This window comes from Abramis brama, assembly GCF_963993115.1.
Source record: "Abramis brama genome assembly, chromosome: 12".
Lineage (NCBI taxonomy): Eukaryota > Metazoa > Chordata > Actinopteri > Cypriniformes > Leuciscidae > Abramis > Abramis brama.
In genome coordinates this window covers 31034885-31106973 of record NC_139974.1, presented here as the reverse complement: position 1 = coordinate 31106973, position 72089 = coordinate 31034885, and the positions used below count along the sequence as shown (strand labels likewise).

Below are 72089 nucleotides of genomic sequence, written 5' to 3'. Positions count from 1 at the left end.
TGATGTATTCACTCATCCATAAACATTATTAGATCGGTCGGCTTGACGTTGATGACAAGATCCATAATTCTTAGCAAATATTGCGTCATCAATCTACGCCTTTGTTATGGTTAGCGACCCCTAGTGGCGAAAAATTCCATACTGTCCGTTTAACTATTCATTTCATGTGCAATGTCTTGGTCAGTCTATTTTGCATCCGTATTGAAAAAAAAAAAATATATATATATATATATATATATATATCATTATATTAGTCACTTTAATAACATTAATGATAATGTAGAAGAATACCCAGCATTATATGAATACAAATTTCTGATTTGGTGTTCATGAAGGATCCTTCCTTACTGATGGGACTGTGAGGAAACACTGTTTTGTATTATTCAGTTATCAGATCATCACTTGTTTAGGTCATTACACAAACCTACTTTTCCAGGGAATTTAAATAGCCCTGGTAAACAACACTAAAACCCATCCAATGTCTGCAGAAACACCCAGTGTGCTCCCCTGTTATTCTTCGCACTAGTGAAATTATTCCAAATGTTTGTGCAAAATGGTCTTTAGTTGCTAGGAGACATGTTTACCTAATTGCATTAATTACATAGCAACGCACAATCTTTCCGCAGTTCTGCTTTGATTTGACTGATGGCACATATGAAAATATAAGCACTGAATAGAGATATCAAACATATCATTTGTATGGCAATTAGGGTTGGCTTCCATTTATGAGCAAATTTCAAATGGATGGGAAACTTACCAGCAGACTAAGTACTGCATGTATTTATATACTCTTTATCCATCTATGACCTTTCAGACAACTTAAAAACTCACCAGGGCCTAAGTACTGTCTATAATACAATTAGTATTATTAATACTACAAATAAGGATTAAATAGTGATATAATCTTTGGCTTCGATCAGGGGGCAGTTAAGGCCACACAACAGAACTGGAAATGTAATTTCTCCATCACACTTTGAGTTGTTGACAGTAACCATGAAGGTGTTAAGGGCATGAAATATAGTCTGTCTGGCAATGATTGCATTGCCTTTTCATTTTATATAGCCTAACATATAAGGATTGGAAGTGGATCTGCATCTGACACGACTTTTGATTGTAGTCACTGAGGTTGGACAGAGCTGGCATACTTTTTATTTTTGCGTCATTATGTCTTTACACAAAATTTGGAGAGCCCGGCTGTATAAAGACGTCTTGAGCAATAAACAAAGTGGGACTACCACACACAAACACGCTCGGGTACATAGGCACAGTGCAATACAAGTATGTATACTTTACTTTGCCAGAACGTTTTACCAATTTATTTTGGAAAGAGAGCATATGCATTTCTTTTCAGCAAAACAATGGAAAACACAATCAACAATAATCAGCTGACTGGATTAGATAAACAGAATTTAGCAATACATACACACAATGTTCCATGCTATGAATCCTCACAAAAAAGCAACAAGCTCTGACCAAGTCTAGCAATTATCAAACAACCAACCATCTCCATCTTTATCCTGGCATCAGGACTGAGCATGCTCAGAAACCACTGGCATATTCAATGGCTTTGAACTTCAAGCACACCATGAAGATCTAAAAGACAGATAATTATAACATGCTCTGGTTTAATGTCAGAGATTTATTTCTTTTCCACTAACTGTATCCGAAAAGACACGGGCATGCTTGTTTTGATTATGAGGTGTTATTTTAGTCAATTTGATTGGTTGCTCTGAGCAATACATTTAAAAATAATACATAAATAAAAATGGAAAAAGGCTGGTTTGACTTGTAAAGGACTACCGTAATTATTGTATTAAATAAATAAAACTAAACATGGATAAACGGTGACAGCTGATTTTTTTTGAAGACCTTCCCCTTATGAAAAAGAAAAAAACTTAGAGTACGGAAATAATAATATACTTCAGTGCAAACGGACTGTGCTGTTTTCAGACACTTAATTGCATGTTAATTAAATGAAAATATGAACAAGAACTGTGTTTTTTTTTAACCCAGTCAAATAGGCCTTAAGTACTTTTAAGTAATTAAGTAATCTTTACATGACAGTGGCAAGCATTTATGGTACGTTATAAACTAAAATATTACTGTAATTTCTATTGAAACTTGTAAGTCATGTTGTCGCTTCGCTACAACCACCCACGCAATGTTACAGAATACTGGACCCTCAAATTGAGTATTAAAAGATGAACTTACCGGCAGTCCAGCTGCTTTGCCTGGAGCAGGAGCAGCAATGCCTCAAGACCAGAATATGAAAACAAAGATGGTATGGTAAAGTTCTTTGGCGCAGGCCCCGTCCGTAGTTCACATTCGGAGGGTAGTGGACTATGCATATCCTGCCTGAAGATGAAGGCAGGGGCGTAGCCGACCCCCTGGGAGGTATGGGAAGGGACCATCCTGGTGGTGGTGGGGAGGATGGAGGTGAAAGCATCAGCATCTGCGAACTCAGACATGTGTAAGTACCGATCTTTTATACTACAAGTATTAGAACACGATTGGATAAATGAGAAGGTAATAGGTGACGTAACAACTGAGTCTTCCCGGCAGAACTTACGTTAAAGCTTTCATTTCTCAGGAGAGATCAGCGTGAGGATCAGAGAAGCCCCATAGATTGAGAGTAGGAGGGCATAAAAGACAGCTGATCTCTAAATGAAATGCATGTTTTAAACGTTAAAAGTTGTTTGTGGGTTCTACATCTGTACAAAGACAGGCATAGTTAGTAAATGGGTTCATAAGTGCTTCAATTAGCTTTAAATAGTTTAGAATCTATTTACAAATAACATTAATTCCTAATTCTTGTTATTGTTATTGGACTCCCGTCCTGTAATACTGTCACAGAGTGGTTGTTCTTGTGTTGCTGGGACATTGTTGCACTACTCTACCAAACAGTCCCACTACTCACAGCTTGGCATCAGTGCAGTTCCTCCAGTTCACAGCTGTACTGATCGGAGCAGAGCTGGCACAAACCTAGAACAATGGTTAAGGTCATTTTAAATGAATTTGCTTATAAAAAAATACAATGAGCATTATTTGAGTTAAAAAAAATTATTAGCTTAGGATACATACTTTTTCTAGATGACTAGTCAGTAACAGCATTTCTGTGGACAGTGGTTATTGTTCAGAAATATTTGTACGAATAAGTGCTAAATTGACTGCTGTATACTGTAATCCAGTATTCATTCATTTGCTGTATTAATTGTTTGTAATAGCGCTGTATTTTCTAGGGTGTCAAGCCAGGTCCTGTCAATATAATGGTTCTGTCTGCAAGACCCAAAGAGAGCAAGCTTGCTGAGGGGTTAAGGTACAACACAAAAATTCTTCAATGTAGAATTTTACGAATTTACACTTTACAAAAGACCTATCAGGCTTATTCCACTGTAATTTTCTATGTAAGGGATAAAGTACATCCGAATAGTTGTTATTACAGAATAAGCCTATAAGAATAATTGTTCAATAACAACTGGCTGGATGTATGTTATCGTGCTTTTCACTTGGCTACTTCTCACATAAGTAAATATTTGGACACAAATGACTGATTTTTGTTCAAATATTTAAAGGAGCCGTATGTAAGATTGTGGCCAAAACTGGTACTGCAATCACTTTCAAATTACTGTAGAGCAGTGTATCCCCTCCCCCTCCCCCTCCCCCCTGACTCGAGGTTGCCAGATAGGCTGCAGGATCCAGCACGAACATTTGTAGCTGCAGCTGTGGTAACTAGAGCAGAGCTGGCAACCCGGATGCCGAAACACTACTGACTTCGTGATTGGTAGATAGGTGGAGGGTCGCACTTCAGGCCAAAACACAACATGACAACATCAACATCAGTTGAGGGCTGCAACTTCACTTTTTAAATGACAATATCCTGGCCGGACTACTGTTGTCAGTGATATAAGTATTTGAAATGAACATGATTTCTTAATGTCTAGTGACATATCAGGGCAATTTTATGATTAAATGAAATACATTTCTTACATACAGCTCCTTTAATTAGAATAAGATTGGAACAGCACCCTTTCTTAGCAAGCTATGCGGGTCGATGGCTCAATCAGATCATCACTTTTAAAGTGACGACTGCAGACCCTTGTATGAGATGTGATGTTAAATGTCTCACGTCGAATGTTGGAAATCCCCTATCTGAGAGTGTTTCTTCGTCCACAGGAAAAGTGTGGAAACTCAGTATAGAGTTAAACTTTAAGGAGGCCTCACATAACGGGACACAACAATGTTCAGCCGAACTACTGTCTTCCCACCATTGGCATTTAAACTCTGGAAGCCATTACTACAATGCTTAACTATATAATAATACTTAAATTATAAATCGCTGTCAAATTAATCTTATGAAAGAGTTTTGCTGCTAGTACACTTTGCTACAGAACGCGCTATGCGGAAGTAAAGACGCTGGCTGAGATTCTACCGGAAATACGTCAGCAGCGTTTGTGCATAGAGCCTATTCTTATTCACAAGGCAGCGTTTACCATGGGCAATATACAACATGCAGGAAAATGTAACAAAAAAATCAAGTTAAATTACTTTATTTTCTTTTTACTCTGTCTCTGTAATGGTCTCAACATCAATAGCTCGAATTATGAAAATTTAAAAAAGAAAAAAGGATGCCTTTTTGTTTGAGTAGCTAACAACATGGCACTTCTAGAATAAATGCTCTTTGACATGAACATTTGAAAATGATCAATATGATTTACATTTTTTTAGTGCAAAATTATTTAATGTTCTCAAAGAGAAATCATCAATGAGATCATTGACACGTCAAGAAAATAAAATAAAAAAAAGGTCAGCCAACGTGTCCTCGCCAATCTCTTCTCATCTGCTTCCAGGAGAGCAGTGGACCAAGACACAGAAATCCTATCCATGACCTCTGTGGGTGGCCGCAGCGCTTGACAAGACGAGATACAGCCAGGTGATCCCATAGTGGTCACAAAGTGTGTACTGAACACACACAAACAGTTTTGTGACATCTGGAGTTCATTTACTCAGAATGACACATTCACACTAAAATATTATCCAACTAGTCTCACTGTAATATCTATTGTATTATTTACAAGATGTTCAAAGTAAAGCACACTTTAAAAGCATGGCTTAATTCAGTGTTATATTACATAAATGTACTTGGAACAGAGTATTGTAAAACCAAGCAGAAATGACTCAAACTTTAATTGGCCAACTTAGCTAAATAGTTACTTATTTTCTTTGTTAATTTTACTTAACTTAGTTGAGTAGATTTTACTTTATTCCATATATGAAATTTATGCAAAAGAAAAATAAAGTAAATTTTACTTATTGTTTTTCTTTTTTGTGTGTAGGCCAGATCTGATTCCATATAGCCCATTGTGGTTTTTGGCTTTTAATCTACAAAAATAAAAATAAATACTGTGAATATTTGAATCCATTCCCAACCCTTACAAAACACTCTAATGAGGTGTTAGGCTTTGTAAACAGGAGAGGTCATTGGGGGGAGCTTTAGATTCTGTCTGGGTCTTTTCATGAATATCAATATGGATAGCAAGGTTGGGTGAGTTGACCTCCATCTGTAACCAGAGACTCTTCTAACAGATCAGGTTGGAGGTGTTTTATCTTAACCGTTTGACCAGCTGAAAGTGTCTGGCATGTAAACATCACAGCTTTTCACTTCATGGTTAAACAAGTTCAATAACTCTTCAAAAAGGTCTTGTTTACACCTGGTATATAGATCTTTGGTCAGCCAAGACACATCATTGTTTACAACTGGTAGTAACAAGCATTTTAAATGCGTGTCCTGTTACCACTTTTGAACAGAATTTTAGAGTATGGTCTCTAATTTAGACTACATCACTCACTGTCTCACTCATTATATATTGCACTTTAAAGTAGAAAGAAACTTTAAAAAAACTAAAAAAAGTTTAAAGAAAGCACACATAGAAAAAAAAAACCAATGCATAATTAATGCCAATTTTACTTGAAGCAAGGTGTTCTAGCATAATTCTTGAATATTTTAATGGAGTATCTAACATTTTAATTTTTTTTAGTGGTCTGTTCATTTTAATTCTGGACCTTTGTCCATTTAGTGCATATTTACATAGAAAAACAATGTCTTCACTTTGTTTCAATTACATTCTTTTACATTCCAAGCAGTGCAGTGGAATGTAAAAAAACAACAACAAAAAAAAACACTGTATGTGTGGACAGGTTCTAAGTCAGACTTGTTTAAAGTGAAGTAATCCCACTGTAAGCAATCAACAAATCACAAGACTCACAGAAAAGCCCTCTTTTCTGTGTTTAATGCATTCACCTAAACACGGTCAGGAAGAAAATCTCTTGTGCCGTTCATGCTCCAATTACATAATGTGTTTCTGTTTACGCATTTATATTATGCAACGCGAGAAGGCCGTGGCAAAGATTTCACTCACTAGGTACAAAATGAACAATTTGATTAATCAGAAATTAGATCTTAATCATTCATCAAGGAATACATTTTGATTGGATAAACTTTTCTCCAATACTAATTTGCATAACATGCAAAGGAATGTTTCGGTTTAGTATTATTTAATATAACTAACTTTCTATTAAAATACATAAATAAATAACCCAATACTTTCTGATCTCTCCCCAGTCTCATTTATTTTAAAGCTGAATCTGCTTTGGTGGTTCGTAGCCTACAGTAGCCTATGATAGACTGACAGCTGTGTGTAAAAGGATATTGGACTTACAGTCGCCAAAACCCCAGGATGGATTAGCATGTACAGTACCAATGCAATGTGGTCATGTGCACTTTCAACCATCTCCAAATGTAGTTAGTGTGAGATCAGATCACAAATAATTTTGGACCCTGTAAACATCTTAATGTCAGGTGTAAATGGGGGGGGGGGGGGTGGGGGGACTGACCACCCGCCAAAATCCTGTCATTATGACTACAAGACTAAAATCACAACTGTCAAGCCACAAGATGTATTTACTTAAAGGAGGAAGATAGATGGATTGGTTCTCACACTTCTACAGAGCAAGTATGACAAAGTTATATGCACATTTTTATCAACCAAAGAAAAAGAAGAAAAAAACCTGCGAGAGAGAAAAGATCCACAGTCTCATTGTGCCATGATCCCATTCAGGCAGGTTTCAGAGTGTGATGCAATACAGATAACTAAAGAAAGGCATGGCTCCACACATGAGGTCACAGGGCGAGGAACAGTGGTATCATGTGGTTCCATACACACAGCGCTGACACATAATACTGAGGAACAAATAGTGCTGTTTTTTTAACTGCATTTCCTCTCTTTCTGGATCAAATGTCCCCACCAACAAAAACAGTCTCGTGTATTTGCCGTGATGAGTAGTCTCATCATTACCCAAGATACAGAGGATCAGTGGATTCGCAGCACTTAAAAGCGGGCCTATAGACTTCAGCAATGACTGTGGGGCAAGAGTGCAATCTTTCAAACAGATGTGCTACTTAATGCCCATGTTTTAGTTTCCCCCTCCACTCCCTCTTTTATGAATTTGCATAAAAATGAATGAATATTAACACATACCTCAATGTCTCAAATTACAGGATTATCATTTTAAGAGTTTCAGGATTTTTTATACTTTATCTGTGTTCATATTTGATATGAGAGCTGCAGTGGAGGTAAAACATTATGCATCGATATTCTCTTACAGGTTTGAAGTAAAATGGGTCAATAAATTAAATAATGTTTAAGTGAACTATATTCCATGAAAATGAACTGTTTACTAGCAAAACATTTTTCTATTAAAGGGTTAGTTCACCCAAAAATGAAAAAAATTGTCATCAATCACTCACCCTCATATCCTTCCAAACCAGTAAGACCGCCAAGTGAAATGACTTGCCTTTCTATCTAAAGGGACTTTCTATCTAGGCTGGCTTCAAAAATCAATCAGATGAAGGTGTCTCAGGAGACAGGAAGTAAAGATAGCATTGGATTCGGACATGCCTTTATGCCTTCCTACCTGGGAATGCATCCTCCAAAGGCAACATTTTTAAACTTTCGAACATAGCCATGGTCAAGATGATCTGCTGAAGTTTAAACTGAGCATCAGAATGGGGTAAAAGGTTACTTTGAGTGTGGGATGGTTGTTGGTGACAGACGGGCTGGTCTGAGTATTTCAGAAACCACTGATCTACTGGGATTTTCACGCACAACCACCTCTAGGGTTTACAGAGAATGGTCCGAAAAAGAGAAAATATCCAGTCAGCGGCAGCTCTGTGGGTGAAAATGCCTTGTTGATGCCAGAGGTCAGAGGAGAATGGCCAGACTGATTTGAGCTGATAGAAAGGCAACAGTAACTCAAATAACCACTCATTGCAATCGAGGCATGCAGAAGAGGATCTCTGAACACACAACATGTCGGACCTTGAAGCAGATGGGCTACAGCAGCAGAAGACACACCGGGTGCCACTCCTGTCAGCTAAGAACAGCAAACTGAGGCTACAATATACACAGGCTCACCAAAATTTGACAATAGAAGATTGGAAAATGTTGCCTGGTCTGATTTTGAATATTGAATATCCCTAATGTAATGAGTATATTCAGTATAAACTACTAATGTAGCCTATTTTTTTATGGAAATACTGAAGATATTCAGTCTTGCGCTTTATTTCACTGAATTCTATAGAATTAATATTCAGTACAGTTACAGTGAATATTCAAAATAAGGTGGATAAAGTGGCAAATTTGGATTAATACAGACATAGGCCAACTGCCTTCAGATTTCTAGAAACTATTTCAGATTTTTTTTCTTCAGATTTCTAGAAAATATTGCCTTAATTTTACATGATGTTTACATTATAATAAAACATGTTAATTTTATAACATAACGTGTGCATATTAATGCAGTCATTGTCACAAGAAGTTTTTAATAGATCTTTAAATAAATCTATTTGCCTTTTAATGGAATCTGTTTTTAAATTGATTACACCTATGAGTACACAAAACCAAGTAAACATCAAATGATATGAACATTAAAATTTAAAGTAAGGAAACTATAAAACAAGAGAGAATATTAAGAGAAATAGACAGAAAAGAGAATAAGAGAGCGAGAAGAAAGATGAAAAGAGTCCTGGAAGCTCTCAAGTCTGCAGATGTTGGCCTGGTCCAGCCCACCCACGTTGGCCCCAGTGATCTCTGATGGTGATGAATGATGATGTCACAAGAGCTCAGGCCAGAAGACAAGAGGAAAAAGCTTATCATCACTGATGCAACAAAGCGTAAAGTGAACACACACACACTCACACTGTATATGTGTGCACTTACACCAACACACATCCTACACCAACAGCCTACACTCACTCACCACCAACCAGTTAAGCTTTCTGCATGGGCAAAACTAGGAGATCCATGAATTTTAAATTAAGCGAGCATTACATTTTAAGATGAAGTTCTCCAATGAAAGTTATGAACAGAAACTGTTATCTGTAGCAGTATGTGCATGTATATGCAAATATAGCACAAAATCTTTTGTATTTCATTAACATTGACATGGCACAAGGTTAAATGAATGATATACAAAAGGTAAATAGGCTTCACATTTTATGCAAATATGCAAAATAAAAATACAAATATAATACAAATAAAATAAATATGTTACTAATATATAATGATTATAATAACGAAAATGCTTTAATTTGAGGGCTTCACTGCTTAAGCAGAATAAGGAAACATGTTGAAACTTACTTAATTGCATTCTTATAAAATAAAATAAAATCTTTTCCAGACTGTTTTTTCAGTATCAAATCTTTTTCAGTATTTTCATGGGTGGTCAAGTTTACCAGTTTATTTATCCATTTTCTCTCTCGCAACCAAAATGTTTGCTGTATGTTGCTGAATAAAAAACAACAACGTCTGGATATCCTGTTTTATCATTCTTTCCCAAATCTGTCATTTCCAAAATATAGCAATATTTGAATTTCACTCCCTGGTGGGACTTACCACTGGAATGATAACAGAATCAAAGCTATATGCAAACAAATATGGGACAAATCTAATAGGTTCATTTTCGTGTCAACTCAACCAGAGGTCCGCAGCTCACATTTTCAGTTGTCAAAAACAAAAGTGGGTCACTTTGTATGAAGAGGAATACCTAAAAAAAAAAAAATGTTAAAACTAGAAATGTATCTAATTTTTTTTTGTCTATCAGCTCAATTGCATAGAACATACCTTTCTGAGTGCCATATTTATTTCTAAAGTTGTCATGCCTGTAAAACTGTTCAAGATATCTTATTATCTTTCTAGATTATCATTCTTACTAAACTTTTCTTTTGGAATCTTCATTTTTAAGGCCCTATATAGTTAAGTCCCATAGATATTAGGACCCCCAATGTGACCATGTCCAAATTTTCAATGGTCAAGAACCAAATGGTAACATTTTAATAGCTGATAGTTATTGTGTTTAAAGAAGAAAGTTTGAAGAACAAATAACAATGAAAATGTATCTTGTTTTCCTCTATCAAAACAATTTAATACAACACACCTCACTGAGTGCCAAAAACATTTTTTTTTCCAAAGTTTACATGTCTTTAATTCAAGAAGTGTTAAAGATATTTTAATGTAATTTCAGATTCTTGTACTTGGAATCTTTTAAGGCCCTAAATGGTTCAACCTCATTGATTTAGGGATGTCAATGCGGTCACGTGTAGTTTCGATACTGCATATTTTTTATACTCTTGGTAGCTTCAGATGTTGTTAAAATTAACCCATCTTTCAAAGATCTCTAAAACTGATTCAAATATAGATTCTTATAAATACATTTTTGGTACTCAGAGAAATGTTGTATGCAATTGTTTTGATTGAGGGAAACGAGATACATTTCTAGTTGAAACATTTTTTATTCTTCAGACATTCCTCTTTAAATGCAATAAGTATCAGCGATGTGCAAATTGAACCACATTTGGTTTTCGATCACTGAAAATGGGTAAAATTCAACAATTTGAATATGGAGTTGCTTTGAGATCCCATATGTGACTGAACTATATAGGGCCTTGAAAATGAAGATTTCTAAAGAAAAGTTTATTAAGAATGAGAATCTAGAAAGATATTAAGATATCTTGAATACTTTTAGAGTTGCATGCAATCTTTGGAAAAACAATATTTATGGCACTCAGACAGGTTCAACATCATTTGCTGCCACATTTAGATCTCCATATCTCTGGGATTGAACCATATAGGGCCTTTAAAATGAATATACTAAAAGTAAAGTTTTTTAAGAACCAAAATCTAAAAGAATATTAAAATATATTTAATACTTCTTGAGTTACTGGCATGCAAACTTGAAGCAAACATCACAAGAAGTGCTTTTTGCCATTTTTGAACTGTCACTGTTGGCATATAATGCAACAAAGATTGCTAAAGTCAACAGATATTACTAAATATACCTATCAATCTGTGCAAAAATAAAATTATGATGCCGTCATCTTTCTAAAGTCATTTTTACATCCCTGTAAATTGGCTCCAAATCTCAGGTAAAACATTTTCATATTGACTCCCCTCTACAAAATAGTGGATTACACAGGAAATATACATCCATCAATATTTTGGCTTTCATCACTATTTATGTTTGTTTTTCTAAAGAAAAAATGTTAACAAAATCAAAAATTTGAGCCGGGGAAAGTTTCCGAAATTTGGTTGATTTGATGCGAATGACCCAATAGAAGAGTTGTCCTCACTGGAAGATTTTGCTTTGTTTACTTTTGCAGTGATTTTTTAAAATAATAATAATAATTAAAATAATCTGATCTATGATGGAGGGTTATTATGTCCAATAACTCCTGCAACCACAGCAGAGTCTGATATTCATATGTTAACAGTATGAGCGGCTTATAAATCCTGCTCTGGTGCCTTGCTTGGATTTTCCCAAATGTTCCAAAGACTGCGTTTTCACTGCCAGCTGAAAGAAATACACAGCACCACCTCAAAATAGTATCAAAGGAAAGCAATTTATTAATGTGTCATATCTTTTCCCTCAAAACTACTGCCAACTGCCATACAACACTGCATTCTGTGTATCCCTCAATATTACTGCCAGCTGCCATACCAAACTCCAAGTCATATTTCTCAAATGAAGTGACAGAACCAACACGTCCTTTAATGATGGAAAAATACACCATTGTGCCAGAAGACCCTAAATCTCGGCATCGAAGGGACTAATCATCAGCTCTGCATTAATAACAAGGATTAAGTGTGCTCAGTCTCTGCTGTCATGAAGCTGATTAATGCCTCAGCCCCCACATTCACGTACACGCTATGCAACACAGGTAACGACTATGGCGAAATCTGCTGTGCCTGTCTCCCGAGAGTATGATTTCATCAATAAGTCAAGCAATTTGTGTTACTATGATAATTCAGGTTGAATGTCTTATTTGTTATTTAGTTCCTCTACTCCTTCGATGGCAAAGACATCCCTTCCATCCCAAAAATACAGTTTTCATGAACAGCTCCCTACATAACATGATAGTCCAAGTAATTAATTTATTAAAAACGTGACAAGATTAAGGGGTTATAGCGATCACTAAAAGGGGAACCAAAAGAAAAACCATATGTATCCAAAAAGTGAGATAATACTCCTGTTATCTCACTTTCAGACACACTTTGGGAGGCAATACTTGAAACGGGCGGTGGAGGAGGTTTAGACGTTCCAAGCTTATACAATAATAATGCAAATGAACAAACAAGCCAAGATGATACGAGTATATTGCATACTCCCCCATCATGAGTGTATAGCCCTTGCTGCTGATTGGCTACAAGTGTGCTTTGGTGATTGGTCCGATCCACTTTTCAACAGTGTTTTTTTTTTTTCTTTAAAAAAACTGCATCTCTAAGACATAAGAAACCTTCATTGCCAGGTACAGAAATTATAAAGGATTTCTTTTAATGCATGTGTCAACACAGACAAAGGAGAAATATGGCTATGCCTACACCTGGAGCGTCTTGTCCTAGGAGACTATAACATCAAATAATAACAACACAAGTTGCTTTTTACTGTTTTATTATTTGATATGTTGCGGTTTTCATAATTAGCAGACTGAGCTCTTACCATTTGGCTGCTCAAACTTGCTTGTTGATGGTTGAAGTGTAGGTAAAATTGTGTTTCACAAGTCTTTAAGTCAAGCCCAAAACTGTGTGTAACAGATGTGTAAAGACTACCTGTGAAAAAACAACTTATGTAAAAGCAGAGATACCTTACAGCGAAAATGACACCAAGTTATCATTTCCAATACCACTTGATTAAGAGTAGCCCAAGTCTTGAATGTAAGTCTCAAAGATGCACTAGTCCTCAACACCTAAGATATATGCCAGTGAAAAACAAGAAAAAGTTGATTTGTGACTATACAAAACCTACACCTCAACATTGCCATAAATCAAGGTTGACACAACAGCCTCTTAAAAGTCTCAGTTAAACTCAGGTGCCTAAAAATGGCATAATTAAACCAAAGAAGGTATTTTCCATTTAACGGATAAATAAAATAATTTTAAGTCAAATTAGCCTACTTGCAACGGACATTCTGGTTTCGGCCTCATCACTGGCTGCAGACATGTCCTCATCTCGCACACATTCCTGTAAAGTAGTCTTGTTGACAAGTTTTGGTGAGTAAAGGCAAAACACATAAGATATAGCCTACAGCAGTACCTTCAATATTGCTTCTTTTGAAGCAGAAATAAACTGCAGAAACACTGCCATGCAAAATGCAAGTAATTGTTACTCTTAATATATTGGATTAAAGAGTACATGCATGTTCAAAAATGTAGTCAAGCAGTGTAATAGTTAGCCTACTAGGCTAATATCTTTGATACTCTGCCAAACTACAAAGTTGCCAAAAAAGATAATTAGTTCCATAACTAATTACATTTACTCCTACTTTACACCAATGTGGTGTAAACATCAAATGTAACATGAATCTCAATAAAAGAATCCAAACCCAGAACTTTGCCTCCACATGTCCACCACTGGCCTAAATGAAGAGAGTGAAAGAAGCCCTTTTGGCTACTTAATAAACAAATAAATGTTGAAATACTGGTTGAAATAATTTTACAATCTTACCTGTATCTTAAAGCTTCTGTTTAGAAAAGGTCCACTACAATGTGTAAAAACAATCGAACACTGCAAAATTGTATTATATGAACTTTGAAGTCCACTGAGGTAAATTTAACTATAATCGATTCGAGACACAAGATGGCGCCAGTTGCGCCGATTCTGTTACCCGGATGGAGCGGACTGATATAGCTACCGCATTGCTAAGAGCGACGGAAAATATTATGAAATATCCATAGACTGTAAAAAATAGGGAAATATCAGACCCCTGAATGGGGTGAATTGACCAATCAGAATCAAGTATTCCAGAGCTCAGTGTAATAAGGTTGATTAGTCCTGTCTGAAAATAGGCACAAGCGGGTTAGAGCAGGTTTTCAAAGAGCCATTTAATTTATCTAAACTAATTGTGATTAATCTGATTAATCAGTATGTCATGTAATTAATTTGATTCAAATGTTTAGGCCCTTATTGATATATAGGCCTATAAATGACTAAATAAATCAGGAAAAAATAAGATTTTTGGTTTGTTGTATTAAATGGCTTCTGTTTGAACCCCCCATAGATATTAAACACAACTATAAAGAATCAAAGATTAATTGTTTACTTAACATGTCACACGCTCAGACATTAGCGCTCAGCAGGTTTGTGCCTATCTCTTGCTGCACTCGGCTGAGACATGCCTGTGATAATATAAACAGATCAATGTCAATAACATCATGAAAAGGGCAGAAACACACAGTGGAATGTGGCATCGTTGCTTGCCAAAGTAAATAAAATCACTAAACTAAATCTTAGGTTCATGTTGCTCTTTCCTTAACAAGCTTACCTGCCTTGGCCATCTTAGCCATTCACTACATTCATTACAAACTGCATGCATATTTCTAAGACCATTCTAGTTTCCAGTTCATTGTTTACTCAGATTTCACATTTTGGTGCTTAACATTCCAACTGTCATTTTTACTTCATTCTGTTTCTGTTTCCTACGAAGCCCAAACTCAAATAACAGTAACAGTTTCATAATTGGATGTATTAACATATGAACCAGGGGCCCCAGAAACACTGAGGGTCTTTGTTTTACACAAGATGTGCTGTAGCTGGAGGATGAAACCATCTCAAGAGCATCTAGGTTGAATGAGAAACAGGTGTGACGGCAATTGGACACATTTTCTCTCATGTCTGGGAGTGGATGGGCTAAGCTGCATCAGCTGGATATAGGCTCTCAAATGTGAGTGACATTCGCTACTTTGACCTCTGTGTGAAAAGCTTTGCAGATAGTGGCATATCTACATCTCAAAAACCTTGCTTTGTGCTCTATAAGACGAAGCAAAATCATCAAAATCACCAACAGGTGCAAACCTGTCAGCCGGAGGTTATGCCGTGTAGCTTTGTGTGTTGTTATTTTAAATGAAGCAAATGTGTTTGTCTTATTCAGTCCATTTCTACAATAGATTTTCTCACATTCACACACAGTACAATCGAAACTTTATCGGACCTCTTGTCTGGATCTTACCGGGCTTGTTAAAGGAAGGATTAGTATAGGTAAACTTTCCTATCCCGGCATCCTGGTTATATCATGATTATCATGATTAATTGTGCATCATTACTGTGAGAATTGTTCCCACGTGCATAGATCCAGCCCCCATCTAACCCACACTTCCAGAGCTGAGAGGAATAGTCAAATATACCCTCATTGGCTATTTCACAGGTGTGTGCTCTGCTGGGTTAAATCATGAAAACATCGACCTTGCGAGTTTTGTAATCTCACTATTTTGAATTTAGCAAAAGTAAGTGGCAGATGATTGAACACCATGAATTACCATGAATCAAAAACTGCCATTCTTATTTTTTTTATGTAATACTGCAGTGTTTATTATAAATTATTTATATTTGTTATTTTAATTCATGTGCCCTTAGAATCTATAATCCAAATAACTTCACCTCCCTACTGCAGTGACATCTCTTCTCTTCTCTGAAGGGTCTGAAATCTTAAAAAATACTGCCTTCGGAGGATGCATAAGGTAGGAGGGCATCAAGGCACGTCCGAACATGCCTTTACTCTTTTACTATTTGCTGCTATTATGCTGTTATTGTTGTGTTCGTCATTTTCAGTTATTTGTCTTTTTGCTCATTATTTGTTCATTGTTACCGTTATTGTTGTTTGTGTGATTTTAAAATTGCAGAAAGCGATATCTGAGAATTATTGTTGAACAACACAGTTGATATTTGAAATCAACCCAAACAAACACACCCATCCCTTCATTGCTCCGCCCCCAAAATGCACGTACACGCAATGCAAGAGTAGATGTATCTTTATCATAGCAGAAGCGAAGCAAAATAAAGCTTCCTAAAAGAAATTATGGCGAACGAACGACAAGGAACAACAAAAAATGACCACAGTACACGAGTATATACAAGCAAGAGTTTGTTGTTAGTTGCCACAGAGAATGTCTAATAAGGGGAGAACTTCCACTCTCAGTAAACTTCCGGCTTCTGAACTGGTTGCAGTTCCACTCTGGTTCCATATGAGGGCGCTCACAGGACAAGTGTAGAATGAATGGAGGTCTATGGAGCTATACCCCTCTAAATCCACTTTTCTCAGGATATAATATTTTGTCTAGTAATTTTAGAGTCACTTATTTGCTTTAAAAAGTCTTTTAAAATGTCAATGACGTCATACACATCGTACGACCAGAGATACTGCTTTACGGCAATCCTTCAGTCACTTTGGTGCTTTTGCGCTCTGCACTTTCTTTTTTCTCGAGGCATCGACAACACAGCTGACACAGGTAAATACACGTGCTAGAAGAGTTTTTGTTTTGTTGTTTTAAAAGACCACGCCGAAAATACACACACACGCGCGATGCCATCAAGCGGTATCTCTGGTCGTAATCAGTCCTTCACTGACCAATCAGCATTCATTAGCAGAATGCTAGCGTGTTATGGGCAACAACAACTCAACCTGTAAGAAATCGAAAGGACGTAAGTACTCGTTCATTCAACTTTCGACCTATAACCCATGTTGAACTTCCAAAACCTACAATCAAATCTGAGATTTCTCAACGGCAGTCGGGTGAAAGAGACAAATTTAGCCGTCCAGCTCCATAGACTCCCATTCATTTTGCACACATGGGCGATCGCCCCCAGTGCCCAATCATAACTCTTCTTTTTCCAGTGATATTCCTCTGACCTTTTCTCTTTTGTAATGAATCTCTCATTCTACAGACTTTCTTCAAATCTCCCTCTTGCTCCCTCTCTCTCCTCCCCCATCATGAGTGGACACGCCCCCTACTGCTGATTGGCTACAAGTGTGTTGTGGTGCTCCGTCTGATCCACTATCAATCGCTTACTGCACCTTTATTTATAGATTGCTCATCTGAAGAGTCTTCACAATGCCTAAATTGCCTAACTAAACTGCCTAATAAATTATTGAATTCAGTTATGCATTTGTGCCAGTAAACACTTCATGAGAGAAGAGATGAAATGTTGTTGCAAGAGGGAAAGGAAATTGTTTTGATTAAAGATTATGAGGGCATATGAATTAAACAACAACAACAACAACAACAACAATGATGTGCATGGATAAATCATTTATAATAAATATTGAAATATTGCATAAAAAATGTGATTTCATGGTGACTTCAAGTCCAACTGTATGTTCTGTTTAAACAACTTCCATCTCAAAGTGATGCAACATAAAATTTTAAGAATTCGGGTTGTTTTGTAGGTTTTTGTGTGTGTGTGTGTGTGACTGAGGTTGCTGTGTTGTTTGGTAATGGTCCAAACCGTAGGTAGGTGAGGTGGAGTTACGATACAGCAGGTTATTTTGGCACATTGTACTGTTGACAGAGAGAGTTATACATTACTTGCTACAGGAATGAACTGAAGTTAAGCTCTGCCCAGGGCTGTATGGAATATGATTATAAATGTATGGTTTTAAACAATGACAGTTTGTTGAGAATTGACAATTGTTGTGAAATGATGCACAGCAACATAAAACTATATGGAGTGATGAAACCATGTGAGGAGAAACAAATGAAATGGTGTGTAAATTACCAGATTTAATGGGTTGTATTTTTTGAAAACTTTGAGTAAAGTAAACTGTTGAATTCCGAGAACCAATGAGACACAAGTATAAGAATTATGTACGTAATTATGTCATCATGTACATTTATGGGATTTTCGAGGTTCACTGATCACAGCATATGGATAAATGTGAATGTTAAATAATCATGAACATGAAAATGTGTTAAATTATTGACATATTAACTCATATTAACTTAATACAGAAAATATTGTTTACTTACAACTGTACCACAAACAAAACCCCATCTATTTTCTAAATGCATGTTATATATCTTATTATGAACAATTAACCTGTGTTTTATTTATTTATTTTAATGTTTTGACCTTGTTATGTTTAATCAAAATGCCATAACTGGGACTTACGGAGAAAATTACAGACTTCTTTCTGGTGATGTATTTAAGGACTTATTTCCTTAAAGGGTTACCTAAAAATGAAAATGCTGTCATTAATTACTCACCCTCATGTTGTTCCAAACCCGTTCATCTTCGGAACGCAAATTAAGATATTTTTTCAAAAATGTTCTTCATAGTGGAAAAGGTTCTTTAGATCAAGGGTTTTTAATATTTTAGATGCCATGGACTCCCCATCCTAAAATTGAAAAGGCAGCTATATCATGTGTAAAGAACAAATTCGTACTGTGAAAATGTATATTAAACAACTTATACTGTTAAAATTAATATTAAAAATGCATAAAATAGTATTTGGAAAATATTTAGATCTTCTATGGCATCACTGCAAAAACTCCCTTTTGGAACTTTTATTTTTAAGAGTGTAGAATCAAGCCCCCGCCCTATTTTTATTTATTTTTTCTTACATCACAATATACGGAAGAAAATATCGCTACTTCTGTTTCATCGCAACCTTGATGATGCCACAGATTTGATGCCACTAACCTTGCAAACTTTGGGAAAACCAAAGTGTCCTCAGTTCAAAATCTTGAGTAAACAAATAAAGCATTACCAAGGAAAAGCCTGTGTTTGAATACCATAGTAAGTGGGAGTATGCCGAGTTTTGTGGATCACAGCAACCCGCTCTTTAGGGAATGCATTTGGTAATTGAGCTTATAAATAACAGCAGGTGGTCCTTGCATCTCAAAAACTCTGGAGGCAAATCTGTTGTCAGGGATAATTATAGAGATGGAGAATCAGTACAGACAAAAGCACTCGTTTCTGACTGCACCTGTCAACACACAAGAGACACCAGACATCCTTTAAAGACGTCTTCCGTTAGACTCATGATATTACCTGCCTTAATGTCTCAGCTTTAGTCTCGGCACACCCATGGACCGCCCACAGACTGTTCGTTGACCTTCTGATGCATCTACAAAACTGGAATGCATTGTCTTGATCTGGAAAGCTGACATTAAGTTTGTATGCTTTATGCTTTTTTTTTTTATTGCTGTCAAAATTCAGTGATCCACAAAATTTTTCATCCTCCAGTGACTTGCAATGTTACCTGTGCAGTGTCACCTTCCTCTGGATTCCTGGATTCACAATACAAGGAATCTGATTCATAACTTGGGAATATAACCTCAGGCACGGCAACATGACTTTCAGAATGACAGAGTGAAAGGATACGGGATACAATGAAGCAGCTTTAACATGTTGCCGCCAAAAAGTAGCTGATGTGCCTTCAGGTGAGGGCAACCCTTCACAACAATGCAGCGTAGAGTTACGAAGACAGTGAGAAAGAACTCGCTTCTTGAACTTACAGTATTCCTCATTTGTATAGTTTCTGCCTTTAGTTGCCGTTAGCTACAATCAGTGGTTTCCATTTCAAAATAATACAAACCAGCAATATGTAAACTAGTTAATTTATTGGATAAATGTGTATTTACCTGTTTAAATGTCAACTTGAAATATTCATAAAAAAAACTATTATATAAAAAATAGATGTAATTCTATTCAAAAACTACTATATATGAAATGCAAATATTTACATAGCTATAGTTATTATAACTAATACATAGTTATTTTTTCCAACTTTTGTCTGTCAAATGTAGTCGTATACATCATTGCTTTATGAAATCAGGATATTTGTACAAAACATGAACCATGTTACACTCAAAAAAGTGCATACACACACACACACACACATGCATACATTTATGCACGGTCATAAAATAATCCACATCTGAAAATAGTAAGAAAAACAGCTGTACATCATTGCAATCCAAGTCAATGTCATTGTAGTTCATAGTCCCTTTCCTTCCATGAGCACAGGGTTGTGTTGGTCAGATCTGCACCAGTATGGCTTATTCTCAATAAAGGAGAGGCGCTATTCATTTTTAGAATTGAGCTCTGAATTTTTATTTTTGCCTTTTCTCTTCTTGGGGTTCTGCAGCGGATGATCCTTCGAGGGACTCTGAGGTGCATGAGGGGACTCGTTGTGTTGGCGTGTGTATCTCTTGCACGTGCAGGATGTGACAGCGGTGATCTTGTAGGTGCGTGTACTGCCGTCCTGGCACTGGAGTTTAATGCGCTGGGTGCGTGTGCGGTCAGTGACGCAGCGCCACTCCTGGGCATCCCGTCTGCTCCAGTAGTGACCGCCACCGATCCAGTTGGGAAGCAAGTGGGTGGGTAGACATTCTCCAGCACACACTAACTCCTTCACGGGATTCAGGCTCGTGCACTGGCCGTCAGATATGTATTTAGTGGACCTCAGCTCCCTGCAACCGACCTGGTGCTGTTCTGCAAAGGAAATTTCATACTTTAGAAATCAGTGGATGCATAAAGAATTACTGTAAAATTGTACATGATACATAACACTTTAAATAACTACTACAGTAAGATATTATCCTTGTCTGAAAGTTTTAAATAGCTTTAAAAGCTTTAAGTTTGAAGGTTAAAGAGACAGACAGATAAACAGATGGATAGATAGATAGATAGATAGACTGTAAAAACTTATCTGATCAATAAGTTGACAACATACAGTATGCTTTTACATTGCTTTAACTCAAGCAATTTTCAACTTAAAAGTTGATTCTTGTATAACATAAAGTCAATTTAATGTAACTTAAGTTGAAATGACTTAAACATCCAAGTTGATTGTACTTAAAAATCTAAGGCAAAACTTAGATAGACAACTAGATAGATAGATAGATAGATAGATAGATAGATAGATAGATAGATAGATACACTGTAAAAAAAAGTATAGGCCTTTGATAAATAAATAAGTTATGACAACATAATGTTTTTACATTGCTTTAACTCATCAAAATAAGTTAAGCAATTTTCAACTTTTTTGTTATACAAGAATCAACTAATTTAAGTCAATTTAATGTAATTTAAGTTGAAATGACTTAAACATCCAAGTTTAAAAATTAAGGCAGCAACTTAGATAGATATATAGATAGATATGACTAGTTAATATAAAAATATATAAAAGAAAAGAAAAAATGAACGCGAGCAGACATATATTTGGATGATTTATATATTGTAACTATGGATCCTACAACAGTATATCAAACACAGAATAAACACGCACCTTTTTGGTCTCGGCTCTCCGTTCGTCTTCCTCCGTTGCGTGCTCGATTTAAAGAGGCGTTGTTCGGAGTCTCGTGAGGTGATGCGACCATGTGCCCATCAAACTTTTCAGTGCCATCATTTTTGAAAGCATGACAGCTTTTAATCAGAAAACAGAGCAGAAACAGCAGCTGGTATTCGCATGTGTTCCTGGGCATTGCAAAGCAGTTCGGTTCAGTGTCTCTTGAAAATTCAGAGAATACCTACCTGTTTACTCGTGTATGTTTATATACCCGCCCATGCTTTGAACAGCAGCAGCGAGTGGAATATTGAAGTGTGCTGGAAATGGGCGTGTCCTCATCCTGCTGGAGGCATGCCCACCTACAGCAACATCATTCTGCAATAAGCACGTGAAAAATGATCTTGATGTGAGCCAATCGTCGTAGAAACATGACACTAAATAATTTATTAAATAAAAGAAAATATTAAATTACATAAATAACTAAGATGAACTACATTAATAAGATTAATACATGTTGTAGAAGTACTGTTAATTCTTAATTCATGTTAACTAAAGTAGTTAACTAATGTTAATGGTTGCATTTTATTTTACAGTACATGCACTTACATGTACTAAGTTACAGTGTAGCCTACTTTAGTACTGGGTAATATAAAGTAACATGGATTAGGCTTAGGTTTAAGGGTAGGCTCAGGGTTAGTACCTAGTTATTATACCCAGTTATTGTAATTACTATAATAAGTACATAGTATGTACATGGGGAACGGGACTGTAAAATAAAGTGCTATGTTAACTAATGAAACCTTATTGAAAAGTGTTACCAACATACTCAATATTGTATACAGGCAAATTTATTTATTTTGTTATCCGTTTCTTTATTAATCTTTAAATGTATGGTTATGAAACCAATTAAACTACACATTTATTACACATTACAGATTACACATTTGTCTAAGACAGCATTTTAAAAACAATTGATTGTTTTGAACATTCAGACATTTGAACAATTCACTCCACACACTAAAACAAAGATCAATTTTGGATAACATTTTCTTGAATTCCCGTGACCCCACAGAGGACAAGTGGTTTGGAAAATGGATGGATGGATGGATGGATTTTCTTGAATTAGATTTAGTTGAATTTCCATATTTTGCTTGTGGATTTATTGTATTCTCCAATTTTGACAATTAATTATTTAATTAGCAGCATGCAATTATAATTTTTTTTACTAATGCAAACAATCTTTTAGTCTTTTATTCTATTAGTGCTGGTTATAGAACATAGGTAACCTCTATTGTGAACCTCAAATGATACCTTCCTTTCATGCAAATGAATGTAAGCTTAACAGAGTAAACTCTATACTGCAACACTCTCAAACAGAGATAGGATACTGTGCTGAGGATGTTGCTCTCTTTAAAGGAGAGGTGTGAGTTTTCAAGCATTTAGATCCTCTACATGTGAACATGATGCATTCAGCTCCAGTGAGTGCTGTAAAGTACGGGCATGCATGACAAAACCCATGAAACAGGATAGCCCTGGATTATTTTACCCCAAAATTATCCAAACAGGTGCCTCCGATGAGCTCACCAAATGAATGTGCATAACACAAATGACATGGAGGAAACACAAAAGCCCAATGCTCACTTTCTTCCACCGAAAATGTGTGGCTCCCCCAAAAGTGTCTAGTTTCACTCTCTCCTCAGACATTTACGATTAATTCATTGCGCTTGCCCACAGGTACACTTCTTTGATTCGGATGAAAAACACTTTAATATTGTGCTGATTTTTTTTTTTTTTTGGAAGAAAAAATGTATTTCTAAAGCCATTGCTGTTAAAATGATCTCTTATTACCTAAAAAGCACTGTTAGTCATATTGGTAAGGGGGGGGGGGGGGGGGGGGGGGGTTTATTGGGGATCACTGAATATGCAACCTCAGGGCTTGAAAGAGGAATATCAAAGTCATGCGATACGATGCGGCATTCGCTAATTTCTGCATCTGAAAACCGGATATTTGAGATAGTCCTTTCATGCACCTGTAATGACCGTGACATGCTTATAGATGGAGACAGGAGAAGGATGAATCTCAGGGGAAACAGAGAGGTTACGGCAATGAGTTATGGCTATATTGACATGCTACATGACAAGCGTGTGCTAAATAGACCCTCGTTTGGCCCACAGGGTGAGATAGTCCCTTGGGATGAGGGGATGTGGAGACTGGGAACAAAGCGCTCGGGAACAGACAGAGCCGTCTATAGAATTCTTAGCGAGTGCCTTAGGATGTGTGCAACAGGACCAAGTGTGGGAAAGTCCACGGAGGAGATCCCTGCTCGCACAAAACTCACTGTACTACAGTTACCACACTGCACCTTAAACGGCATGTTTTCCAAAAAAAATTGGGAGAATATTCTGGTATATAATGGTTAATGAAGACAAATGATGATGCATTTTCATTTACATTTTTTTTTTTTTTTTTTAACTAAATGTTGTCAGTTGCCCACTTCATTTGGTGATCATTATTTGTGGTCAAAATTTCACCTGAAAGAGGTTTTTGTTTGTAATAAACACTGCAAATCTGCTAGATTAAAGCATTTATGATATTATACTGCACATTCTAAGAAGTAAATAGTACACTGATGTTATATTTGAGATCATATTTGATCTTCAGAGGATGGACGCTGCCATCTAGTGGCAAAACTACTGAATTAAAGGGATAGTTCACCCGAAAATGAAAATTCTGTCATCATTTACTCACCCTCAAGTTGTAACAAACCTGTATGAATTTATTTCTTCTGCTAAACACAAATAATATGGGTAACTAAGCAGTTGATGGGCCCCATTGACTTCCATACTCATTTCATTTTCTTCAAAAATCCATGACAGAAGTTTTGGGTGAACTATCCTTTTAAGATGCAAGATCTATTTCTTGAGGAGGAAATAAAATTAAGCTTTCAGAACAATATGAACTACTTTAGAGACAGTTGTAGCCTACTTCTAAAGCAAATAATGTGAGAATGCTGATTATTTGTAACTGTTTGTGAAATGTACAAGCAATTTCTGAGTGAAAATTGTTTCCAAACCAATTTATTTATTTATTTTTAAATAAGGGTGAAAAGGGTCTGACTTAGTTACACTATGTAACTTTAATTCAAGATGAACAAAATGTAAATAATGAGTCAATACATCATCAATCCTTCTTCCAAAAAGTGTTTTTGTCTTACCCTGATTCACTACAATAAGCTTATTATAAGTCTTTATATTTTACACAAGGTTGGGATGATTTTCACTGGAAATTTTGTTACTACACAGCTACTCAACAGGTGAGTAAGGTATTTTATATTTATTTTATAAATTGCCATATGTAGCTCTCTAACAGAGTTCGTTATAAAGCATCATCTATTGTGAAGGGTCATATTCATCCGCACAGTCAAGAAAAGCCGAAGCGCAACTAAAACAATGTTCTTCCACAACATTTTGTTTTTTAACGACTAGAGGGCCAAAAGTTACATAGTGTACCTTTAAATAAAAGCACTTCATGTGGTAGAGAAAATCGTCAAGCTTTTCTTTTTGTCTCTTGAGAACAGATGTCCAAAGAGGACGTCCTTTTGTCAGTAGTTTTCATGTGCTCTACACAATGCTGTATTCTGTGTGGTACTTACACAGCTCAGAATGAGTATACGAGCCAACATTTCTGTATCATGGTTTAAGTGTCCTATAGAATGCAGAGCACCAATCACAGCACAGCGCCCTGAGCCTGAACTCGATGCCTAAGGGAGTTGACCTGGCCAACGAAACGACAGCCAGCATCTTTCTGTTCTTTAGTCCTGTCCAGCACAAGGATCATCTTCACGGTGGTCATCAGAAGGACTGTGCTGAAGTGCACACTCGGACAACTCCAGACAAATAGCCAGCATCGAGCTGGCGGCCTTCTCTGCATCACTGTTATCAGCTGGGATGAAACAGAAAAACACATCAAATAAGCTTCGTAGTTCACTTATAAAACTAACTCGTATAAAGTCACATTAAATGGTGAGAACATTTACAACAAGAACAAAACAGCCTTGGTTTCATCATGGAGCCTTAAGGCCTGCTCACACCAAGGATGATAACTATAACAATAAAGATATACAGTAGTTCTAAAAAATTGTTTGCGTCTTTTGCAGCGTCTCGCCCATGACAAGACGTTCTAAAAATGAGGCGCTCAAGTTAAAAGAAGTTCAACTTTCTCTAGACAGTGCGTTCCACTGCCCTGTGTCACGTTTTTAATAGCAAAAACACATTCTGTTCTTAAAGGTGCTCTAAGCGATGTTGGGTGATGTCACTTCTTGTTGACGTTCGAAGTATTGTCAAACAAAACGGAGGCTAGCTCAACCCTCCCTCCTCCTCATCCCGTCCCCTCCCCCTCCCTCCTCCAGAGTTCTCGCCACCTTTTGAAAGGCTTTTCCAATGTAAATTCGGGACTTCGCGCATTCCTTCTCTTTTCCCTCTTCTTTGCTATTTGTTCATTGGAACGTCGTCTCTTTGGTCGTGTGTCGGCCATATCAAAATTCAAGAGAATAAAATTCTAATGTTAGTCGTTATCGTTGTTAGGACATCTCTCCTCTAGCTAACTTCCCTCTTCATGCTTCTCTCTCCTCCACTCCCCACACCCCCCTTCATGTGCACTAACCCACCAACCCCCACCCCCAAATCATTCTTGTCGGTTATTGGCTGGAACACTGTTTGTTATGTTTCGTGGTCCAGGCTGGGCCAGTTTGTTTTTGTTGTCGTCTGTGGAGCCTGGGCTGTCTACAGAGACCGCGTTTTTTTTACAGTGTGTTCAGGGGACAGGCAGCTAGCGGATAGTGAGGAGATGTTTGCTGTATGTGACAAAAAATGTTTCAGCCTAAAAAACGCATGACCTTTGAAGTCAAGATGACCAAATGCTCAGGTAAGATTCTGTAAGATCACCAATTCTTACCTACTAACCACTGGTGTGCTAATATGCTAACATTGCTAAACATACCATTGCTAGAGAGTTCTCTCAGATTTGGTTGGCTGAATTGAGCATCTCTTTGTTGCACAGGGGTTTTGCACTGCCTCTTATGGGTGAACCAGTGCAGACTCTGACACGTCTGTCCACAGTAGACCACCTGCAAAGAGATGAGATCATTATTGGAAATGAGAATGTGGAAAGTTATGTTTGCCTTCACAGAAACTACATGCTAAATAGCAGCCTAGAATCATTACTAGGCCTATACTTTGCGGATGGTCATTATGTAAGATTAACTGTACAATAAATTGTTGTTTGTGACAAACATTTGTGAGTTTATTATTTGGCTGCAAAATGATCAAATTTCAATATTAATGGAATAATGATATTTCATGATTACTCAAGGAAAGAGGAAACATACCATTTTACAGGAGCACTTCATGCCGGCACCCCTGTCCCCACATGTAGCACAGTACTCTGTGTCCATAAGCACCATCTGGCCTGTCAATGCCTGGGTCAGAACTGAGAAGGCTGTGGGGTCGTTCCCCTGGAAACAACAGTGAGGAGAAACATAATGTTGACACATTTTTATAATTTGGCATCAGCCAGCATGTAATGTGTATCTACACTACCGTTCAAAAGTTTGGGGTCAGTGAGATTTTAAAAATGTTTGGAAAGAAGTCTCACCAAGGCTGCATTTATTTGATAAAAACCCCCAACAAAAACAGTAATATTGTAAAATATGATTACAATTTAAAATAACTGTTTTTTATTTGAATACTGTATATTTTAAAATGTAATTTATTCCTATGATGGTAAAGCTGAATTTTCAGCAGCCATTACTATAGGCTTCAGTGTCAAATGATGATTTGCTACTTAAGAAATGTTTCTGATTATTATCAATGTTGAAAACAGTTGTACTGCTTAATATTTTTATGGAAAAGTGTACTGACAATTTCCCCAGGTGCTATGCTTTGGACCATCTGTTGCAGCAGTGTTGCTTCACAATAGGGAAACTTCCGGATACAATCAAGGATGAATTTCTCCTGGTACTGAGGGAAGCCATCACCATCTCTTCCTTTCAGAAGTCTTGAACAGAAGAAAAGAATATAATTTTGTGACTCCATTTGCAAGACCATCTAAGATGCAAGGACCATAATGATGATGTCACCTCTTCAAAAGGGCGCCCAGTTCGTCATCACATTCCTGCAGGAAGGCCAGACACTTCTGCAGAACGCAGCTGATGTAGTGCATTTTCATGGCCAGAACCTCATTCATGTCCTGCTGTTTCACGCACTGCTCACAGAGCAGATCCATCACATGGTAGCACTTCTCCAGTGCAACCACGTCCACCAATAAGGGGTTCTCCTTCACCAGCATCACCACCTGAAAAAGCATGATGGAAAAATGTGCCCCAAAATATGGGAAGTGAATATAGCAGAGAGACACTAGCCTTACTTACAATGCAAGTTTCATGGAGGAAACATGTTCTCACGCTACATGATTCTGTTAACTGATCCCTGCTGAGTGTGGCGCTAAGACACCTTACTCATCAGAAATCACTGGATGGGAGACAGCTGAGATAGCGCACATACAGATGCCATCCGAGATCTAAGCATACACGCAAGTCTATACTAGACCACCTGTGTTTTAAACTACTCTCTGCGCCCATTACAGTTTTTACAATCACTAGGACCCTCAATACTTAGGTCACCTTATCAAAACTCTTCAAAACACAATTCTCCTTACAAACTTTCAACTTGGCACAGCAGTCAACTACCAAAACCCCTCATACATGTCTCAAATCAACTTATTCTTCCATAACACTAGCAAAGGTTATCACCCAACAAACACAAATCATAAAATAATGACCTAAAAAAACACTAACAGGTAGTTATGCAAGGTATGTTTTGCATACTGGGACCAGCATGGGATGCTAGTTTGGTCTGGTCCCTAGCATGGGAAGCGGGAGTGCCTGTGGACCAGCAACACCAGCTCAATTTTGCTTGAAAACAGCATGACTACCAGCTCTAACCTGCATAAACCAGCCTGGACCAACATGGATTTTATACTGCATTATGCTGAATTTTTCAGCAGGGATGTTACATGGTCCATTATATATTTCAGTACTAACTTATTGCAGTTATCCCCTTTTGTATGGTAATGAAACTTAAAGGTTTACACCTGTTGTTTAGATCCACCTAACTGTTTGGATAATATTTTTTATATTTCAATATGGTATTACAATTAAAATTTAGCAAATTGCTGTTTTATTCAGTTTTATATTATGTAGGGTTTTGAACTTTATCCGTTTTGAAAAGAGCATGTAAACGTGCAAATTGGCCTTTAGGTATATAGAGTTCTGATGATGGCTGTGTCGGACTGAGAAAATAATCTCACTGCAAAAAATGCAATCATTTAATGTATTTTGAGCCAAAGGAATGGACAATGATCAACAGTTTAGCCCACATAGCCCACAAAAAAAATAAAAATCTGTAAACTCACCTGTGATTATTTTTGCATTTCAGTCATGCCTTTTTTCAGTCATTTTCAGTCAAAATTCAGTCTTTTTTTTTTTTTTTTTATAAAATATGCAATGAAGATAGTTTATCAGAGATAAGAGATATGTAGAATTCCAGGCCTGTTTTGAAATGGCCTGTTGTTGCTCTGTAATATCACAAGGATATATTTAGATGGAATAAAAGCAGGAGGGGTGTTGGTTAGTGCAAACTGATGCTTCCCTCAGTCATGTGACCTTGTATGGTATTCTTATGGGTCAGTGTTATAAAAGCATAGATTGCTGTGCTCCACTAACATTGTTCAGTTTGTGTGAGCATGGTGGTTTACTGATGCTTGAAATCTGAGTTATATAAACACATTTGGCACTTCCTACCTTGACAGGATTGAGGTTAGTAGTCATGATGATTTTGTGTAGGGGACCTGCTAGTTTGGGGGGTAGTTTAGGTTCTCTCTCTAAGCCCTGGGGTCTGGTGTAGTATTCCAACCTCGCACGAGAAAAGAAATTGCGGATCACTGTCACACAGTTGTGCTGACCTGCACAGGGTGGAAAAGAAAGCATTTAGGTCTTCAAGTGATTATTCATTAATAAGTATGCATGCATATATATATGAATCTCTCACCCACAAAGGCGGCCATCTGAGCAGCAGTCCGTCCCACTGAGTTGACCAGATCTGTCTCTGCTCCTGCATCTAATATCATCTCTGTAATTTCAGCATTACCTATAGGATTATTTCAGATGAGCTGGGGAAATTCAGTAAATTTTACACTGTATAGACTACCATTCAAAAGTTTGGGGTCAGTAAGATATTTTTAAAGAAAATAATATTTTATTCACCAAGGATGCATTAAAAGACAATAAAATATTTTTTTTAAATAATTGACAATAAAGATATTTATATTTTTCTAAAAGATTTTCATTTCAAATAAATGCAGTTTTTCTGAAATGCTGAGCTTTCTATTCAAAGGATCCTTAAAAAAGTATCACGGTTTCCACAAAAATACTAAAGAGCATTACTGTTCTCAACACTGATAATAATAAGAAGTGTTTTTGAACGGATCCTTGTTTCTGAAGGATTATGATATGATATGCACACACACAAACACTTCCACTTATTATGGAAAATAACGTGTTACAGCAGTTCAGTACTCTTACTTCAGCACTAAAAACAAAAATAGAAACACAATTAGATGTTTATCCATAGTCATTGTTGCTTATTTGTATGGTTCAGTTGGATACAATACTAATGTCTACACAGTGCCAACATAGGGACAGGAGAGGTGTCAGTCAATATAAATGGAAAAACAAAATAACTTACCTATTTGAAAAAAAAAAAAATAACTGAGAAATTTTGTTATAAATTTAAAAAGAATGCATTACTTTACTTATTACTTGACAAAAGTAATCTGGATACAAAACTCACTTGTAACGCGTTACCCCCATACATGTGTGTATGTATGTGTATATATTTCCCATAACCCACTGTCTGGACTCATTATGCTTGATTACATTCAGCTGTGTCTCATTACCTTATTAACTCTGCCTAAATAAGCACTGTGTGTTCTGTCATCCTTTGCGAAGTCTTATATGTTTTTAAACTGCATTTCTTAGCTTATCCTACATAGAAACTGTGACATTGATCTAATGCTTATTCGCATTTCTTAATTATGTGGTTTATTAATGACAGCTATCTGTGCAACCTAATGCCAGGACTTCCATAAAAATTCATTAAATTACCTTGCTGGTTAAATAAATGTTAGATAAAATGAAACTTGTTAGCATTACTAGCTAGATGAGCAAGTTTACCTGAGAGGCCAGCAAACATGAGGGCAGTATAACCATACTCATTCTCATTACAGTTGACATCAGCTCCGTGCTGCAGCAGCAGTCTGCACATGTCTGCTTTGCCCTTATAGGCCACGTGCATGAGAGGGGTCATGCCATACTGAAACGACATTAGGGAAAATACTTTATAAATGTCTCTTGCCAATCTTTTCATCTGCATGACTCAAAAGCAAATGACATTTAGCCTTGTTCAACCCTTTCACAAATTGTGAAAATCCAGGAAATGTGTCTTCAGTATGGTGATTCTGTCAAAACACTGGAACTTGTTGAGAGTGACATGAGCAGGGTGAGTCATAATCTTGGATGAAGTTGAAAGACTGCGTTGGTGGCACAGTGAACAAGCAGCACATCTGATTTTGACAGGTGGGATACACTTATCAGCTGCTGTTTCTAACCATTCTGGCCCCAAAAATACCTCAAGTTGCCTGTAGGTTACATCTAGTGGCATGCATCCATTATCACACCTCTTTAAGTACCTTCTTACCTCCTTAAGTAACATATCCGCCACTCAAGAGTCTCTGCCATATGCCTGAATTACAATGCGGAACATATGCCGTCACCTCACCAGCCCGTCAGCCACTGCACTTGTTTATATAAGGGCTGATCATCAGAAAACAACTACATAATACCACTATTTACAGTGTAAGGACTGTGTCTGTAATAAGGCTACAGTAAAATAACATAAACATTAAGTAACATTAAGTATGGGTTGTGTTTGGCAAACAACCCTATGTCTGATTTTATGTTTTGTTGTGTTACAGTTGTTGAATCCCAATGAGCTATAACTGGCCTGTAAATTACTACCCATATTTGTCATCTTTATGTTCTTACCTCATCCAGACAGTTAACACGCACATTGGGATTGCTGAGCAGCTGGGTGGCCTCTTGCACATCACCTTTTGAGAGAACACAGTCTAGAGTTTAAAAACTAAACATTAGGTATCATGGACAACTCATGATGATACACCATTTTATTCCCTTAGAGTCTAAGGCTTAGACAGTCTGCATACCCAACAGTAATTACTGTCTATAAAGACACTTAAAGTATATTTGAGGGTATTTTCAACAGTTTTATTATCTACGCTTTTCTAATTATGCTAGGATTCAGTAAAATACAGCTCAAAGACCAGCAGAAAGTTTAACTGCACTGGGCTGCGTTTCCCATTAGCATCGCAAACCTATAAGCTGATCACAGAGACCACTGGTGGCAATTGTTCTACGATCAACTTTTGATCGCTTTTGGGAAATGCAACCCTGGTTAGTTTATAGATAAAGTGGATTATGTGAACAAATATTACACCATTCTCTCTACAATATCAAAGTGTGTTTAGCATGAAACAAGTACACTTTAGTTTGTGGTCGGTAAGTTATTTTTTGAAATAAGTCTCTTATGCTCACCAAGGCTGCATTTATTTGATCAAATAATACAGCAAAACATTAATATTGTGAAATATTTCAATGTGTACACACACACACACACACACACACACACACACACACACACACACATATTAGAGTAATTCATAAATCATTCTAATATGCTGATTTGGAGCTCAAGAGACTGTTTTGTATTAGCAGTGTTTTGAACAGTTCTGCTGAACAAATAAATAAACAAACAAACACCCAACCAATTAAATAAATACAATTAATAACATGTATATAGTTTTATAGAAAGTTTGTTCAGAGATTTTAGAGCATTAAGATGCAATGAGTGTAAAAACAACAAAAACAGAAGAACACTAAAAATGTCCAGTACCTGCAGCAGCCACCTGTAGCATCACTCTCTCTTCAGATGTCAAATCACCTTTCTTTGCAGTGGTCACACTCGACATATTATTATTAATTTTAGGGATAAATAGTATATCGATGTGAAAAAAATCTTCCTTTGAACACAGACTTTATAATATAATACTCAAATGTAAAAAAAGAGAAAAAATCCTCGGATCATACCACGATGGAGATTAAAAGGAGGGGGGATGGATATCCGAGTGACACGATGTGAACGAGTCATAATGAATATTTTAGCATATAAACATCAATATAATTAAAATATTTAATGAAAATAAATTTTATTACTTTTTTATTCAAAATATTTTTATTATTAATTGCATTTGTACTTTATGTCGTGCAAAATACCCCTGTCAGGAGTAGATCAGTCCATCTGTACTTAACTTGCTTGCTCAAACTATCGCGTGAGATACTGCGTGAAGCTGTGCTCGACTCGACATCATCATCACCACACCAGGCAGAATCACAGACAGGTAAGTGCAATCACATGATGGAATGTCAAAATGCAACATGTTACAATTAGCCTAAATATGAGAACAAGTCTGATTCGTGCCTCATTCTCCCGAGCTTCGTCTGAGCAGCAAGCTTCTGAGCTTTGGTTTTTAAAGCACTTGCCTGTATAATCCGAGGATGTTGGTAAATATTTAGAACTGTACGTGATGCATGTACCAGCAGTGAAACAAGTGCATTAAATCAGAAGTCGACAGCTTGACCTAATTATATTGTGCTTGACACGAGCGCACAACAAAACTCTTCTGTCATTTCAGTGCATCAAACATGTCTAAAAATGATTTCTGCCACTGTCTCCGTCTCAGACAGTGATCTATATTTTGAAGAGGTTACCCACTTTATAATAATTATAATAAAGTAATTAATTATAGCTTATATACAGTGTTGGGAAGGTTACTTTGGAAATGTCATGGGTTACAGATTACAAGTTACCCTATTTAAAATGTAATTTAGTAAGTTAAATAAGTAGTGTAACTATTTCAATTACTTTATTAAAGTAATGTAACTGATTACATTTGATTACTTTTTGATTACTTTTCTAAATTTCTAATGAATGTTTTCAACTTGTTAATCATTTCCAAACATTTAAACCAGGCAGGGTTACTTTACAGTAGTACTCAACACTGATTACTGTCAGACTTTCAAGATCCTTCATCACTTGAATTTAGATTATAATAATTAAATTTAAAAGCACAGCCACCACACAATCAGACTTTAGCACCTATTTTTACTTTGAGATCATTCTGAGGTTAAATACAGATTTAAAATCACAGCAAGAAATTGTTTAATAGCTATGATACTGTTTTTTTTTTATTATTTATCTTTGCATAGCAATGACAGGAAACACTGGCATCTAACAATGCCTTGGAATAAACAGTCACTCTTAAAAAAAATAAAGCATACACATAAGCCCAAATAGGAAATAAAACAGTTATCGAATAAGCATGTGTCCTTGGCAGACATGGTGCGCTGCAAATTTAAACAAGAGAACCAATCAAAATCATCAGAATAGCATTGCTATATACAGCCTTTAAATGGCAAAGAAGCAAATTAATTTCATTCAACATATCCTAGCTTTTTACAGAAAATAATCAGATGTAATCCCCTTTGTAATCGTTAACATATTTATAAGCAACTGTTATTTAATTAATTATACATTTTTTCTCAGTAATTGTAACGGATTACAGTTACATTTATCTTATAATTAAATTACATGACACCTTTACATGTAACTAGTTACTCCACAACACTGCCTATATAACAGCTTTCTGGAATACTTTACTCTGATTGTTGATCTCAGTTGTCCATATATATATATATATATATATATACACAGTATATAATATTTATATCCTATCAAAGCTTCGGCCCTGTGCTTTGTCCTAGCACCTCATTCCAACTTTAAAACCAGGTTGCATTCTCTTCCAGGAATGTCATAGCCTGTGTTATTCTTGGCACTGGAGCACTTATAAATTGGGACCGGCGACACTAACTAAAGCGTGTGTGTCATGGAATGAAACATAAACATTCAGCTATATGTCAACACACAAGTCTGCATGAACATCTTTTTGTGGTCGCCAGGTGCAATGGGATATTTGTCCCTACTTTAATTTGTTTTATAGGAATGTCACATATAGAAAGCTAGTGAAATAACAGAAAACATCAAAGACCAGACTCTGACTCAGACTCTTCCTCTCCAGAGTTTCTCACTGTGTTTCTAGTTTTCCATTGACACCAGTACTAACTGGTCCAGGGTGGAGTTTCTTGAGCTGATCTAGGTGCAGTTTACTGCGTTGTCTGTTGTAATGGATTAAGTTTGGATGGGTGACAATCAGCTAAATCATCCCCTTTGTGGGCTCATCCCTGGTGAGCGTGGTTGTTGATATCATTTATAAATCACACGGGACTTGCACTTGATTAGTACATATTGTTCAGTGCTGCGTGAATGGACTCAATGTTAGAAAAACAATGAGCCATGGTGCACAATGCTGTTTAAAATTGAGGATGAGAAAATTGTCGGATTTCAATGAAAATTCACTGTGAGTTCATGCAGCTGCAGCTTTGAGGACAAATCAAGGGTATTCTTTATGTAGTATAATGAGAGAAACATTTATTTCTGTTTAATTTGGCACAACCTTTCATATCTACAAAATATATTATTTAAATGTTTGATTATAAAATACACATTTGGTTCCGAAGCATTAACTTACCTCTAGATGCTTTTATTTTTATTTTTTATTAAATGTGTAAGGCGGTAATACATTTACACTACCATTCAAAAGTTTAGGGTCGGTAAAGGCTGCATTTATTTTTATATTTATTTAACATGCTGATTTGGTGCTCAAGAAACATATCTTATTATCAATGTTGAAAACAGTTGTGCTGCTTAATATTTTTGTGGAAATGTGATGCATTTTAATTCAGGATTCTTTGATGAATAGAAAGTTCAAATGAACCGCATTAATTTTAAAAATATTGTAACATTTGTAGTGTCTTTACTGACACCTGTAATCAATTGAATGCATCCTTGCTGAATAAGTATTAATTTCTTCCAAAAAAATATTACTTACCCCAAACTTTTGAATGGTAGTTTATTTAAAGTAGATCTTTTTTTTTTTTAAAACAGAATAGCAAAATGAAACCTTATTACTCTTAATATATGTTTACAATAGGATGTATTTAACTAATATTAATTAGGTTATAAATCAGTTTTATATTATATATTATATCCAATGTAACTAATGTTTCTAAGACCATCACAAATCATTCTCGCAATTCAGACCTTGGTACCTTGACCTTCACTACCTTGGTAACAACTATACCATGGTGAAATACTCATATCAGCAGAATTTGCAATAACAATGTTCAATACATCCAAAAAAAAATGCAAGACATAGATCTTGTGAACAATTCATCCATGCATATGGTTTATTTAGACAAATTATTCAAATGTTTAATTAAAATGTCATAACTGGATGATAACATCAAGGAATTATTATTATTATTATTTTTATTTTTTGCTGGTAATGCACTGGTAATTCAGAGCTAATAACAAGCGCCTTTATTTACCCCACATTGTTTTGTAGATCTGCAGAGTTTGAGTGTCAATAGGTTGTTGAGTCAGCTAATGGAAAATGATGATTTTTGTTTATGTATATGTTTGCACATGTGTATACTTTGTGAGTTTGCTTGTGTACACACACAAACACAGGACTGTAAGCGGTGATCAGACATGTCCTTGCTGTAATACGACACGTGTCCCAGGCTTGGGTGACTGAAGTTTACACTGTCGGGGATGAGCCCCTCTATATTTAGAACAGGGCAGCGAAAGGCTTGTTGCTGGTGCACTTGCTTTCTGCTGGAGCACTCGCTGCGCACTGGAGAGGCTTTGGATCGCTAGCTTTTTTCCACCTAGTACAGTGCACTATATAAACAAGGTGTGTGATGATGGGAGTGTGTAGTGTAGGAAGATGCTTCAGGAGTTGTTTCATTGTTTTGTTTTGTGGGGCATCTGGCTTTTTCAATAATGGATCTATCATATCACAAAGAATGGGTCATCTATGTTTTTGTTGCTGATTTGAATGTTTTTTTGTCTTCCTGTTTTTGAAGGACTTTTATGAATACCGGTAAGCAACAGAAGCCAGTGCTTACAGGCCAGCGGTTTAAGACCCGGAAAAGGGGTGAGTCATTTTTTATCCCAATATTTCACATTCTACCTCTTAAAAGTTTATTTAAAAATTCCAGGTCAAATACATGTGGCATGATGTTGATTACCACAGAGAATCTAGCCTGACGTCGTCATACTCAGATTCTAGTCAGAATATGAGTCTGATACTGCTCCATTGAGCTTTGATTATGGGGCGTGTTTTAACCGAATCGGGAAGGAAAATGCCTCTGCACTCAATTGGATAGACCTACAACCAATCAGAGCAACGGAGTAAGTTTTCATTCATGTTTCCGATCGACAAATGCCTTGATCGCAGTTCTCTGTTCCTCTTTAAAAAATGATGCGCTGTCGATATCTTCTATAACAGATGTGATGTCGGAATCTACACATAATGTTTCATAAACAAAGTTCGGCAGGAGCACGTTCATATAATCAATCCAATCAACTTGTCATCAAACACAATGTCTACCCTATCAGCATGAGAGGAAACATATATTCACTCTGTCAACTCACCTAACATTCCTTGACAGTTTTCAGCATCCCTCCACTCACTCTCGGCTTGTTCTTCCACAGCCTGGAATACGGGGGGAGTACTTTGGGTTCGGGCCGAATACCGAGCCCGGAGCCTCTCCTTGGACAGCACGTCAAATATGCATTTATTCTATCTGACTTATTTGTAAGTGTGAACTCGTGAAATCTCAATTCTCCAGCGGCAGTCATAACGAATTCAACCCAAGCGCTCGTTGGTGATGTAGATGATTACATTGCTCATCTGTCCATCATCGTATAAAGCCCGCCCTGACAATTTGATTGGTCCGAACAATTTTTGTTCGGGCATAATAGCTCCTCAACGGATGGAGTCCAGACCGAACTTCCCGACCTAAAAATTTTGTGGGCGGGACTAAGTTCGGCTGGCATCCAGGTTACAGAAAATCATAAATTTTTATAATAACAAAGAAAAACATGTTGACAGTTATGCGCTTACAATGAAAGTCTGTGGTGCAAGTGTACAATGATTGCTTTTAATATTTGTACACATACAGAAACACACACACACACACACTGTAGTCAAGTGAAGTCACCTTCATTTATATAGCGCTTTTAACAATATGGATTGTTTCAAAGCAGCTTTACAGTGATAATAGGAAATTACCGTAACCGATTGTTTAGGCTTTAAAACAGCTCTAGGATAAAGCGAAGATCATTAGTTATTAACTTAGGGGCCGCTAACACAACACCGTTCTAACAGGAAAACCCTTAACGCTCTCCGGCCGCCCATCCGCATAAAACAGTGCCTGGTGCCTCGAGGACGCACTCCCTGAAATATGTTCGACGGTGCAACCGATTATCCGTTATCTCTGTGCAAACCCGCGAAAACGCAGACGTCACGCACATGCGCACTATATGTTCAGTCCAAAGGTATGTACGTTTGAATATATACAGTGCGCAGACGTGTAGTCCTTTACAAATCAACCCTCAATAAACTACTTGACTGGCCTTAAAAATGTATAATGCAGAATTTTTTTGTCAAATTATCCAGACAACATTTTATCTGTACTGAGGTAAAGGGAAGGGAAGGGAAGGAGGCCCTGTAGAAATGAGCACACATGTTGCAGACGCTCGCTCAGCAATGCAGGGTCTCAATTCATGTTCCATTAATAGCTTGTTTGTGTTCTACTGTGTACTTCGTGCCTCATACAATAGTACTGAGAACAGTGCAGACCCTGTCATGACTCATTTTGCTATTTTAGGGTATTTTCACACTTGAGTCCTCTAAGTGTGTTCGCACTTGCCATATTTGATTCGATTAAAACGAAAACTCTGCTAGTCAAAAAATTGCTCTGTTAGTTCGGTTCATTTGAATAAGTGCGAACCCTGCCATCCGAACCCTGGTGCGCACCAAACAAGTGGACTGAGACCCCTGAAAAGCTGGTCATACCGGTTTTTTCATAGTCTTGATGTTGCCATCACAGTTCGTTACATGCATCAGAACCGCATCTCCTCGCAGCAGTGTGAGAACGAGGGATTCCTGCCGCTGTTCTGACTCCTTCACACATTTTATAAGCTCTTCACAAGTTCTCAGCTGGTCAAAATACCATCATATGTAAGCTACGCACTAGAGGTCTGCGCGGGACTGTTTTTTAAGTCCCGCTCCCGCCCGCTCCTGCTGGGGTTATATCCCGCACCCACCCGTTCCCGCTATATATACACTATTTGTTCACCCGCTGTCTGCTTAGAATAATTTTCTTCCCGACCCGACCATCCCGCTTAATATAGATCTCCCAGAATTTCACATGTAGGCCTACATTTTCACAGAGAAAATAAAAATGTAGTCTGCACAATTTTTTTTTTTTTTTTTTTTATTCGTCAATATACAAAATTTAACATTTTGCTGCAGACAGTAGGGGAAAAAATGTCGCAGCGAAAAAAAAATGAAGTGTAGGCTATTATTTTTATTCGTAGCCTATTATCAAAATTCGTAACATTTTGCTGTCAACACAGGAAAAGTGTCAGAGAAAGAAAGAAAATATGACATGTCATTAAGCAAAATATGTAGGCCTTAACCGAACAATATGTAGGGCAGACTGTAGCCTATACCGGGTGGTCGATAAGATTAAGATTAGGTAAAGCAAAGATATGCTGTTCTTAAAGAACGTCGGCGTTGGGAACGTGATATTGAATGACCGACCGCTCCCGTTCAAATTACACCAGAGTAACCGACCGCTACCGTTTTTTAGTCGGAAATTTAATCCCGCGGCGCAACATATCTGGTCGGGTCCTGCGGGTTCCGCGGGACAGCCGCGGGAATGCAGACCTCTACTACGCACATACAACGAGTGCATTCAGGATTCTTTGAATAATAACAACATTAATTTGAAATATAAATATTTTGTAACGTTGTAAATTCCCTTACCGCCACTTTTAATAATTACAATGCATCCATGCTGAATAGAAGTATTAGGTTAAAAAAAAATTTTACTGACCCCAAACTTTTGAATGGTAGTGTATGGTTAAACAAAATTGGTCAAGTTTTAGATCTTAAATTAAAAATTTAATTCACACTTAATTATTTAACATAGAAAGAAATTGTACAGTATTTGCTATACAATTCTAAACTGAATCTTCCATGTAGGTGTATTATTTGAGTGAAAGGTGAACACCGTTAGAAATTGCGGACAGCTTAGGAACGTTACTTAATAGCTTTTGACTGACAAATGTGAGGGCGTTTTCAACAGGGCCTTAGTGTTATGCTTCACTGGCTTGCGTTGTAGGTGTGACTGGCTCTTCAAATGTGAGATCTCACAGGAAGACACTCAACATGTTCTTTAGCGTGTGCTATAATCAGAATCTCTAGCCAGCAGCGAGGCAAGGGAACTCATTTACATAAGTTAAGGTATGAGTGCGGCTTGCATATTTTTGTGTGTGACCCCCTGCTTTGTTTTCAAGTGTTCTTTACAGATGAATACAAATGAAGGATCAACTCAAAATCAATTACATCATTATATTCTATATCTATAAGGGGCTACTGTGTATCCTGAATCTCTATTGTGGTAACCCTGGCTTTCTTGTGTTTTCTCTCTTCCAGATGAAAAGGAGAAGTTTGAGCCTACGGTTTTCCGAGACACAATTGTTCAAGGCCTCAACGAAGCAGGTGGTGATCTTGATGCTGTAGCCAAGTTTCTGGATGTCAATGGGTCAAGACTAGACTACCGTCGCTATGCCGACACCCTGTTTGACATCCTCATCGCTGGGAGCATGCTTGGTGAGAAGGTCCAAATGTTTGTCACTCACATGACATCACAGTAATAGCAAACCACAACCATCTAACGATCCAATCAAATTCAAGCCCCGCGCTACATTTTTTTTCTTCTTTGAGAAGCCGTTTCACTCAGCTATACGTTACAATAGGGAAGAAAAAACACTTTTCAGTTATCACTGCAATTATCACTTTCAGCTTTTAAAAATCACTTTTCAGTTATCACTGCAATTATCACTTATCAGTTCTGTTTCGTGCTGACTTTAATACTGCATAGATATTGTTTTGTAGATCCAATTTTAGGGTCATGACTTTGGTGATACCCCATTATAGATGATTTTAAAAGAGCTGTATGTAAGAAATGTATTTCAATTAATCATAAAATGGCCCTGATATGTCACTAGACATTAAGAAATCATGTTCATTTCAAATACTTGTATCACTGACAACAGTAGTCCGGCCAGGATACTGTCATTTAAAAAGTGAAGTTGCAGCCCTCAACTGATGTTGATGATGTCATGTTGTGTTTTGGCCTGAAGCGCCACCCTCCACCTATCTACCAATCACGAAGTCAGTTGTGTTTCGGCATCCGGATTGCCAGCTCAGCTCTAGTTACCACAGCTGCAGCTACAAACGTTCGTGCTGGATCCTGCAGCCTATCTGGCAACCTCGAGTCAGGGGGGAGGGGGAGGGGATACACCGCTCTACAGTAATTTGAAAGTGATTGCAGTACCAGTTTTGGCCACAATCTTACATATGGCTCCTTTAAGTATACCATCTTCGTACAGAGATGCATTTAATAATCTCCTAAACTGCCATGATTACGTTTCAGTGATATTTCAAACTGGCAATAAAATGTAACAGTAATGGTATTGTATTTTTTTTGTTTCTTTAGTTCAAATGCTAAAGAACGTTTTGGTTTTTCTGGCTGGTCCAGCTTATGCGCTTCTGAGTATTTAAAGTTGGCATGAAATGAAAATTCACCCTATGTGTTCACCTAAATGCAGTATTGATCTTATTGTGAACAACTCATCTTTGCGTATATTTAATTTAAAAAAAGATGTGATCAAAATGTCATCACTTGATCTTAAGGTGAAATGCAAGTCCCCAGCCCTACATTTGTTTTCCTTTTCGATACTCTGTTTCACTCGGATGTATCACAATATGGCAATGTTGTAGTACTTGAGACCGGACAAGACTAAATTTTTTAGGAGCATTTGGACTCTGACTTGAATGAGCTAGTCTTAACTAGTCAAAAAACAGAATAAGGTCTTGGACTCAGACTTGTCTGGTCTTGAGCACTACACCACTAGCCTGACTACGTCAGACTTCGTACTTCCGCTCAATTTCATTTTGCTTCTGTACTCAGTCTGAGACAGCGTCATAGCTTTCCGTTTTCCTCCGGCCTGAAAACAGCCGGCCAATCAACGAACAGAGGGCGGGCTGAGAGCTGTGACGTAGACGCTGATTGTACCGTGGATGCGTAGATTTACTTCACATAATCTGCAAAAGTCGTTCACAGCCATGTTCACTCCGGTATTTCGCTCGATGGTTTTGTTTTCGCATCATACATGTGTTTACAGTGGAAGTTAGATGCGGCTGAGCATGCGCATAACACACGTCAATAACCAAACGTTATGTGATTGGCTTACGGGTAACCAATGATTTTAAACTTCAGACAAGCGCCCCCCCCCCGCGAGAAAGAAAACGCTTTTCAATTATGATATGCCAGACTCTGTCTACGAAGCAAAGCGAAGTAGCAGAGTTTGGTATTACCAGGCTACTACACCACTGCAATACGGAAAAAAATATCTTAACTTTAAACTCAACAAAAAGGCAAAAGGCTCTTTATACTGAAATATAGGATCCATTTTAAAAGCGTCATATTGAGCTTTAGGATTTTTTTTCTATTAATTTTTCTTCCAGTGGTCTTACTACTCTTACTCTTTAATGTCTCTGTCCCAGGGCCCATGGAAACATCCTTATGATAAAATTCTACAGTGTACTTCGACACCTGTTACACCAAGTCTCTGATTTTGGAAGCTCATTACTTAGCATTCAGATCCTGAGAACATGTTAGCCTGTTGTTGTTGTTGTCCCATATACACATTGTTGTTGTCGGACCCATCATCCCATTTTTGTTTTTGTTTTTTTATTGTGTATGCAATTTTGCATGTAAATATGCATTTTGAGAAATTTTTCGGGATTCATTTGTCATAAGGCAAAATGGCACTCATAGTGTGACATGAATCACTTGCTGACATAACTTTTGCGTCACGTATAAATTACATACAAAGACACTACCGTCTTTAGCAGATTAACAGAATAAGAGGTCATTAGCTCACTCGCAGCACATCTTTGGATCAAAGTGTTTATAATGAAGCACCTCCAGCCCATCAACGTACAAATCCCATTGATGGTTAAAGATGAGGACAGCAGGGAATACACAACAGAATTTTACCCTGTCTTAGTTGTCTCCTAGGAGCTGTCACAGCCGGGTGGAAATCTTCAGATCTTTTGCACATAAGCAGGCTGAGAGAGTGAGTGGGCGGCTTCTCTGTGGGACAGAAGCAGAGTGTTGAGTTTGGTTCGAGCAGATATGGGAAGACTGTGTAGAGAACAGCATGAAGGCATATTATAGGATTTTTTCGAGGTTGAATGTGTTATAATTGTATGCATGTAAAGGGTTTGTGAAGCACATATGCTGGCAGTTCACACAGCACGTAATTAGATTATAGCAATTTAACTTTAAAGTGCCCCTATTATGCCGTTTTAGAGGTTCTTAATTTTGCAGGTCTCCTACAATAGGTTTATGTGCATCCAAGGTCAATAAACACTACAAATTTTCTTATAAGAAAAACTATTTTATTTCAGTTAAATGTTTATTTTATTTATAGCAACAATTTTTTTTCCATTTGATGGATTTAGTGTTAGTTTCGGGTAACTTTAATAACCCTGCTATACAGGGGAATCCTCTGTGCGAGAAGAGCTTCCATTCAGTGAGTTTACATTCTTCCTCTCAAACACTACATACATTCTGTTCGGTCTGTATAGAATTAGTTCAGTTTCAGGCACTGACATGGATGTCTCCAGGAAGGGACTGTCTCTGTCAACCCAATTACAGGTAAAAGGTTTACTCTGGCTCTATATAAAGCGTACAGAACAGTGAGGGCACACGAGAGAGGATGGAGAGCAGCCTGGTCAAGCATCCAGTCAGAAGTCAGATTATTCCATCTACGGTATAGAGCCCTGATGAGCAGAAGGCTGCCTTTAACTCTGTTAAAACAGAGATTAAGGCCAAATCCTCTGTTACGTATCACTAGACTTCCTGTTACACATCACCTTTGCCCTTATAAGTCCTTAACAAAGACTGATTTCCCCGAACTCTGTGAAAATAGAGTGGGATATATTATGCATGTGTGATAATTGTACTATCAAGTTGACATGAAAATTTACTTTTACTTTCTTAATGCTGGTGTTATCATGAACAACAGGTCATTTTTGCACATCATCTGCCTCTGAAACTGATTTTCCTATATGGTTAATGCCAATAAGTCTTTTTTTCTTAAACCTTTATCCTAAAGACATTTTAACATAATCCAGTCATTTCCTGATGAATGAAAATAATTCCCAACAAATTTTTTTTTTTGGAATGTCCTGTCCACTCAAAAATGTCTCATTATGCAAGTAAAATATGTTCTTTTGAAAATGTTCTTGCATAGTAATTTGGTGGAATAACAGGAATAACTGTTATTATTTAAAATAATAACAGGAGGAAAAACTTCATAAAAAAAAAAAGTACTTTGATTTGATTTAAAAAATATTTTGAATATTTATCCCTTCTGCCTAAGTACAGAACTCCTAAAGGGACACATAAAAACTATATTTATTTTTCAAAACTTTGCCTTACCCTGACACTTCTCACATTTGCGGAGTTTCTCAACAGCAGTGCTTTTGCAAATAGAACTGGTGATCTGAAAAATTATATTTCAATGCCTTTACGTTCGCTCGCAAAACGTTTGCCTTCTCCAAAGAAACTTTGTATTGGCTTGCAAAAACACTGAAATATATATTTTTTTCCTTTTGCGTCCTTTCTTGCTAATGCAATGTTCTCTGAAAAACGCCAAAGTTTTGCGAGCGAACGCAAAACAATACGTTTTTTCTACCAGTCTCGTTTGTTGCTCCAGACAAGAGCCGGTTGTAGTGTACTTTTTAATATGGTTAGATGGGAAGTAATACATTGACCAATCAATGGATCAGTGGATCAACACTGTAATCCGTAGCAAATCTCTCAAGGGGATCTGAAGTTAACTAGTTTGTGGTTTTAACCCGGACACCTGTGGATTAGACCATAAGGCATTGCGTCCTTTGTTTTGTGTGCAATGCCTTATGGTCTAATCCACAGGTGTCCGGGTTAATACTTTTGCGTTTTTCAGATAACATTGCATTCGCAAGAAAGGACGCATTTTGTGTGCAGAGCACATTGAAAAACCATGTTCTATTTTGGAGTGGAAGCAATGTTGTGATTAAATTTCTTTCCTAATTTGATTAAATTATTTTGAAATGCATCCACTCTGTACTACAGCGGCTAATGCTGAACTCAATCTACACTACATCACTCCCTCTATAAATAAAACTGTACTGTATAATGTACATTATACATAACGAACAAAACTGTAAACATTGCAATTGTTGCACATGATACAGGATGAATCATGCATTCTAGCAATTCTTTTCAATTATAAGTGTGCAGTAGGCAGTGACATTTTCTCAGTAGGGGTTAACAATGTACTGCGCTGTGTTCTCAAAGTGATTTCCAGCATTAACCTGTAACATCACTTTCCCTGTCTCAGCTCCCGGGGGAACGCGCATTGACGATGTGGACAAGACCAAGGTGACTGAGCACTGTGTGTTCAAGGCGGAGGAAAACCACACTGCTGTTCGCAGCTATGCTCAGGTGAACACCCCTCTTTACTGTGTTCAGTGAGATGCTTTTTTCCATTTTTGTATATGAAAAATGAGCAGCCGATACCAAGGTGGCAGGGAGGCGGGGAATCCTGTTTCAAAATTGCATTAGATGTACTTAGTCCCCAAATCCCCTTGGTAAAACCAGTATACCATTTATACTGTCATTTCATTATAATCCCTTGGATTACAATGTCTCTCCGTCATCTACCACTGTGAGCTTGAAAGTGTGTTCTTGTTTCCAGCGTTTTCATCCGCGACGGGGTCATATCATGAGGAATCAAATTTAATTTTGGTAGAAGTATAGGGTAGGGATGTTAATCAATTTAAATAAATGATTAATTTAATGTAATTTAATTATTATTATTATTATTATTGTTATTATTATTATATAAAACATAAAATACATAACATATCAAAATACAACAATAAAACATATTAATAATCATTTTTATTGTGAATATTATGTTATACATGTATATAAATTGTATATTATAATAATAATAATAATAATAATAATATTAATAATAATTTACAATATTTATATATAATTATAATTTTACATAAATATATTTTGTAATTTAATTGTTGTTAATAATAATAATAATAATAATAATAATATTTAAATACAACAACAATAATAATAATTATATATATATATATATATATATATATATATATATATATATATATATATATATATATATATATATATATATATATATATATATATATATATATATACAATTTCACATAAATATTTTTAAATTTGTTGTTGATAATAATAATGATGATAGTATATAAAATGTCAAAAATACAATATAATATCAAATACCACAGCAATAATAGTTTTACATAAAATATTAATTTACACAGTAATACATGCATACATAAAACATTTTATAATAATTATCATTTTTATTCAATATTATTATTATTATTATTATTATTATTATTATTATACAAAAATGTATTAAATGAATGCTTCAAAAACTGCTATTACTGATGGATGATTATGTCTATATACAGGTGTTTAATAAACTTATCAGAAGGTACAAATATCTGGAGAAGACCTTTGAAGAGGAAATCAAAAAGGTAACTATTATCAGTAATGTGTTTCTGTAGAGGATGTTGTCTCGCATGTGAAAAATAAACCACTGCAGGACAAACAAACATGATGCCAATGTAGTTTAATATGCATGGTATTGCTGCGGGCCAAATAGGCTGATATACAGTATGTTTTGATTCATATTTCTTATCCCTACATAGCTGCTTCTCTTCCTGAAGGCCTTCACTGAGTCCGAGCAGACCAAACTAGCCATGCTAACAGGCGTCCTGTTGGCCAACGGCACACTGCCGCCACCTATCCTCACCAGCCTCTTCAGCGATAACCTTGTCAAAGAAGGTTTGTTTGGTCTTCCTCTTAAAGAGAATTCAGAATTGATTTGCATAAGGAGCAAAATCTTCATGTGACTATTTAAAAAAATGTATTATGGAGTCTGATTTCCCCCCCCATTTTTCCCCCCACACTGGTTTGTAGGAATATCAGCCTCTTTTGCGGTGAAGATGTTTAAAGCTTGGATAGCAGAGAAGGACGCTAATGCTGTGACATCTGCCCTTAGAAAAGCCAACCTGGATAAGAAACTCCTGGTATGATGCTTGCTGCTCATCTGTTTCTCTCATCAGTTTTGATTCTGAATTCATTAACCTCTGAAAATTATGAGGAGATAATGAACCATTATGCAGATAAATTGTTTCCATGGAGATGTTCATCACCTGGCTGACATGTGCCTTGCCACCTCTAAACTCACTCATGACCTTGATGCACACAGTACAACACACATCCATGCAGATTTCTGTAAAGCAAAGGTTTTGGTATTCAATCATAGGTAGTAAACACACACACACACTAGCTTTAAAATTTTTGGGGATGGTAATATTTTTTTTGAATGTTAGAAGTGTTTTATGCTCCCCAAGGCTGTATTTATTTAAAGGGGTGGTATAATACCCTTTTCACAAGATGTAAAATAAGTCTTTGATGTCCCCAGAGTGTGTATGTGAAGTTTTAGCTCAAAATACCCCACAGATATTTTTATATAGCATGTTAAAGTTGTCACTTTTTGAGGGTGAGCAAAAACGTGCCGTTTTGTGTCTGTTCCCTTAAATGCAAATGAGCTGCTGCTCCCGGCACAGGGGGCGGAGCTTCAAGAGTTTGCACTCACACAGACATGCACTGAAAATTTCAAAAACTTTTAGCCTTTTATGTTCAAACCGAAGTCAGAAAGATGGAGAGACTCAAGAAGAAGTGACAACATGTAGACAACATTTCTGAATGGTTAGTTGATGAATTTATGTAGCTTATGTGTAGTTATCTTCTAGTCATTGATTAGCATATTCTGTCTTGATAATCTATAAATCGCATTCCCAGGGGTGGGGTTTATGGAAATTTTAGGGTTAGTGATGTCACTAACCCGGGAGGAAGCTTGTGTAGTCCCTACCAGCCGTTTGTTGTAGTCCTTAAAAGCAATTTCTTTAAAAGCAAATATCTCCCTTTGCTTTGAACTTTGAGCCTTGTAACTTTGCAGATGTTGTTTATGCTCAGACAGCAACATTACACACTAACTAAAGTTAGAAAAGTGAAATCATATTCAACCACCCCTTTAATCCAAATTACAGTAAACAGTAATATTCTGAAATATTATTACTGTTTAAAATAACTCTTTTGTAATTTTCAGCACCATTACTCCAGTCTTCAGTGTCACATGATCCTTCAGAAATCTTTCTAACATGCTGATTTGCTGCACAAGAAACCATTTCTTCTTCTTCTCAAAGTTGAATACACAGATGTGCTGCTTAATATTTTTGTGGAAATTGATACATTTTTTCAGGATTCTTTGATGAATATAAAGTTTTTGCATTTAAAGCATTTATTTAAAATAAAAATATTTTGTATCAAAAGATCTCACTCACCCCAAACTTTTAAACGGTAGTATTTTAAAAAGTTTGGTGGGTTTAAACTCTCAAGATTTTGTTTACCACAGTGCTGATGCTTGGTGAAGTGTATCATTTATGTGCCATCAAACAGAATATTAAAAACAACAATGGTTTTCTCAATCACTTCCCTCAACTTCCATTGAAATCAAGCAGGGAAATGAGAAAGTATTTTAACATTGGAATAATGACACACTTCACCTTGAGTCTTAGTAAGTTAAAGGTTCCTCCTGTAATTAATCTAATGGTGTAATCGGCTCTGACTCCAGGAACTCTTCCCTGCCAATAAGCAGAATGTGGAGCACTTCTCAAAGTACTTCACTGATGCAGGATTGAAAGAGCTGTCAGAATTCCTGCGCGTCCAACAGTCTCTGGGCACACGCAAGGAACTTCAGAAAGAGCTGCAGGAGCGCCTGTCTCAACAGTGTCCCATCAGAGAGGTGCATCCTGCTTCTCCCATTCACACACATTAAACGTTATAGATCAGTCAGCTTCTCAACTGAATTGGCTTCAGGACCTAGAAATTTATTGGACATCAAGAGGCGTACAAAAACTTAAATAGGCCATATTATGCTCTTTTACAAAGTCTTGATTTTGTTTTTGGGGTCTACTAGAATAGGTTTTCATGCTTTACTGTTCAATAAAACACCTTATTTTTCACATAATTTACATTGTTGCAGCACCTCTCTTCCCAGTCTGTCAGTATTGCTCTGTGGTGCGTTTCCCAGAAATATCGTTAGCTGGGGGGGAGGGGCTTTGCAGACCTTTTTCATGCTCAACAGCAACATCACACACTAAAGAAATTTTTAAATGTTAAAAAGTATAATAGATCCTCTTTAAAATGTTCCGTATGTTCTGTCGTGAATTGTGTACAGATGGTGGTGTATGTGAAAGAGGAAATGAAAAAGAATGATCTTCAGGAGCAGGCTGTGATTGGCTTACTGTGGACTTGCCTCATGAATGATGTTGAATGGAACAAGAAAGAGGAGCTGGTCACCGAGCAGGCCCTCAAACACCTGAAGGCACAGTATCAACACTGACTTTCTAATGCCACACTGTTATATGTAATGCTCATATCTATACACACATTGCAATTAAATGATCATTCAAATGCGAGTGAGTTTTGTAGCTATACTCCATCTTTTTAGTTATTGAATTAATTCTTACACTATGTCTGCACTTTTTTTTGAATGCTTACCACTTAATAGCTTCGGTTATAATCAATGAAGCTGTCTACACTGGAAGAGTCTGTTGCAGCGGGTTATAGCATACATCTTAAGTTGACATTTTTATTTTTGATGTAGTGTAGAGCTACTCAAGACACTTTGTCTGAAATTCAGTGGATCTCATTCACTAATAACTGTGTGAATTATTCGTATTTAATATGCACAGGAGAGCTTCTTACAAAAAAGCACAACATGTGCATATGTGCATTTGTTCTTAACCTTGTTTTAAATGAGCAACCATGGCAAAAGTTAATCATTTGCATAAAACACATGCAAACCATCTCCATATGAACACATTAAGTTGTTCATACATATTTTTCGTAAATTGAGATTATATTTTAGAATGAAAGTTGATTTATTGAATCATGATTTGTTCGTGAAAACATTTGTATGCAGATTTCACTCACAAATGTATGTGTACGCATGGTTAGTGAATGACACCCACTGTTTTTATATACAAACATTATATATGTATTTTTTTTCTATGAATTTTATTTGTTAAACATTTAATTTCTGACCACTACATTAAAGGGGGTGATAATATAGTTACATTTTGTGATTAAAAAAAAAAGCAAAAGCTGTGGGATAATATAATATTTCCATATTCATTACTGTTTTTCCTATAGCACTATGCACCTCTCCTGGCTGTGTTCAGTACTCAGGGCCAATCAGAGCTGGTCTTACTGCTCAAGATTCAGGAGTACTGCTATGACAACATCCACTTCATGAAATCCTTCTCCAAAATAGTGGTGCTCTTCTATAAAGGTACCCATGTCCCACCTGATCAGTGATTCAATTATATATTATTGGCATGTAATATACGATATGGCATCTGATTCTCAATCCATAGCTGATGTCCTTAGTGAGGAGGCCATTTTGAAATGGTACAAAGACGCCCATGCTGCCAAAGGAAAAAGCATATTTCTGGAGCAAATGAAGAAATTTGTGGAGTGGCTTCAGAATGCGGAGGAAGGTGAGGCATTATATTAGATAAAAATAACCTCTGCCATACGAAATGTAAATCAATCGAATTATTTCTTAATTCTCTCCCACAGAGTCTGAGTCAGAGGGGGAAGAAGACTAATAATCTTGAGGATCCTGAAGATTTTATAGGTTTTACACTGTCAACTCTCTGTGACCAGCTTTTTTAGTGCGTATTTAGACTCCATGTTCGTTACATTTGTGTTCAGAGAGAGAAAGTCACATACACTGCCCAATCCAGGGAAAAGCTTCTGAGCACTAGGAAAAGAGTGCAGGGAGCTACATTTAGACAGCCTTTAATAACAAACTCTTTAACATGGATTTTATATTAATACCGTTCAGGTACTGTGCACATTTGTTTCCTGCAATTGATTTTTTGTTTTGTTTGAAAAGACACGTGTATATGTCGTATGGGACTGCTTTGAATCTTTTTATGAATAAAAGGTGTTTTATATGTACTCTGTTTCAAGAATTTGTCTCTTTTAATTTGTCTGATTTCTCTTTATCTCCTCATTTGTAAGTCGCTTTGGATAAAAACATCTGCCAAATGAATAAACATGAATGTCTTTGCAAACTTGCATATTGATTAGGACTTCATTAATTACTTCCCTAAATCCTGCTAATGATGTCAAGGACTTCTCTTTGTCTGTCTCACTCACATATTGAGTAATTTGTTTTCAGCATTAAAGGGGTTGTATAATGGCCTTTTCACAAGATGTAAAATAAGTCTTTGATGTCCCCAGAGTGTGTATGTGAAGTTTTAGCTCAAAATACCCCACAGATATTTTTATAGAGCATGTTAAAAATGTCACTTTTTGAGGATGAGCAAAAACGCGCCGTTTTTGTGTTTCCCTTTAAATGCAAATGAGCTGCTGCTCCCGGCACAGAGGGCGGAGCTTCAAGAGCTTGTGTCATTTTACCTCACACAGATATGCACTGAAAATTTCACATTTTTTTAGCCTTTTATGTTCAAACTAGAGTCAGACAAAGATGGAGAGACTAAAGAAGAAGTGACAACATTTCTGAATGGTAAGTTGATGAATTTATGTAGCTTATGTGTAGTTGTCTTCAAGTCATTGATTAGCATATTCTGTCATGATAATGTTCCCGGGGGCAGGGTTTATGTAAATGTTAGGGTTCGTGATGTCACAAACCCGGGAGGAATGTCGTGTAGTCCCTACCAGCCTTTCTTTAAAAATGTATTTAAAAGAAAATATCTCCCTTTGCTTTGAACTTTGAACGTTGTAACTTTGTAGATGTTGTTTATGCTCAAACAGCAACATTACACACTAACTAAAGTTAGAAAAGTTAAATCATAATCAACCACCCCTTTAACATGGAGAGAAGAATTATAAATGTGATTATTATTTGATTAATTTACTTTATAGACTTCACATGCATTAGAAAACTAAAATCAACTCACAGATGATGACATTTTTATTTCCTTAAAATGAATTGCTTTTTAAAAAAAAAATTCTGAGTAATCCTCAATAACTGGGTAAATAAAAAAATAAAATAAAAATATTTAATTTGCATAAATAAACAAGCCAGTTTTAGGGCAAATAAGATTTTGCTTTTTTTTTTTTTTGGCGAATAACCATATTTCCCCTCAATGGTTTAATTACTGTAATTTGATGGGTTGTTTCACTTAAGTTTTTTGTATTATTGTATCATTATTCTCGATTATTATTCTCATTCGAGTATCAATACTGTTAAATAATATGCATACTGTAAAAAAATGAAATTATAGCAAACACTATTGTATTTATTGTATTATCAATTTTGCTCATTTGTTATTACCATTTAAAGTCTCAATACACTGTTACAGTATACAAATACTGTAAAAAAAAAAATTCAATCATATTCATGTTGTCGCGTGGTATCAACAGAGGGCAGTATAATGGTTGTAGTGTGCGATCAGCCTCCTCTGCAGAAGAAGCCGCTCTTCTTCTCTCCGCTCATTGGTGGCGCGTGCTCTGCTGTGTCTGTCCGAGTTGGCGCGAACGTGCACGCCGGCGCGAGACAAAGAGCATCCTGCACTCCTGAGGAAACTACACCGGTATCTTGTTATCGGTTCAGTTTACGAGTGATAGCTGTCTGTCGAGTCGTTATGGCTGATAAAGAAGGTTAGTATGGTTTCGTGCATCCGGTGGACTCTCTTTTAGCGGCGACCGGTTAAATGAAGCCGGTAGCGGCAGCTGAGGTGTTTGTTGGTGTGTTTTCTGGGCAGGCCGAATCCCGCCATAACTACACAGTCTTTGCTACATCAATACAGTTTTCACTCTAGAGCATGTTATGAGCACACATGAACTGTTATTCGGCATAAATCCATTCTTTTGTGATGGGAACAACAACAACATGTTGGAAAGTAACTAAAGAGCTTAATAGTTTAGGTGAAATAGCGCCGAATTAGCTTCGGCTAGTTTGTTTAGTTTTTAAGTTGAAGTATGTAAATCCGCGTCGCTTTTTTATCTTGAAGCTTTCAGTATTGTTTTGAGTTATTATATATTTTTTGTTCTTCTAACTGATTCTAAATGCAAAATATAGGGCTATGCTATTAATCTAAGTCGTTTTCCATAGAGTTTGTCTATAAAATTGGACAATATTAATTGCATCTTCATCTTAGAATGGTGATGCTAATAGATTATACGTAAAGTAACTTGTCACACAGCAGTTGTGGTAGAAAACATTAACGACTTTATGACCTTATATATTCACGCCGCATTGAAGGCGTTTTGACAGATCTCGTCTTGTTTTCCCGCCCCTTTTTTTGTTACAGCTGCATTTGATGACGCGGTGGAGGAGAGGGTGATAAATGAAGAATATAAAATATGGAAGAAAAACACTCCGTTTCTTTACGATCTGGTTATGACTCACGCTCTGGAGTGGCCCAGTCTTACTGCTCAATGGTTGCCAGATGTCACCAGGTAAGTTAACACATTCACAACTACTGTCATCAGCTTTAAAAAAAGAGCTGAAACTAGGCATTGTTTTGATAAGCGATTAATCTGTCGATTATTTCTTGATTAATCGGATGGAGAAAAAAGTAGAAATTTAAATTTAAATGAATGAATTGATATCCACACATTTTTTTACATTCTGCTCAATGTTGTCCTGCAAACAGTGTGAAATGAATACAAATAAAGTGAATGTATTTATGTGCAATTAAACACTGAAATACTGATTCCTACCATTTTAAAGTAAAAATCACTCATTTAAAATTATAATAAATAATAACAAAAGTACAGACTAAATTTACTGGTATGAGGTTGGAGGAAAACATTCACTCATCTGAAATTACATTTATTATTCCATTACAATAGCCCTTTACGCTTACAGCTCTCAGAAAATACAATTACTTTTGTGACATGTAGATGTTTAAACTTTATATTTATTTTCTAACAATAATTAATGCGCATTCACTGAAGTTTAACGTAGATACTCTTTGTCAGGGCAAGCCTTTATGCAAAATAGAAATACTCACATGGTTTTCTAACATTTACAGACAAGGATACAACAGTAAAAACAAAATTATGCACTGTGGAAAATGTCTCAAGCGTATTAAACTGCACAAGCATCTGTCAAAGCAAGCTGCATTAAAGTCGCCATGAAATTAAAATTTACTCTATTTGCCTCCATTGACGTCAGTTTGACTGCTTTGGTAGAACTTCCCCACTTGGAAAATACGTCACATTACTCAAGTTGGTCGCAACTTCCGGTTCACACCTATTTGAAACTTTGCTTTTGTTTGAAGTGCTTAATGACACGGTCTCATTTTTAGGATAACTTGGGTCAAGCACTTCCTGCAGCAGCTTACTCTGCATCCTCTTCGGTTTTCCACATGCGTTTTGTCCATAGTAATGTATTCATGGCTGGGCAATTACATGACTGGCAGATGTTTTCTGTGTGCTTATTAATCAATAAAACTTGTCAATGATCTTCATTATCGATTTTGATTAGTTGTCGGAGCCCTACTTTGAAGTATATTTTTTTCTTTTGCTTTAAGAATAGCAGATAATGAATATTGTGTGGCTAGAGATTATGTATACATTTTTATAAAAGTCAGTGTAAATAACATTCATACTTGTCATGTTTCTCAGACCTGAAGGGAAGGATTTTAGTGTGCACCGTCTGGTTCTCGGCACACATACCTCTGATGAGCAGAATCACCTGGTCATTGCCAGCGTCCAGCTGCCCAATGATGATGCCCAGTTTGATGCCTCACATTATGACAGTGAAAAAGGAGGTGAGTGGCTTATCATATATGAAGATGTATAGATCATAAACTGTGAATGCATAATCTCCACCTATGTACTTATGACAAGTTATCTAATTTTTGTTCTGTTTGTTTGTAGAATTTGGTGGTTTTGGCTCGGTGAGTGGCAAGATAGAGATTGAAATCAAGATTAATCATGAGGGAGAGGTGAACAGGGCTCGCTACATGCCACAGAACCCCTGCATCATTGCCACCAAGACTCCCACTAGTGATGTGCTGGTCTTTGACTACACCAAACACCCCTCCAAACCTGGTATGAGCTAGAAACATTTTGTTCATATTTTAACTTAGAAAAACAGTGCACAGTCTGACACAAATGCCAAAGACGTCCATCTGAATGTATTGAGAGGCAATGCTTTAAAGGGTAACTCTCGCCAAAATTGAACCTAGGCTCTTTTTGTTAATCTACCTGAATCAAACTTTCGTGTAAAAGCATAATTAGAATGGAAACGCCACTTTTAAGATTGACCGTATTTTCATTTTGGGTCAAAATGACTTTGAATCGGAGTGCATGGGGCATCAAAATCAGAATCAAAATCGCTATTTTTAAAACACTAAGAAGGCTCCACACAACATAAAACTGTGCTCGAAGTATCACCAGGGGCTCTACACATGAACTTGAGCACTGACTACATTTTTTGTGTACACAAAGTTTACTAAAAAGAAAGGTTTTGAACAACTCACAGTAGCTGTTGTTCTTCCCGGTCGCCGGCATTTTGTCATTTTGTCTGGTTACGTTGCATTCGGAGATCGACTATTTTTGACTGACAAAATGCCAGCGGCTGGAAACACTAACTGATAAAGTGAGTCGTACAAAACCTTTCTTTTTAGTAAACTTTGTGTACACAAACATTGTAGTCAATGCTCGAGTTCATGTTTAGAGCCCCTGGTGATACTTCAAGCACAGTTTTATGTTGTGTGGAGCCGCCTTAGTGTTTTAAAATAGCGATTTTGATGCTATCATATAAGTGCCCCATGCACTCCCATTCAAAAGGCATTCTGACCTAAAACGAATATACAGTCAATCTTAAAAGTGGCGTTTCCATTCTAATTATGCCTTTAAACGAAAGTTTGACTCGGGTAGATTAACAAAAAGAGCCTAGGTTCAATTTTGGCGAGAGTTACCCTTTAAAGGGATTGGTTTGAAGATGCCATGCAAACTGTTTAACAGCTAAAGTATAGCAAAGCACTAAAAATACCAAAACTAAGATAAGAATAAATTCTTAATTTCATGACTTTAAAAATAAATAAATGAAAATGTTTGGGGAAAACATGATATTGGGAGACTTAACTCTTACTCCTAATCTCTAAGCTTTTTGTCGAGTGAGTTGTGTGAGGGCATCAGATGTCAATATTGAATTTATTTATTTATTTATTTATCCTCTTGTGCCCCTGAAGACCCCTCTGGAGAGTGCACTCCTGACCTGCGTCTGAGGGGCCATCAGAAAGAAGGTTATGGTCTGTCCTGGAATCCCAACCTGAGTGGTTGTCTGCTAAGTGCTTCTGATGACCACGTAAGACATTTGTACGCTCACTAGGGGTTGGAATCTCTAGGGACCTCACGATTTGATTCAGAGGGCTGCGATGATAAAGCGATTTTGAAAAGCGACTTTTTTTTCTATACAGACTTTCTTTTTTCTCACTGTGTGACTACTTGGTACTTTTAAAGCAAAGTATTTGTAATGATCCATAATGAATTTACTTTCAATATATTTTATTAATTAAACAAATGGAAGTGATTTGGAAATAAATGTTGCGATTATAATTTGTATTTTCCGAGTTGGGTGGAAGCCTTTAAGGTTGTCATGGTTTTCATGTCAGCGCTGTTTGATCTGACGTGTGGTTTATAACAGAATTATGCGGTGAATTCTAACGCTTCAGCACAGCTCAAACGAATAGCGCGATTTCGTTTCACTTTAGTTTCGTTTGCCGTTTGATGTTTCCTGTATGTAACAGAAGTTGCAGCTCTTATCAATTGGACAACGTGGTGGTCGCACCAGTGTGACCTTTTGTCGCCCATTTGGTCGCAGTCTGGAGCCCTACTTGCATAAAGTGTGGCTCTTGTCCAGGTCCTTTTTCCCTTGAACTTCATAGAAGCCAACGTTACGCTAGATTTTAATGCAGAGGGTGCCGGTCAGATTTCTCGCTCAACCATCATGCGTCTCTGTTATGTGCACAACTGCACGCCACAGACTGTCCAGGCGCCTTTTGCATTCCGTCAATATTACGTTATCAATTAACATTTAGAAAATCGATGTTTGACATTTGTGATTCGATTCAGAATCGTCCACGTCCGCATCATGATGCATCTAAGAATCGATCCCCCCCCCCCCAAACTCTCACTATCATTGACTTAATTATATGGTGTATATTTGCAAACAGTTGGGGGTTCAGGTATTACTCAATGTACCCTAAATTTAGCCGATGCTAAATTAAATTGAAAAAAAAAATCAATCTCTAAATAAATGCTTTAGGTCATTAGGGATGACTGACAAGAAAGGTTGGTAACCTGATGTAGAGGATCTTGCTTTTTGTGCATGCTCCTATGAGTTCTTCTGTTTCTCTGCAGACCATCTGTCTGTGGGACATCAGCACAGTGCCAAAGGAGGGGAAAATAGTGGACGCCAAGACCATTTTCACTGGTCACACTGCTGTAGTGGAGGACGTGTCCTGGCACCTGCTGCACGAGTCTCTCTTTGGGTCTGTTGCAGATGACCAGAAGCTTATGATGTAAGTACTTTTTGTCTTCCTGTTTGTTACTGTAATCTTAATGTCTTTTAGCACAAAATGTAATTTTAAAAGGATATTTAACTGTTTAGTCTGTGGTTATTAAATGTGAGGAGTATTTTAACCCATTTCCTCTTCCTTTAGCTGGGACACACGGTCCAATAACACGTCCAAACCCAGTCATGCGGTAGATGCTCACACTGCAGAGGTCAACTGTTTGTCCTTCAACCCATACAGCGAATTCATTCTGGCCACCGGTTCTGCTGACAAAGTGAGAGCTACATTCAGCATTTGGTTCTGTTGCACTTGTTGAATACTCTTTAAATGCGCATCTCTATTTAGACTTCCAAGTTTTGATTTTATTTATCTCTCACAGACTGTTGCATTGTGGGATCTGCGAAACCTCAAGCTGAAACTTCACTCATTTGAGTCGCACAAAGATGAAATCTTCCAGGTATCATCTTCCTTTTTGTCATCATTGCAGATAGAATTGTTAAAGATGAAAACTGAGTGTGATAACATGAAGTCTTGAAATGTGTCCACAGGTTCAGTGGTCACCTCATAATGAGACCATCCTGGCCTCCAGTGGAACAGACAGGAGACTCAATGTTTGGGATCTCAGGTAGGTTATCTCACTTTCCGTTTTCTCATGACTACCACTAAAATGTGAAATGTTTATCATATGGGTCTTTTCACTCTGCTAATAAGAATTCCTTGGGGGGTTTTTTTGTACAGTAAAATCGGAGAGGAACAGTCGCCAGAAGATGCAGAGGATGGACCTCCGGAGCTGCTGGTGAGTAGTAATGCGGTTCAGTTTTTATTTTAAATGTGTATATATTTTGATTAGTTATCATTATACTGCTCTTTGAGTTCATGTTATTCACATATTATTGATAACTTTTTTTTATTCAGTTTATCCATGGAGGCCATACAGCCAAGATCTCTGACTTCTCCTGGAATCCAAATGAACCATGGGTGATTTGCTCAGTGTCTGAGGACAACATCATGCAAGTCTGGCAGATGGTGAGGCCTTTAAAAGCCCATTTCTTTCATCTTTGAGTTTAGCATCAGCACCTCTGCAATACATAAACAGTTCAGTCACGATGTAGCCTGTGTTTCTCTCTGACAAAGTATATGCCACCTCTTAATTGTGGATATTATGGAAAGAGTTGCTTGTGTGATTGTTAGCATAACCTTTCTAGTTGTGTTTGTAGTTCAGTTATTTATGTGTATTTCTTTTGATTTATTTAGGCGGAGAACATCTACAATGACGAGGACCCAGAGGGGGCAGCAGACACTGAGGTTCAGGGATAAAACAGCTCTTTACACCACCCCACTCTCAGCATAAGACAAAACTCTTCTAAAAACTGTCTATACACGTGAAGAACTCTCCCCTAAGTAATGGAAAAGGAAGAATTGACACTTTCCCCACCAGGCATTTTCTACTATGTTAATAGAGTATTTTTCTAAGAAAAATGTCAGTTGATCATTGGTCAATATCAGAATGTGAGACATGACCCATCTCACCCACCAGTGTCTCGTGGATTTCCTTGCAGTTTAAGTATACTTAAAGTATTACTTAATATCTGAAAAGTGTATACAGGTGTGTAGTAAATTGTGGCCAGAGTGCAGTGGTACAATGTTGATGCTCTTTAGATTATTTTTTAACTTGTCCGACAAATTCTTTTTTTCCATTTAAGCTTCCGTTCAATTACATGGCTAAGTGTATTGATAACTTAAGCTCTTGTTACTTTGAGCTTCATGTATCGGTCAAGTGGTGTTTAATGTCTTTAATATTGTGACTTTTCAGTGTCGTTCTCCTGTATGTCCATACCTTTGTACAGAACATTATGAATAAACTGTTTTTGTTGATACAATTTATTTTAAATGTTGGTGTATAGCTTTTGCAAGATTTACTTAAATTCTGAATGTCCTTTAGATAAATTTCATGAAGTCCCAAAATGCGAAAAATTGCACTTGCATTAAAAATGATTATTTTGACTGACCCACGTGATTTTGCCTGCCATTGGCGTGAGTTTAGGCGGGCTGCCTGTTTGTGTGTGAGCTTCTCTGCTCTGTTTTCGCGCTTCACTGCAGCCGCGCGTGCACAGGTACTGACGGGAATGGCGCGTTTTTTGAGGTAAGACCCTTTTACCTCAAAGTCGACTTGGCTTTAAACAAAAGGATATTAAAAACAATAATGGGTTTTACTTTTTTTTTATGGTCCCCTTTGAACATTGTGTCGACCATTAGTAACTAGTCGACTAACTGAGTAAGACTGTCTGCGAACTCTTTATTGTGATGGTCCTCCAACAGACATTCTATTGATTAAGTAACTTTGCAACTACGTGTCGACTTATTTTAACCCTAACCCTACCAGTCTACTAATACTCAATTAAAACACTAATGAGAGTTAGTTGAAATGTAGGTGAAACGTTATTTAGTCAACAGAATGTGTTACAGGGACCATCAAAATAAAGTGAAACCCTGTAATGTGCATTGTATTAAACGGCCAGTGACCTTAAGATAAAATCAGGTAATATTTCCCAGTATTTTGTTTTTTGGCTCGTACAGGGATGTTAAAAAAACCCTCAATTGTCCTTGTAGGAAGAGTAGGCCTAACGTTAGGCCTACTGTCAATATTTGACTAATTTAAAAGTCGGTGTATAAAAACAATAGTAAAGCATTGGCCACATTTATGTATTTAAGTATGTAAAGTGCAATTTAGTTGCTTGACATTTTAATGAGATTACTTGTCACATCAAATGAAGGGAGTCCATCAGCAATAACTGAAATAAAATAAAGTTAATCAAGCTTGAAATAAGTAGGCAATCAGCAGAGATAGCAGGGACTTAAGCACACACCCTTCCTCCCAAATGTCTTGAACTTGCTGCTGTTCTCTCTCTCTCTCATAAGTGACAGCAAGATTAGCTTGAGATGGATATTACTACCAGGTATAAACAATAAACTATCTTGCCTGATCATTTGTAATTGGATCACTTGAGACATGAACAGTGCCATATTTACATTGAAGTGAAAACACCCAAAAATACTTTTCTTGGAGTAATTTGTTTCAGACATAAAAGCCAACAAAATGACTTAACAAAAGCCAGTGTTCCTCAACAAAATACCTTTTATTTTTTTGTCATTATCTAGATTTTTAATAATCAAAATTTCTTGAACTAGATTCTTATTCAATCTTATTTAAAAAAACCAAACAAAAAAAACATGCCCCCTGTCACTATGACAGTTTGTATCCTTTTACTCTATCCGCAATAGGTACAAGTCATATAAACCCAATGTCTAATTCGTACATGTTTATCTCAGATCTTATTAACAAGACTCCTTAAATCAACAAAGCACTTAATTCATCTTCTCATAGTCCCTTATCTAAACGTTCTCACCATCATGCTGTTGGTATGTTTATAGAGCTTTCTTACGGTGCCCAAATAAGTCCTTGTTTTGTCCACTTCACTTACTTATAAGAGAAAGCACTCAATTCACAGGCACCACTGGATATAAGAGCCTTATTCCCTCTTATAAACAATAAAAAACACTGTTTTAAGTATATTCATGCCAGATAAAGATCTGGATATCTGACGTGCTTGGTCCTGGTGTTCAGAGAACTTAAAAAAAAATGGTTCGCAGAGAACATTGACTTAAATCAGTAAATTGTGGTTATTGTTTTGGTGATTGTTTATGAGAATACAGGCTATTTGGATTAAACTATGAAACCAATATATCAGAAGAATTTAACATAACTAATGAAATAATTAATAGCAAACATGAGTTCATTAGGTTTTTTCCACCACCACACTGTTCTCTTGCTTCCGAGGACCCTCTACACGCTCTCTGTAAAACAATAAAGGATATATAAAATATAGATATAAAAATATATATAGATATGCCATCTGACACCATGTCCAAACCAGGTGCAATGCAACCAGTTTCCAGATATAAGTAAAAGTCATTTGTCTGTTCACATTGAAAGTGGAAATGCAATATGATTACAGCCAGCCAGATTTTTAATATATGTAGAGTATGCTTTTGGATAAATAATATATCTTTGTGGGCCGGACTATCCAGCAAAGTGCAACAGAGCGAGAAACCTAGAATCTGGTTAGGACAAATCACATTAACATGGGAGAGATAGTTTTTGTCACTTGATTTGTGCATGGTGTAATATTAATTTCCCCTTAAATTACTTTGTAGTGTGCAATGAGAAACTGTCCTTTAAAAAGTGCTTGTACTTGCCTGTAGAAGAACAGCTCTTTGGCCATGCTTTTCTTCAGCATCTCCAATTCTTCACTCTTCTTTATCTGGATCTTGAGCTGAGTTTTCAGTTCTCTGATGTTCTCCTCTAAGATGTCAACCGTCTCCTGAATGAAGAACATTAAATCGTCAGTACTATGCAATCTAAAAATGTAAAATCAATGAAAATTACACACCCGATATTGTTCCACATTTTCCCCTCTCTGTATCTCCATTAGTCGGATCCTCTCCTCCAGACAAGTTCTCTGGAGTCTCAGCATCTGCTCTTCTTCTCTCAGTGGTCCTAACTGGGCTCTCATCTCCAGGCACTGCTCTTTAGCCTTACCGAGAGCATCCATGGTGACCTCCCGTCTCTTTAACAGGGACTCTAACCGGGGTTCATAAAACTCCTCCAGAGCTTTTATCCCACCCTGCAGGTACTGCTGTAGGTCACAAGAGGCCCGTCGTCCTTGAGTCACATAAGAGCGGGTCTTCGTCTTGCTGGATTCTTGAGTGAGGTTCTGCTGCTTCTGCATTTCCTGCAGGTGGCTTTGGTGATCTGAATGAATCTTGGTGATCTCCTCAGTCATCTTAACAGCAAGGGACTTCAGCTCCTCCTGATTTTGTGAATGCAGGATGGAATACCTTAACTTGAATGTATTGAATAGATTTTTTTTTAAATAAATAATATTACAAAATAATATTTATCAAGGCCATAACTATGTCTTTAACATTGGGGGGGACTAAAGTTTTTTTTTGTTTTTTTTATCGTGAAGTTGTGTGTGTGTGTGTGGGGGGGGGGGGGGGGGGGGGATTTAAGGGAATTAAGAAAAAGAAATAAGAACGGTAAAAGTTCTGATTCTATTACAGTTATGAAGTATTCCATTTTATTTTAAAATATGCACACATTAAATTTTATTCATGTCTACTCTAATGTAAAAAAAACTTAAAAACTCATCACATTCAGTTATGAATTACATGAATCATGCAAATAATAGCGTATTTTCAATTCAAAACGGTGACATTTCATAAAAAGGTTGAGTAGTTTGCTTCACTGGATATTACTGTCGGTCACTGAAAATTTCTATCGTAAAACTGTTGTCAAATAATGTTTAGCGACTTACATCTTACCATGCACTCTTTCATAGCGTCGTGTTGGAATCTGCACTCGTCTTCTGTGAACAGTATGGCCCTGCTTCTTTGATTTGACTGGCCATTTCGATCATTTTTTGAGATTGACAAGTGCAGTTAGACTGGTAGGAAAACCATGGGGGAGGGGGGAGGCTCAATGTCCTCACTGGGGGGAGAACCTCAATGTTTATGATAGTTATGGCCCTGATATATATATATGGCTTGACTGGGAAGGCCCCCAAGAAAACCTCACCTTACTTTATAATTAACACCTGGCTACAGTGCCTTGTGTCCTTTTGCTACAAAGTTGTAAACTACATTTGTAAGTCCTCTTTGTAGTTGATGTAAAAATCATGGTTAAGTTGAATAAAATAATCTACATATTTTCTGGAGCAGTTTGAATGCATTCGCACCAGTCTGGTTTATTGAACACTACCTGAGCTTGGTTGAGCTGCTCCACCTCTTTCTGTTGTAATTCAAGCTCTACTTGTCTCTGTGTGCAGTCTCGAGCCACTATGAACAGGCGTTTCTTAGTCATTTGCGTCTCCTCCTGCAGGCTCTGTCTCTCCAGTCTGACTTTGGACAGGAGGCCTTGTTCCTCCCCCAGAGCTTCCCTTACAGTCTGCAGCTCTTGGGCCATGGGCTCCTCTAGCTCCAGAAGCTCCTGAACTAACTCATCCCTTCTGCGCTCCAACTGGCCCACCTCCTCAATACAGCTCTCAAATGCAGCTCTGAGCTTTTGTAATTCCATGGTGGCAGACAACTCAGGCCTTGCCTCGACAGCATCATTTTCGACCTCCGACACAGTTTGCTCTTTCTCTGGAATGCACGTCTCTTCCAACTTGATTGTTTTTGTGAATCCATTCTTGTCCATTTTGTTCTCTGTTTCTGAAAATATCTCCAGTGGTGCAGATGTGGTTGGATGTGCTGCATCAAAAACATCTAGCTGTGCCAACATCTGTTGCATAAGTCCATTAAACTCAGCTTGCAAAGCTTTTCTGCATTTTTGTGAATAAGGCATGGACTCTTCAGGAAGAGTTAGAGCAGCCTGGATCTCTTCCATGCAATCTTCAAAGTAGTCTTCATCTTCCTCTTCAATAAATAAGGGATCAAATGTTATCTCTGTCTCCGATAGAGGTCCATAAGCTTGCTCAAAGTTCATTTCTTGATCCTCCATTTTTTATGGTGACCTATGTAAATATATGGGGTGAACATTCTTGTGGTTAGTCATTAAGTTCATTTATGATTTTAAGTGTATGTACAATGTACCTTGTGAACTGTGATTCCTGAGGGATGCTAAGGATGGTGAGAGGAAATCTGAAGCTAATGCGTCATTGAGGGACAGCTGCATAAACTTGTCGAACAGCTGACTGATCATGAACACACTTATAGAGAATGTTCATATGAAAAGCTTAGATTAACATCTGCGAGCAGACCTTTGATCAGTTGTAAAGAACATACACATTGGTACATAAATGACTTTGCATTTGGCGGACATGTAATAAGCAGGAAGTTAATAAAATGTAAACATACGCATCTTTATCAAAATGCTGTCAATCAACAAAAAGAGGAATCCATTTTTTTGGATTCAACCCGCACTGTAAAAAATGACTTTTCATAGTTGTAAAGAATACAAAGTGTGTTTTTCAAGTAAATACTATTTCAGTCTTTCTACTTCAAAATTTCATGTTTAATTTAATATGCTACTACTTTGTAATTAATTGTGACATTTACTAGTAATTTCTTGGAGTTTCTACACCAATTTCTTTTCAGTGTATGATTTTAGTATCTAGAAATGCCCATTTACCATCTTCTAGCTAGACAGGGCTGGTATTTCTTATGCCAGTCTCAGTGGGACACAGAGAGCAGCTGCTTCAGAAACTGGCAGCAGGAACAAACAGAGCACATTCCACCAGTGCCAATGATCTCAAAAACTCCCCATCTCGAACAACTGCTCATTCCTTTAACATGTTTACTTAAACATGTTATATGACATATTAACATTTTACATGCTGTTTTCAGGAGACTACTGTAATCAATGCAAAGTGGATAGCATTCGTCTTCAATTAATACTTTTCCTCCAGCTTTCCAGACTTTTGAAACTATCGCCAATAATAACAATGTGTGAAAGAAAAACCATGAAGGCACTGTGCAGTGAGTAGGTAGTGATATGGCAAGTCTAAAGATAGCTAGAGCTATGATACTGTGCCAATGTAAACATCAAAAAACTTTGAGAAAACTGTTATAAATTCTATATATAAATTCATCAACTCACCTCAACTTGACTCAGACTCAGGTTCCAGGACAATAACCATGAAGTGAACCCCAACTGAAGAGCTGGTGGCCAACTGAACATGAAAAAAGGACAGTGGTAATCTGGCCTCTCTCTGAACGAGTTTAAACATATGCCACAGGTCTCCCAGGCAACATTTAATCTGTTTACATTTATTAATAAACAGAAGGGGGACGAAACATGAGCACATACAGCACCAACTCTGCAGCTAATCAAGAATCATGAGGTCCTCTGGGGGGTGACCTGCTTACTGGAACCAATAGGACGGCAAAGAGACAATTGTATGCAAATAAATAGGTTCAGTATCCAATGGGTGGCAAGTGTAGGGTCCGCACATGGGCATGACACAGCAAAAGAATTCAAAAGGAGTGGGCGCACTAGAGTGACATGCCGCAGTCACCAATATGAACCACGGGGAGGTGCTTGTGAAAAGTTGTCATCACTTTTGTAGTTTCCTAACGGCACTGACCTACATTTAGGAATGACCTGAAAGCTAGGTTCTCATCAAGCATAGACAGGATTGAAATCAAGTGGGAACTGAAAGCTCCAAGTGAGTCGTTTTAGACAGTGAGATATAAGAAGTGAGTGTTTGTTTAGAAGAGCCAACGGCCCCAAATTCCCTCCATACCTGCTCATTTTCCCAGCTGCTTTAAATAGATGCCACAGATTTAAATGGACATTTCACAGGTCAGTAAAGTTTGTACAGGTTAGATATTTTGAGGGAACTATTTTAACTAATTGATAAATTGATAACTAGACTTAACAAAATATTTAAACCCAGATAACGACATACTGGAAGAATTTTTAAATAGGCCTACATGATAAATCAGTGTGCTATTTCTAAATCCTTCTGTAGCAAGAATGGTTTATTGGCCAAATTAATCTACTGGAGTTTTTAAAAACAATATATTCACCAATTTTCAACCCAGCTATTGTCACAATGTTATACACTGTAAAAAAATATGATAAATACGTTATGACAGCATATGGTTTTACATTGCTTTAACTTGTCAGAATAAGTTAAGCATTTTTCAACTTTTTTTCTGTAAGTTATACAAGATTCAACTAATTTTTTAACCCTCTGGTCCTCTTCATTTAGGGGTCACACTTGGCTCTGTCGCGGTAAAAAGTGACCGAAGCCTTGAAATGTAATTTCTTTGTTTTCCAGGAAAACCAATGTACTATATTTTTGTTCAATAATATTTTTGTATTATTATTTAGACTTTTTTTGATTTTATGATACTATGCAATATTTGTACAATTTGTATGAGCTATTTTTTCCATAAATGCAATATTTCACATTAAAATAGAGTGGAGGCCTTTAAAATCCATTTTTTGAAGTGAGAAAAGTGCCACCTGGAGGCGTTAAGAAAAAAAAACTTGTGTAATGTCCTGTAACCACCTGTATAGCTCCCTTTATAAATATATAGAGAGGCCTTTTGAATCCCATTGTTTTTTTAGACATAATTTTATTAGGTTTTGTATTTAGATATGTATTTAGACATTCTAAAAGACTACTTTTTGTCAAGGTTTAGATATTTTTTGGTTAGATAAGTATCAGGTTTTGCATTATGATTACCACAATCAAACAATAATATTTGGTAAGAAATGCCAAGACATGGAAAGCTTTTTTGTTACTCAGTATTTGATAATTAAAAAATCTAACAAAATAAGGGATTGATTGATTCTGTGATTGGCCTGGAGTGTGTGTGTGTGTGTGTGTGTGTGTGTGTGTGTGTGTGTGTGTGTGTGTGTGCGCGCATGGGTGTGTGTGTGTGAGTGCGTGGGTGTCTAATTTGCACTCTTGATATTTTAGAGTGTCACCCCTTCATTGCTGTGCACTTTTTTTGTGCACAGTGGCTGATTTGTAGTTCTCTGAGTTTCTTTTTTTTCTTTTCGTATTTCCCATTCATTTCCTATGTCGGTCATTTTTGACCGCGAAGGAGCCAAGTGTGACTATTTTTTTTACGACTTTTTAACATATCCAAATCATGTCCATGATTTTTTTGTATGTTCACATAGCTAATGCGACAAAAGTCAAAGTGTCATCCCATTCATTCTGATGAAGCAAAACAAAATTAAATTTTAAAAAACGTAAAAGTTTTCGGTCATTTTTGACCGAAGAGGCTTAAGTCAGTTTAATATAATTTAAGTTGAAATGACTTAAACATCCAAGTTGATTGTACTTAAACATTTAAGGAAGCAACTTTTTTTAGTGTAAATGTAGTGTAAATGTGTACTCTTTCTCTGTGTTACCTGCACCCATATCCCCATTTATTTGTCAACAAAGCATAATTTAGCATCATCTGGTGATCTTTTGAAAGCTGAGATTTTGTTTAAACAACAGATCGAACTTCCACATTTTTGTGTTCCCACCCACGGACAGTTGTCAAAAGTAAAAAAATCTAAATCAAAAGTGCATTATGGGTGTTGAAGGTTTTGGCAAAAGCGAACACCACAACAATCTTCTAGTCACATAGCTTTTCAAGCGATTCACGTAGTGATTAAAAAAAAAAAATCGTGTTTTTATTGCATATACAGAAAAGTTTTGCCAGTTGTCACGTACTGGTGGTTGTAGTAATCACATGACGCAGGACAATTCAACCAAACAATTCTTTATTAGGCTAATCCACAAAGATACACACAGAAGATTGCATGAGAAAACTAATATACAACCACATGAAATAAAGATGATACCGGACAATGAACTGAGGAAACTAATGCACTGAGAAAAACAATAAGTAGAATTTACTCAATTTTTATAAGGCAAGTTTTTGCACAAATTTTTTTCAAGTAAATTTCACATTGATGGAAATTAAGTAAATCTACTTAACTAAGCCGAGTAAAATTCACAAAGTGAATAAGTACATATAACTTGGCCTGTTAAATTATATTGAGTAATTTTTACTTACAAATCTGATATAATTAATATAATTAAGTAAAACCACTTGATATTTTAAATACATTTTACTTGTTTTATGCAGTGCTGGTAATTATTTTAAATTAAATTAAATGTTACTCTTATAATGTGACAAAATAATACTGTGACAATGTGCAGTTAAGAGTAATTTATTAAGAAATAAGCATATACAGAAACCTATAATGACAATAATAACAATTCAGTGTGTTCGGTCTCTCTCTTTGTCCCTCTCAACCGGTTTACAGCAACGGAGGCACAAAGGGCTGAATGCATTTGAGAAATATCCTGAAATTAAGAAAAGAGAGAGAGAGAAAAACAATAATCAGTAAACAGCTAATACTTTTAAATTAAAAGTTAATTAATTTGCATTCACATTATTCATTTCATTTAAACCAAATCATTAAAAACATCCTGCATGACCTTACTCTCATAGTCAATTTACACACATTAATGCTAACATGTGACACACAGCAGATATCAAGGCTACGAATTAGGAATTTGGGAGTACGAATTATTGTCATTTACAACGTGGTTACGATTTAGTAAAAGCAGGGACCATTTAATAGATAGTATGCACGATTTAGCAAATGAATGAGGAAATGAATTATATTGTGCACGATGAGGGAACGAGAACCTTCTCACTTAGGCCTATTGTTAATTCGTGGCCAATATTTGTCATCTATAAAGAAAATTGCACACAAAATAAATATTAAACAAAAAGATCATGATTTAAGTGACATATTCATGGTTTTTAGGCGTAATTACTGATAAATCGTGTAAAACGTAAAGTTTAAAACTGAGAAAAAAATATGGCTAACGTCTACAAAGTTAACTCGTCATTAACCCTCTTGAGTCGGCAAAAGCGCCCGCGCGTAGCAGCAAATTAGACTTATACTCCGTCATTTTTGGTCATAAAGATTACAGACTTAAGAAATATGAAAAAATAAACTGTTAAATGTCTACTTTTTCCACTTTCAATCGAAATAAAACATTGTGCTTTTGTAAAATAAAGAAAATAAACAGGGTGCTTTCTGCCTCTGCCTCTCCCTTAACTTTTTTCTGGAGCACGTCTCTAAACTTAAGAACACTAAACTTTTCAAATGTATAGCATGAAGTGATGACAAGACAATCGTTGAATTAATCAAAAAATCATTATAAATCCGTAATATAATGCAGTTTTTTACTGTTGCTTACCTGTCGAGAGCCGTTGGAGTGGAGATTCGAAATCCCTCAATCATCGCGTGTTTTCTTCTTTCTGCGCATGCGCAGATTCCTTTCTTCAAGGACTAAATTTTACTTGATTTTTTTAAATTTGCTTCAAGTACTTAATTAATGCATGTAAATATGCCAGAGAGTCAGAAGTCAATTTCACTTGTCTGTTGGATGTCTAATATTTACAAGTAAAAAATTAGTATATAATTAGGATTTACTTAATATACTAAAGTTTTCATTTTTACAAAATTATTCTTAGCAAAAGATACATGATTTTTCCTGTTTTATTTACTTTGACATAAAATCATTTTTTACAGTGTGGCTTAAAGGTCCCATTGCATGAAAATTTCACTTTATGAGGTTTTTTAACCTTAATATGAGTTTCCCTAGCCTGCCTATGGTCCCCCAGTGGCTAGACGTTTTGATGGGTGTAAACTAAGCCCTGGGTTTTTTTGAGAAAATGAAAGCTCAGACGGGCGAATCTAGAAATCTTCCTCTTATGTCATCATAAGGGGAAAGGTTACCTCCCCTTTCTCTTCTTTGCCCGCAAAGAGAATTTGGCCCGCCCATGAGAAAATGAGCTGCACGAGCGCGATATTGTTTTTTTCTCGAAAGACATCATGGCTTGCAAACGAGCGAAGCATGGCAGTTGCTCAGTGTTTGTATGTACAAATGAACACAAAAGTATTTTTTTAGTTCCTTCATCCGAGCCTCTGAAGAACCAGTGGGTTATGTGAATTTCTGATGTGTGATTGTTCAAGTTCAGACAAATAATCTTTCTCTCAAAGTCGTTCAATACTGTTTATGCATCAGTAAATCAAGCCAGTGACTAAACGATCAACTTCACAGTTTTCGAGAGAGTTCCACATGTAATGCTAAATATTTCATATGCAAGCATGTCAGCAAATCACAGCAGTGGGCGTTTACACTGAAGTCTCACAGCAGACACGCCCCTTCAAACAGAGCGTTCAAATCAGAGGCTAAAATCAGGCTAGTAAATATGCCTTTTATTTCTAAATTATAACAACTTTTGATCTAAAAAACATACCAACATTATAAGGGCACCCCAGGAAACATTCTAAAATAATAAAATAATCCATGTAATGGGAGCTTTAAAGTCCCCTTCAATCATTTTATCCCTTAAAACTCACCTTTGATCACCAAAATTACTTTAAAGTTTTTTCCTTGGAAAAAAATTTGTGAATGTAACTCTACATCCTTGCCTCATTTAGTATACATGGTTCTATGAATATGCAAATTAGCCCTGCCTCCACTCACTCACACCAGCTCAGAGATCCACTCGTTGACGATCACACGTTGATGTGATTGGTTACAAGGTAGTTTGTGACGTCAGAAACACCCGCGATTTCAAACCACGTTTTTGAGACTGTCTTTGGTTCACTGCAGTTTTAAGGAGAAAATACTCAGCAATGGTGTTGACTTGTGCATTTTCACATGGTTTGTCTTAAAGCATATTAAAACCACTACATAGACATATATAAACGACATTAAAAGCTTGATTTTTACCACAGGGGGACTTTAAAGACACAGGGAGACATAATGATTGACACCAGACACCAGTGGTGAATTCCCCATTTAACTGGATCTCCATCTGTGGAAATGACCATGCAAAGTTCTCAAGTCTTCTGACACACTACAAAACAAACAAATAAAGGAGAATGCATAGGATTGTCATTTTAACCCTCAGACACTAAATTTGTGAAAGTTTGTGTGATTATAAAAACTTATAGTTTAAGACTGATTATTTGGGATAAAAAAAGATAACCCAGGGTTAAGAGTAGTGTGAGTGACATTTTCTATAGTGACTCAGTAAATGGGATGCAATCATTGTGGGGTTAACAACATGTCTCTGGCTTTTCTGTAATTGAAATCCTACATTTGCTCAGCTGTGTTTCTTTTAGAACCACATGGAGGCGCTATATAACCTCCTTACCTAGCAATGGTGCTAGATACATAGTGTATTTGGTTTCTCTTTATGAATTCAATCTTTATTGAATTGGCCATCTTTATAGGGACCTAAAAGAAACATTCAAGGTCTATTTTTTTCGAACTATTTTGATGCACATCTGCCCATGGCTTTCTCTCTTGCAGAAAGACAGGTTAATAATAATAAGCCCCCGCTCTGAGGAATGCAGAGGTACTTGAGCTGTGTAATAAAGCAGTGCTGAGTGATGCCTGAGCTGACTGAACTTGGTAATGATGACCATTGGAAACAGTGTCCAACAGTTTTGTTCACTCTGATTAGATCAGCTTGTTAAGATTATTGGTAACAATAAAATGCCCTCTAACAATACAGCCTCATTTTGGAATGAGTTTCATATCACAAATCAGACTTGTTTTGTTGTTGTAGTGGGCTCTGCCTCTATATTTTATCATATTTATCCATTCATAATAGCTTTTTGATAAGCTGCCCAGTTTTCTAGTGCAT

The 72089-nt window shown here is 36.8% G+C and overlaps 5 protein-coding genes across 6 annotated transcripts; 2 read left to right on the top strand and 3 right to left on the bottom strand.

The window, feature by feature from the left end:
• Positions 1–19527: 19527 nt before the first annotated feature.
• On the bottom strand, positions 19528–21849 carry sostdc1b (sclerostin domain containing 1b). The gene is made up of 2 exons (XM_084131964.1): positions 21617–21849; positions 19528–20820 (listed from the first exon to the last, which is right to left on the bottom strand). Exons 1-2 carry the CDS (start codon positions 21810–21812, stop codon positions 20408–20410), a joined length of 609 nt encoding a protein of 202 aa, XP_083988090.1. The 5' UTR covers positions 21813–21849; the 3' UTR covers positions 19528–20407.
• A 2238-nt stretch (positions 21850–24087) lies between these two features.
• Positions 24088–32810, bottom strand: LOC311094101 (ankyrin repeat and MYND domain-containing protein 2-like). The gene is made up of 10 exons (XM_084131836.1): positions 32702–32810; positions 31777–31841; positions 30907–31045; positions 29723–29821; positions 29476–29636; positions 27754–27968; positions 27536–27671; positions 27004–27129; positions 26616–26742; positions 24088–25559 (listed from the first exon to the last, which is right to left on the bottom strand). The coding sequence occupies exons 1-10, from the start codon at positions 32775–32777 to the stop codon at positions 25429–25431; spliced, it is 1275 nt and encodes a 424-aa protein (XP_083987962.1). The 5' UTR covers positions 32778–32810; the 3' UTR covers positions 24088–25428.
• A 307-nt stretch (positions 32811–33117) lies between these two features.
• bzw2 (basic leucine zipper and W2 domains 2) lies at positions 33118–51288 on the top strand. Of its 2 annotated transcripts, none has more exons than XM_084130326.1 (12): positions 33118–33206; positions 36853–36923; positions 40497–40673; positions 45521–45624; positions 46662–46727; positions 46902–47037; positions 47173–47282; positions 48893–49063; positions 49499–49645; positions 50476–50614; positions 50700–50822; positions 50905–51288. In XM_084130326.1, the coding sequence occupies exons 2-12, from the start codon at positions 36860–36862 to the stop codon at positions 50931–50933; spliced, it is 1266 nt and encodes a 421-aa protein (XP_083986452.1). In that variant the 5' UTR covers positions 33118–33206; positions 36853–36859; the 3' UTR covers positions 50934–51288. The 2 variants fall into 2 exon arrangements, with proteins under 2 accessions (XP_083986452.1, XP_083986453.1); XM_084130327.1 differs by lacking the exon at positions 33118–33206 and adding an exon at positions 36557–36680.
• Positions 51289–52765: 1477 nt separating this feature from the next.
• rbbp4 (retinoblastoma binding protein 4) lies at positions 52766–59710 on the top strand. The gene is made up of 12 exons (XM_084130076.1): positions 52766–52956; positions 53610–53757; positions 54931–55076; positions 55186–55359; positions 56505–56620; positions 57676–57836; positions 57978–58104; positions 58210–58287; positions 58379–58455; positions 58569–58626; positions 58746–58856; positions 59085–59710. Exons 1-12 carry the CDS (start codon positions 52941–52943, stop codon positions 59145–59147), a joined length of 1275 nt encoding a protein of 424 aa, XP_083986202.1. The 5' UTR covers positions 52766–52940; the 3' UTR covers positions 59148–59710.
• A 1469-nt stretch (positions 59711–61179) lies between these two features.
• sync (syncoilin, intermediate filament protein) lies at positions 61180–65753 on the bottom strand. The gene is made up of 5 exons (XM_084130961.1): positions 65491–65753; positions 63652–64405; positions 62282–62701; positions 62088–62212; positions 61180–61685 (listed from the first exon to the last, which is right to left on the bottom strand). Exons 2-5 carry the CDS (start codon positions 64390–64392, stop codon positions 61628–61630), a joined length of 1344 nt encoding a protein of 447 aa, XP_083987087.1. The 5' UTR covers positions 64393–64405; positions 65491–65753; the 3' UTR covers positions 61180–61627.
• Between the last annotated feature and the right edge of the window lie 6336 nt (positions 65754–72089).

What these genes read in the sequence shown, in the direction of transcription:
- sostdc1b (XM_084131964.1), bottom strand. Translation starts at nt 21,812, where the DNA reads ATGCCCAGGAACACATGCGAATACCAGCTGCTGTTTCTGCTCTGTTTT. An exon ending in GGAGAGCCGAGACCAAAAAG is followed by an intron (nt 20,821 to 21,616) that starts GTGCGTGTTTAT and finishes TTTCCTTTGCAG; the next exon opens with AACAGCACCAGGTCGGTTGC.
- LOC311094101 (XM_084131836.1), bottom strand. Translation starts at nt 32,777, where the DNA reads ATGTCGAGTGTGACCACTGCAAAGAAAGGTGATTTGACATCTGAAGAG. An exon ending in GCTACAGGTGGCTGCTGCAG is followed by an intron (nt 31,842 to 32,701) that starts GTACTGGACATT and finishes TTCTCTCAAAAG; the next exon opens with GTGATGTGCAAGAGGCCACC. An exon ending in CATGTTTGCTGGCCTCTCAG is followed by an intron (nt 29,822 to 30,906) that starts GTAAACTTGCTC and finishes ATAATCCTATAG; the next exon opens with GTAATGCTGAAATTACAGAG.
- bzw2 (XM_084130326.1), top strand. Translation starts at nt 36,860, where the DNA reads ATGAATACCGGTAAGCAACAGAAGCCAGTGCTTACAGGCCAGCGGTTT. An exon ending in TTGAAGAGGAAATCAAAAAG is followed by an intron (nt 46,728 to 46,901) that starts GTAACTATTATC and finishes ATCCCTACATAG; the next exon opens with CTGCTTCTCTTCCTGAAGGC. An exon ending in GCTTCAGAATGCGGAGGAAG is followed by an intron (nt 50,823 to 50,904) that starts GTGAGGCATTAT and finishes TCTCTCCCACAG; the next exon opens with AGTCTGAGTCAGAGGGGGAA.
- rbbp4 (XM_084130076.1), top strand. An exon ending in TGGTTGCCAGATGTCACCAG is followed by an intron (nt 53,758 to 54,930) that starts GTAAGTTAACAC and finishes CATGTTTCTCAG; the next exon opens with ACCTGAAGGGAAGGATTTTA. An exon ending in GATGACCAGAAGCTTATGAT is followed by an intron (nt 57,837 to 57,977) that starts GTAAGTACTTTT and finishes CTCTTCCTTTAG; the next exon opens with CTGGGACACACGGTCCAATA.
- sync (XM_084130961.1), bottom strand. Translation starts at nt 64,392, where the DNA reads ATGGAGGATCAAGAAATGAACTTTGAGCAAGCTTATGGACCTCTATCG. An exon ending in AGCAGCTCAACCAAGCTCAG is followed by an intron (nt 62,702 to 63,651) that starts GTAGTGTTCAAT and finishes TCACAAAATCAG; the next exon opens with GAGGAGCTGAAGTCCCTTGC. An exon ending in AAAGAGCTGTTCTTCTACAG is followed by an intron (nt 61,686 to 62,087) that starts GCAAGTACAAGC and finishes ATTGTTTTACAG; the next exon opens with AGAGCGTGTAGAGGGTCCTC.